The sequence below is a fragment of the Saccopteryx leptura genome, chromosome 5, assembly GCF_036850995.1.
Source record: "Saccopteryx leptura isolate mSacLep1 chromosome 5, mSacLep1_pri_phased_curated, whole genome shotgun sequence".
Classification (NCBI taxonomy): Eukaryota; Metazoa; Chordata; class Mammalia; order Chiroptera; family Emballonuridae; genus Saccopteryx; species Saccopteryx leptura.
In genome coordinates, this window is record NC_089507.1 from 37,924,893 (window position 1) to 37,996,981 (window position 72,089).

At 45.1% G+C, this 72,089-nt stretch overlaps 1 protein-coding gene across 1 annotated transcript; it reads left to right on the plus strand.

Moving 5' to 3' along the window:
* Positions 1–11,135: 11,135 nt before the first annotated feature.
* GSX2 (GS homeobox 2) lies at positions 11,136–13,354 on the plus strand. Its single transcript, XM_066385609.1, has 2 exons — positions 11,136–11,830; positions 12,526–13,354. Exons 1-2 carry the CDS (start codon positions 11,254–11,256, stop codon positions 12,864–12,866), a joined length of 918 nt encoding a protein of 305 aa, XP_066241706.1. The 5' UTR covers positions 11,136–11,253; the 3' UTR covers positions 12,867–13,354.
* The last annotated feature ends 58,735 nt before the right edge of the window (positions 13,355–72,089 follow it).

Sequence of the window (72,089 nt, forward strand, 5' to 3'; positions counted from 1 at the left end):
GCTAGAGGGCAGAAGCCAACATTTATGTTTGTATCACCAGCACTTTGCAAAGCAATTACACATGAACAGAAAAAAGCTCTGTGGAAGCTCCACAGTGAGAGAAACCTAAGCTATCTTGTTCTCCTGGTTTCTCCTGCTGTTAAAACAGAGCCTGGCAAACTGTAGGCCAGGGGTCCCCAAACTACGGCCCCCTAAGGCCGTTTATCTGGCCCCCACCGCACTTCCTGAAGGGGTACCTCTTTCATTGGTGGTCAGCGAGAGGAGCATAGTTCCCATTGAAATACTGGTCAGTTTGTTGATTTAAATTTACTTGTTCTTTATTTTAAATATTGTATTTGTTCCCGTTTTGTTTTTTTTACTTTAAAATAAGATATGTGCAGTGTGCATAGGGATTTGTTCAGGTTTTTTTTATAGTCCGGCCCTCCAACGGTCTGAGGGACAGTGAACTGGCCCCCTGTGTAAAAAGTTTGGGACCCCTGCTGTAGGCACTTCATAAATGCTCACTGATTAAGTGGATAAAAAGATGTTCCAGAGGGAGAGTCAAGAAAAGTGAGGGCAGGTTAAAAAAATGGGGGGAGGGGTGGTTAACCCCCAGCTCTGCTCCCAGAGCCCTTTCTGCTACTGCATCTGTTTCCAGATGAGGGCCCCCCATCCTTCTGCCCCAGCCCCCACGAGAGAGTCTCCAAGGCCCCAGGCTCCTTGAGGCGCCCCAGAGATGCACCCATCTCAGGCACACTCCCTCACATGCAAACTTTACACAGGCTCTCGCACATCCACACTCATACACGCTTACACTTCACTCATACTTCTCGCCTAGCCTGGGGCACACCCGTTTTTACATACACGCGCGCACCCTGGCAAGTACTCACAGGAGCGCATTCACACGCCCACTCGCACACCCTCCCCAGAACATACATCCTCACACAGTCCCTCTTATAGTCATATAGTCACATACGCCTCTACTCACACACATTTATGCTACAGCTCACCACTCAAACGCTCAAACACCTATACTCTTCATTTTTACACTTACACACACACACACACACACACCCGCTTCTACTCATATGCATGCTTCACTTCTTCACACACTTTCACCTCCCACATTCATGTACACACACCGTGTCACACTCATATATATATACTCATTTGCACGCTCACCCTGACACACCCTCTCCCGCTTCACGCGCACTTGCGCATACACAGACTCACGCTCCATTCTCCCACCTTGCAAACATGCTCGCGCATGCGCACCTGTTGTGGCTGGGACACAGTGCGGGGAGTGGATACAGGTGTGTTTTGAGTTTGGAGGCCGTTGCTGATGGAGGTGTTTCCAGGCTGTGGGTTCAATGCTATCGCTTAGAGTCGCTTCGTTTTCCTGTAAGAAATAAGTTATGCAGGAAGGGGGAAGCCCGGGACCCAGACACACACACACACACACACACACACACACACACACACACACACACACACACAGAAACGTGCACACCAAGAAGGCACGGTCTGCGGTTCTCACCCGGTGGGAACTACATCCCCAGAAGGAGCGGATGCGCGCCAGCAGCGCTTCCAAGTCTCAGAGCTTATTTACCCTCATCTAGCGTGCGGTCTCTAGGACCTCTGACAACTTGTACCTTCCTCTACTTCACCCAGACAGGGGCTAGGGGGCGGGGGGGGGGAGCAGGCGGGCGGAAGGGAGTGAGGTCGGACTTCGGAGTGACCCCGATCCTGCGCTAAGTCCCTGTGGCCCAGGGGCGGAGGCACAGGGAGCTGTGGGCTATGGTGGAAGGGGAGAATGATTCGAACAACAGTGTGATGGTTACCAGAGGGAAGGAAGATCTGGGAACAGTAAAGGTTAAAGGGGTCAAATATATGGTGACAGAAGAAGATCTGACTTTGGGTGGTAACCACCCCATGATGTATCTATCATAGAACTGTACTCTTGAAACCTATATAATCTTATTTACCAATGCCACCCTAATAAATGTTATAAAAAAACACTTGACTACTAGTAAAGGGGGGGGGGGCAGGATCTTAGCATTAGTCAGTCCTCAGTTTGAATCCTCCCTCTGCCATTTCCAAGCTTTGTGGTCTTGGATGAGTTGCATAGCCTCTCTGAGCCTGTTTTCCTATCTGTAAAATAAGGAATGAGACATTCAACAAATATTTACTTCACTCCCAATATATGCAAGCAGTAGGCTGGCTGTTTGATATACATTAGTGAATAAACGAAACAGACTCAGTCTCTGCTCAGGTGCAGCTTGCAGTCAACTGAGGGAGGTACCAGCCAGCTATGAAATAAACCAGCAGACATATGTATTGATTATGGTAAAGGCTTTTTGTAATAAAAGAAAAAGATGTTGCTTTCATCTGCTCCAAATGTCTTTCAGCACTTACTATGTTCTGAGCACAAGTGAATACAACTCCCATTCCCCATTCTCATCCCAATTTCAGTCTGTGCCCCTTCTGTCATAGGGGCACATCTGACTCTACTTTGTAATCTTTAATATGTAGGAAAACCACACTAACCAGGGAGCTGTGCAAACTAAACAAGTGAGAAATATAAAAGGACACAAAGGGAGTGTGCATTTTTCCTAATTCACAGGTGCAGAAACTGAGATTCTTCTACCAACCTCCATATTTCCTTTCAGTTCCTCATAGGGTCATTATAAGAAATAAATGATACATTAAAGGCTTAACACAGAGTTGGCACATAGTAAGTACACATTAAATGCTAGGTTTTATTATGAGATAGTATTGCCTAGTGCTTAAGATTCCAGACCCCCTAGCCTGGCCTGTGGTGGTGCAGTGGATAAGGCATCAACCTGGAATGCTGAGGTCGCCGGTTCGAAACCCTGAGCTTGCCTGGTCAAGGCACATATGAGAAGCAACTACTATGAGTTGATGCTTCCTGCTTCTCCTCTCTCTCCTTCTGTCTCTCCCTCTCTTTCCTCTCTCTAAAAATCAATAAAGTTAAAAAAAATAAAAAGACTCCAGACCCCTACATTCTGCAGACAGTCTGAATCCTGGCTTTGCCACCTCCAGCTGTGTGACCTTGGAAACAGCCGTAATAATTGTGCTATATCTGGCAGGGCAGTTGTGCAGATTAAATGAGGTCATGAAGGCAAGGCTACTGATTTAGGGCATATAGTGAGAGATCCACAAAAGGTGGTTTGGAAGGTTGTCATATGTTCAAAAGCTACCTGTTTCCTCCTCTCAAAGCAGGTTAGCAAAGCTGGAAAGTTTCTCTGTGCCAAAGGAATCTTGAAATTTAGGGTGCAGTCCCAGGTGGGGATTAACAAGAGGTGAAGCCTTTAAAGAGATAGAGAGTGGGAGGTGGGGAAGTTTGCTTGGCACACCCAGGTTGATGGGGCTGCTGAACAGAGACAGATACGCCCAGAAACCGACGGTTTGGGAAAAAAAAAAAAAAACAGTGATAGGTACCCTTAGGGTGCGGGAGCTGGGCTGTGGAGGAACCTTGGAGGGCGACTCCACCACATGCCCGGACAGAAAGATGATTGCGCAGGTGCTCCAGCTTCCTGGTTATTCTCTACGAAACCCAGGGCTCCGAAACCCAGGGCTCCGATACCGATACCTCCTTTCTAAGCCTCAGGGCCCGGGGAGCTGCCGATCCCTGATAATAAAAGCAAGAAGAGCCACCGGCTCTTACCAGGCACCAGGGACAGCAGGCCTTAATTCCACGTAAGGACTCAAAGATGGTGTGCATTTTTCCTATTTCGCAGATGCAGAAACTGAGATTCTTCTACCAACATCCCTGGCCCCCTTTAAGTTCTTGCAATTAGCCAAAAGAAATTCTTCCCGGCTTTCATGCTCACTTTTTGGTGACCCAGCATGTCTCAATCTCACTGTCCCAGGCCAAAACCCACTCATCCTAGCAGGTCACTTCAGGCTTTGGTTTTATTCATTCCCCTATCTAGCAAGTGGAGATAGATAGATGATAGATAGATGATAGATAGATAGAGCTATCTGTCTATATCTACATATTTACAAGACCTATTGCAATTCACCAGCTCTGGTTTGATTTGTTGATTTGTTTATCATTCGAGAAACCCACAGGGGATGGGACTTGGCAAGGAAATTTCCTGGCACAGAACCGTCATTTAGCAGGCACTTCTCATACACTTTTCAAATATCAACTGCTGAATGAGGTTAAGAGAAGTTATTCTTTTGAGGTTCCAGGATAAGTGGGGGTAGGATTTATTTGTTATTTCTCAACCCTCACTTGCATCAGAACCACCTGAAGAGTTTGTTATTGTTGGTTTAAAAAAACATTTTTAAGACTTTATTCATTTTATAGAGAAGAGAGAGAGAGATCAGGTGAGATGAGCAGAAAGCATCAACTCCTATATGTGCTTTGATCCGGAAAGCCCAGGGTTTCGAACCAGCAACCTCAGCATTCCAGGTCAACGCTTTATCCACTGAGCCACCACAGGCCAAGCCATTGTTTTTATTCCAATAATCTAGTCCCACACTATTAAATAAAAAAATCTCTAGGGCATCTGTACTTCTATACACTCTTCAGGAGACTTTTGTAGATGTCCAAGGTTAAGCACCAGAAAAATCAGATTCCTAAAAATTATAAAGCTTCATTCTCTTTTCGATAATACAAAAAAAAGAAAGAGAGAAAAGAAAGGAATAAAGGGAGGGAGGGAGAAAGAAGAAAAAAGAAAGAAAGAAAGAAAGAAAGATAGAAAGAAAGAAAGAAAGGGAGAGAGAGAGGGAGGGAGGGAGGGAGAGAAAGAAGGAAAGAAAGAAAGAAAGAAAGAAAGGGAGAGAGAGAGAGGGAGGGAGAGAGAGAGAGAGAGAAAGAAGGAAAGAAAGAAAGAAAGAAAGACAGGGAGAGAGAGAGAGGGAGGGAGAGAGAGAGAGAGAAAGAAGGAAAGAAAGAAAGAAAGAAAGAAAGAAAGAAAGAAAGAAAGAAAGAAAGAAAGAAAGAAAGAAAGGGAGAGAGGGGGGGAGGGAGGGAGGGAGAGAGAGAGAGAAAGAAGGAAAGAAAGAAAGAAAGAAAGAAAGAAAGAAAGAAAGAAAGAAAGAAAGAAAGAAAGAAAGAAAGGGAGAGAGGGGGAGGGAGGGAGGGAGAGAGAGAGAGAAAGAAGGAAAGAAGGAAAGAAAGAAAGAAAGAAAGAAAGAAAGAAAGAAAGAAAGAAAGGAAGGAAGAAAGGAAGGAAGGAAGAAAGAAAGAAGGAAAAGTCTTGATTCTCATTGCTAAGTAGCTATGTCGGCCCAGTGCTCTCAGCAAACATGCCAAAGGAAGAGGGAAATTGGTATTCGTCTGAGTACTAATCAGCCTTACCCCTCCACTCTCAGATTCCCTCCCTTCTTCCAACTAGACAAAACCTACCAACTCTGAAAAAGATAGTGTAAAAAAAAAGAAAAAGAAACGTGGCTAGTGCCGAAGGAACTGTTGAGGAAGGACGGGAGGTGGAGCATTTGCTTCAATTATCTGGATAATTGTTCCTCACCTCAGGCCATTGTTACTGAAATGAAACAATATTCCATTGGATACAGTCTGGGCCTTTTCAGGGGAGCCCCCCGCGGCGCTTAGCACACGCTGGGCACTGAGTAGGCGCTCAATAAATTTTATTTTGTTGACTGAGGAGAGCTTTAAGGGTGGGGGAGGGTTGCCTTGTTAGGCTTAAGGATTTGGTAGCACGAATATTAATTAAGGTTAAGTGGGGGGCAGGACGGTGCGGCGGGAATTCGGTGCCACCCAAACCTTGCTCGAGGCGCACCGAGACTGTTCTGAAATACTGAGCGAAACTCCTCACCCCTTTTCTAGAAGCCTCCCCCCATTCCCTTTTTCGAAAGCCGAATTGAACTCTTGCGCCCGTGCAGAGTCCAAAGGCGGGTTCAAGTTTCTCCAAGGCCCAGCGGCTCTGAATAAAAACTAGAGCGAAGCAAGATCATTTTGGGGTGATGGGTGAGCACAAGGCCCGCAGCCTGCCGTTGGCCCAGAACGGCCTCCCCGGGCTCTGCCTTAAAAGTAACAATATTCTCACTCAGCCAGCGGAGGAATGTGGGGACTAGCTTACAACTGCTCCTTTTCCATCCCTACTCAAGAAAGGCTGGCGTTCTCTCTGAGTGTGTGTTTTGCTAATTGCAGCCTCAGTTTTAATGAGATTCTTTAACTCCCCCAAGCCCGTTTGCAGGTGACACCCTTATCTGGGGACCCTCGTTTTCCACCCTGGCTACACACCCTGTGAACAATCGCCTCTCGGGCGCATAAAAGGAGAGCGAGCGCCCCATTTCTGCTGAATGCACGTCTCAGTTCATCCGAGGCTGGCGCGCTTTTGATGGCCACAATACAAGTTACGCCCCAAGAGTGTCTCTTTGGTCAGATCGACAACGCTTGGCTTCACGTTTGCAAGTTAAACCGGCAGAAACCCGGCCGAAACTCCCACGCCAGACGCCGGGGACACTTCCCTCCGCCCTGCTCGGAGCGGAACGGGGGAATGGGTCTGGGGAATGGGTCTGGGCGGTGGGAGAAGAGAAGGGAGGCGGAGTTAGGCGGGGGTGCTGGAAAAGCTCCCTGATCTCAGCCGCCCGCTAGAAGGGAGGGGGCACCGTTTTCTTTGGTATTTATTTCTCCCTCTTTCTCTCTCTTTTTTTCTTCCATTTTGCTTTGTTGGCAGCTTTACCAAGATTTAAAATAAAAATAAAAAAGAGTGTTTTCTCCTTCACCTAGGTAGCTGCTTCACCCAGCCCCTCCAAATGGGACTCCTTCATAAAATCAAAATTTATGATTATTCAAATGTTGGGGACTGTGAAAAGAGAGGAAGAAAGAGAGAAAATTAATATTGCAGCTGTTCTTCTGATTAATGAGAGATAATTGCTCATGAAAAGTCACCCCTGTGGCATTTTGTTGTCTCCTGGATCTTTGTTCTTTTCCACTATTATTGAGGACTTTCTTGAAGACTAAGCGGTTCTTTTCAATTTTGGGGTATTCAGAAAGGGTTGCCTGGTTACAGAGAATGGGGAAATCTCGGGCTATATCGGGTAAGATGTGCCACAGACAGCAATATCACAATGCCACTCGGAGAAAAGGATGGATACAAGTTAACGATGCGCTTTCAATAAAACATTCATAGACTTGTTCACGCTTTGATAATGACCTCATTAAAGGGAGCTGGGGGCAAGTAAGTCCTGTCTCCTGTTTGTGTTCCGCTAACAAAACCCAGCTTTGAGATCATTCATCGCTTTGGAAACTAATATGAAATCAATGTAAGAGGAGCAAATAAATCCGAGGCGGCCCCGTCAACTCCTGGCTGTCCCGCTCTGCTCGCGGCCTCGGTTTGGGGCAGGAGAACCTGTAGGCAAACGCTGAAACTGAGAAAGAGAGAGAGAGAGAGAGAGAGACTATGGAGGGGGCGCAACAGGAGGGGCAAAGTGGGAGTTAGAGCCGTAAAAACCTATGAGCTCAACTATGGGTCTAAACTCTTAAGCGCCTGTTGAATAAAACAACTGCTAAGTCCTCACCCTTTATTTTCTCTAACTTTGCCCAAGAAAGGAAGAAGGAAGAGAGAGAAGAAGAGAATGTGGGGTTCAAGTCAGGCGCGATCAGGGATTGGAGTAAAGTACTGGAAGACTTTTTGAAAGCTACAACCAAGAATTCAAATCTCAAATTTGAGCGGGGAGGAAACTGTTCATCTAGGCTCAAGTTGGAGAGTTTGGGGGCGGAAGCCAGTGCCTCTGAACTCTCTTTCTCTCTCTCTCTCTCTCTCTCTCTCTCTCTCTCTCGGTGGAGGGTAAGAGGGGGTGTCCAGACTGGGCACGCGGGGGGTGGGGGACCAATTTTGTTACTACCTTTGCATTTGTGACATTGTCTTGCACTCAAGGAAGACAAAGCCATTTTCTGCCATCCGGAGCAAGAGGAAATCAAAGGATTCCACACAACCTCCCTTAAAAGAACTAATTTTCTCCTTGAATTATGAAAGTAATGGCTTAGGTAACAGCCTGTACTCTGTACCCGACTGCTTAATACCGAATAAATCCTTCCACGTGGCTCCCCGAGTCGTGGCAATTAGAGCTCATTATAGGCTCATAAGGGCTCTCATTTCAGGGATTACTTAATGGACGATGAAATTTTATCGGACAGAATCACGGAGAAATAAAATTGTGCCGCAGTGGGGGCACAGCAACGTCTTCCCGGGATGCCCTTCTGCTCTGAGCTGACTCGAGGTGCTGCTATCCTGGGAAAGGTTCTAGCTGGACAGAGCTTGCTGCAAATCCGCCTGGGGGGCCACGGAGGGTGGGCTTCCTTGCGTGGATGGGGGGTGGTGAGGCACTGTGGGGCCTGCTTCTGAAGCTTGGGCTGGAGGAAAGGAAAAAAGAGAAAGTGACAGACGGGTGGAGAGACACTGAGAGATCTAAGGAGAACTAAAGAGAAGTCTAAGAAGAGAAAGGCTCTAATGAGGAACATGACCCCCGAATATTTGCTCTTATTGGGCTCAACAAGCAAATAACCAAGTACATAATAGGCAAGCCTCCCAGACATAGCCTGCTTCTGGCCTCAGTCTGGCCCCAAGCCCCTGCTCTTCTTGCAGCCTGAAGCAACCCCGTGAGCCTCTCACTTTTCTCAAAATTCCTTAGCACTCCAACCATGTGTTTCCGTAGCCAGGTATAATTTGAATTAGATGCTCAAGCTTCAAAATTAGGATTCTCCAAAATAAAATAGTCCTCACATAAGCACAACTTTCAGCTCATGAACATAGATAGGACTTCTTTTCAGCACACCCAAAACCATATATTGTGTCCCAAACCTTCAGCACCGAATAGATCTTGGATAACTTCTGCCTAGCCCAGAGGAGGAAAATGGAGAGGTAAACATGTATGCAAAGTGAACAAATTATATATATATATGAGAGAGAGAGAGAGAGAGAGAGAGAGAGAGAGAACTTGCAAAGTAAATGGACATATCATGCCATCTATTTGGACAATTTAGGCCTGTAAAAAACCACCCTGTCCTTAGCCTCTCTTGATGGTGGAGCTCCCAGTCTTCTTTTTAGGGCTGGAATGATCCCAGGAACTGCCTGGATCTCCGATTCCAGTAAGGTCAGGCTGGAGGGCTGGATCAGGCAGGTGGGGTTCAGGCTGAGTGCCGGCAATGGCTGCACCAGCAAACCTTGTGGTACAAAAGTAGTTACAGCTGAGCTGCCCTGAGTTAAGCCCTGAGACTCCTTAATTGTTGTCACAAGATGTTGGATTAGCACATTTCTGGAATAGCTGTCTGTTTACACTCTGGAGACCCACCGTCCACTAACCACTTTCTAATTGAATTCTAATCACATTCAAATAGCTCAATAACCAGCCTCAGCTGCAATTCATAAAACTTTAATTGCCATCCATAAATCCTGGGCTCCCCAGAGCGGGGGCGTCCCTACAACCCAATTACACTTCTCTAGCAGGCCAGAGAGCTGTCACAGAGATGGAAAGGAAAAAGGAGAGACAGAAAGAGGACAGAGAGACAGCCATGTCTCCAGCTGAGAAGGTGGTCCTCCCTTCCGATTTGGGCACTCCGTTCGTTCTCACAAGTGGTGGCAGTCCTGTCCCCAAGTTGGTTAGCACCAGTGTGAATTCAGGCCTGAAGTTAGCTGTTTTCAGGAAAGGATTGGATTTGTAGATGTTGCTCACCATCCCTACTCCAGATAGATTTTCTACAGGGGAAAAAAAGAAAAGCTGTCACCTTGCCTTCCCCAAAGATCAATAGCCCCTATCCCGGCAGCCACCTGCGGTGCGCGTCTTCCACTGGGCCCTGTGCCGCTAAGATTTCCTCTTCCAAACCACTTCGCCCATCTGAGGCAGGATTCCTTGAATGGTTCAATTCCCTTCTATATTTTTTGGGCTTTTATTTTAATTAATTTTTTTAAATTCATTGATTTGAGAGAGAGAGAGAGACAGAGAGAGACAGAGAGAGAGAGAGAGACATTGGCCTGTTCCTGTATGTGCCGCGACCCGGGATCCAACAGGCAACTTCTGCACTTTTGGAAGATGCTCTAATCTAACCAACCAAGCTATCCTGGCTAGGGCTGTTGGGCTTTTAAATTAGAGCAGAGTGGACAGTGCTTCCAGGTTAGACTGTCAGCTGCCTAAGATCTGTAAAATGCAAAGGGGCGGGACGTGGGGAAGAAGGGGCCCAGAGCAAGTACGTCCCCAACTGCTGCCCAGTCTCCATCGGGCTAGGGCTTGAGTCCTCTCTCCAAAGTCCTCGGATGGGGTTTCTAAGGTTGGCCTGGACATGTAGTGGGGAACCATCTGGAGAAAGAAAAGAGTGATTCTTCAACATCTCCTCCTGCCAAAGGGGGAGCTGCCCATTAGAAAGGGACCGAGAAAGGGTCATTGATCTGAGTAGCCCCAAGTGCAAAGGCATTTTACAGCTTCTCAAGAATCAGAATGAAAAGCTCATCTGCTTCTTAGCTGGGAGGCCTCATTGTTAATGCCCCAAGACCCCTCACGAACTAGCCACCTGAATGACCCTGGCCAAGTCCAAAAGCTGGGGGACTCTGAATATGTGTGTGTGTGTGTATGTGTGTGTGTGTGTGTGTGTGTCAGTGGCCTAAGACGAGCTCCAGGACTGCATTGTTGCCAGTCTGCTGCCCGCACTATCTCGCTCCAAACTGCAAGCCTCACACTTGACCGCTCCTTAGCCACCGCCGGCACAGTGGAGCAGGAGGGACTGGGCATCCCTATTAAAAACACCTCCAAGTCCCCACCTGGTGCGCTTTGCAGCCGTGCGGGGCAAGAGTTGGGCTGGGGCCCAGACTAGAGAAGGGATGGGATGGAGGATGCAGCTCTGATTTTTCGGGAAAGCGTGGAGAAAGAGGGGGAGAAGGCCGGCTTCCCCGCGAAATTAACAAAACCTACAGTTTGCAAAGTCTGTCCCATCCCCCTCCTCCGAGTTATTCCCTGCCGCGCGCCCGCCCCTCCTCGCGCTTCTGTTGTGACTCGGGCAGCCTATCCCGGGGGTGGGGAGCTGCCGAGGAGCCCGAGCGGAGCAGGACTCGGCAGCATCACGTGCCGGGGTGGGGGCTATAAAATCCCGGAGCCGGGGCTCCAGGCGGGGGACGTGAGGACCAGACCTCTCCAGGGACCCCTTTGTTCGCATCCCAGACGCAGACACCTCCACGTCCCCAGGGGCTTGACCGCCAGCACCGCGCCGCGCCCGGGGCAGAGACCTGAACGGCAGAGGGGAGGAGGCGCCGCAGCAGCCTAGCCCTCCAGCCGCCCACCCCTCCCGACATGTCGCGCTCCTTCTATGTCGACTCGCTCATCATCAAGGACTCCTCGCGGCCCGCTCCCTCGCTGCCTGAGCCGCACCCCGGGCCGGATTTCTTCATCCCGCTGGGCATGCCGTCCCCGTTGGTGATGTCCATGTCCGGGCCCAGCTGTCCGTCCCGCAAGAGCGGCGCGTTCTGCGTGTGCCCGCTCTGCGTCACTTCGCACCTGCACTCCTCCCGGGGGCCGGCGGGCTCCGGCGGCGGCGGGGGCGCAGGGACAGGGAGTCCAGGGGCCGGGGGTGGCGGGGCGGCCGGCGGGGCCGGGGCTTTGCCCCTGCTCAAGAGTCAATTTTCTTCGGGTCCCGGGGACTCGCAGTTTTGCTCGCGCGTGAGCCACGCGCACCATCACCACCACCCGCCGCAGCACCACCATCACCACCACCAGCCCCAACAACCTGGCTCGGCCGCGGCAGCAGCGGCCGCGGCAGCAGCGGCGGCGGCCGCGGCGGCCTTGGGGCACCCGCAGCACCACGCACCTGTCTGCGCCGCCACCACCTACAACGTGGCGGACCCGCGGAGATTCCACTGCCTCACTATGGGTAGGGCTGGGTCTTTGGGCACCTGCGCGCCGCGCCTTCTGGGCTCTCGGAAACAAACTTTTCGCCTACAGTGGAGGAAATGGGAGCCCGGGGGGGGGGGGCGCAGGGGGGGGAGGAAGGAGGGGCTTTTAGTGTAACTGTGAAGCGGTCCCAAGAAATTCCACAAAGGTGGAACTTAGTTTGCCCACCTCTACAAGGCCTGGTGCGCTTCATTGCTAGTACGTGGCGCCTAAGTGTTCCGTATTATGGTGGCCTTAGGAACCTCGAACTTGAGGGTTGAGAAGAGGGCTGTTAACTGCCTGAGGTCCGCCCTGGGTGTGTGTAAACTTCAGTGTGGAATTTGGCGTTGGGTCTAGCTACAGCGTCCGATGCTTTGGCTAAGTTTGACCGCCTCTCGGTTGTTGCCTCTGCCTCACTGCTAGGCCTGAAAGGAGCAGATCTGACTATGAAAGTCCCCAACCCCCTTTAATCTTCTGACTTTAAGTTGCAAGGTGTTTACTTGCTATGGGCGTCCGTGTCCTTCTCGGCTAAGGAACGACAAGCGGGGATATGGGGAACGGTGAGGGATGGGTATAGGTGTTTGGTTGCGCCCTCCAGGTGGGTCCTTGAGAGGCGCTCTTTCCAAGGGATGGCATCTAGGGCGAGAGCGCGTTTCTCGAGAATGACCTCTCTGACCTCTCTTGGCCCGCGTGCAGGGGCCTCGGACGCCAGCCAGGTACCCAATGGTAAAAGGATGAGGACGGCGTTCACCAGCACGCAGCTCCTGGAGCTGGAGCGGGAATTCTCTTCCAACATGTACCTGTCTCGGCTCCGAAGGATCGAGATCGCCACATACCTGAACCTGTCGGAGAAGCAGGTGAAAATCTGGTTTCAGAATCGCCGGGTGAAGCACAAGAAGGAAGGGAAGGGCACGCAGAGGAACAGTCACGCGGGCTGCAAGTGCGTCGGCAGCCAAGCGCACTACGCGCGCTCTGAGGATGAGGACTCCTTGTCGCCGGCCTCGGCCAACGAGGACAAGGAGATTTCCCCCTTATGAGGGAGGGTCGTCTCCGTCTCAGCACGTGCTCCCGGGAGCCCCGTGCAACGCCAGCGCGGCAGGCACCCAGGGGTCAAAAATCCTCTCCAATTCCAAGGTTCCATCTGGAGAACAGAGCGGAGCGTTCCCAGGGCCTGCCCCCAAGTTCCCTCCTTGACCTATTTGTTTAGAGCTACACTGTCAGTAATAGAGTTTTTAAAAATGTAAATAACCTAGATTCAACTTAGTCTTGTCATATAACAGAAAAAAAAACAACAGCATTGGTTTAAATTTAGCCCTACGTGGAGTTTTTTGAAAGCGCATGTCATTTCCTCTGCCCTGCTGCTTTTCAGAACCTGATAAGAACACCGGGTTTCTTGATTAGTTCCTATTGTTTTTAAAATAAAAATATAGATTTGCAAATAATTTAGAAAAGTAAATCCTGTAGTAAGTTCAAAAAGTAAATCTTGCTTTCTAAAAATTTGCCTGAGCAGAGTTTAAAATCCCAATGCTGGAAGTCCCTTCCTATGTGAATAATTTTATATAAAATTTATATTTATATTTATTTAAATAAATGTAACAAAACCAAGATTCTGAGTTCGCGGTGTTTGCTCTCACCATCTTCCTGTCCATCTCCCGCTCCCCCATGGACAGGAAAAAAAAAGTGTCTGTAAATTTAGACGGAAGTGTTGATTAAAACTTGGTAATATGAATCTCTTGGTTGAGGGAGTTTGGGACTCTATAGGTTTTCTGTGTCACAGAAACTTCTGCCAAGAAGATACCTACAGCCATGAGGCCACTTACCAAGTAGTAATTCTCCATCCTCAAAATAGCTCACTTCCTCACAGTTGGGAGGACAGATCACTCCAGTTAGAGTGATGCTGGCAATGAGAGGCAAACCTTTTATTTAGTTAGAAAAGGTGAAAGTCTCTAATATTTCTTTTCTGTGGTATCCCCCCCTTTTTTTTCTTCCTCCCCATCCTTCTTATTACTAAAAACTGAATTATGCAGAGGAATTTCAAAAGTTGGACTAGTTTTAGGAAGAGCAACAATCCGTCCATCAAAGCAGGTTGGAAGCAAACATGGAAACTTACAAACAATGCTGTAAGTGACTAGAAACATTACCATCTCTGGTTGTTCCTCTAGCTAAGAAATTAGCTGGTTTTCATCAAGGCTAAGAAAGCAAAATGTCAGGGACAGGGAATCTCTCTAATGATTTACAATCTCACTTTTCCGAAATAGCTGTTTCCTTTGGATTCTTGGGTTTTTCCTCCTGGTCTCCCTAACTTTGACCTGAATTCTCCCCCTATTAGCCCCTGTCTTCCCCTCACCTTGCAGAGGTCATTTCTGCGAGCCTGTCCGGGAGTTCGCTGAGGCTGCGCTCCCAGCAGGGCCACGGGCGCTGTCCTCTCCTCAGCGCGGCCAGACCCTGTCATCTAACAGCAAGGGGAAGCTGGAACAGGGGAGCTAGACGTCATTTTCTGAAAGCTCAATCTCACTAACACCCACTGGTGTGATTTCTGGATATTTTTTGTAACGGTGCAGCCCAAGAGGCCAAACCATAGAAACTTTTTACAACACACATGTGCAGACTTCCAGGTCTGACTTACTTCGGGCCTGTGATCACTGAAACTTCACCAGGTGGGCCTGGGGCTCTAAAACTGAAGCCAGGAAGCTAATTGGGAAGAAGGAGAAAGGAGGAAGGAAGGGACTGCGATTTTCTTTTCCCAGAGTCTCTCTTTCTCATTCCCTCTCTCTCTCCCCCTCTCCTCCTCTCCTTCTCCCCCTCTCCTTCTCTCCTCTCCTCCTCTCCCCCTGCCCCTCTCTTTCTCCCCCTCTCCTCCTCCTGCTCCTCACTCCCTCCCTTCTTCCCACCCCACTCGGGAGAAGGAAATCCCCCCTTCAGATACTCCAGGTTTGTCCTCAGTTTCAATTCAGACGCCGGCCGGGACAGGCAGTAGGATGAGAGCGCGCTGTGTGGAATTGAATACCGAGCGGGCGCCGCTTTGTGCGGCGACTTGGGCATGGTTCCGCACAGTGGCGCCTGGAATCCGGCTCGCTCCTCCTGGGTCCGGGAGGCCCAGCTTCTGGGTCTCTCTCGCAGGCAGAGCATCGCGCCCCTCGCCCTGCCCGACGCGAGGAGAGGAGCCGGCCCTGCCTTCTCTGAAGATCGCGTCTCCCTCCTTCCCAACCCACGGGCCTCTCCGGGCACAAGTGCGGGGGCACGAGGAAGTGAGAGCGGCAGGGCAAAGAACTCTCGTTTAAGAATTCCTTCTCAGGAAATAGCGAGATGGATAAAGAGCCTCTGCTGCCGCTTTCGCTTTCCCGGCCCAAACTAAGCCTCGACACCTTCCCCTCCCGTCCGCACTCGGCCAGCCCTCTGTCCCCGCGCGCGGGCCCGGCCCTCGCCAAGTCCCTGCCTGGCTGGGACCGACCTTCTGCGCCAGGAGCGCACGGGCACCCACTGGCTGCGCCCTGTGCTGCGCGGCGGGCCCCGCGCACTACCCGCCAGGGAGACGCGGCAGCGGCCCTCCTTGACTGGTTTCCGGCTGCTTGCATGGTCTACTCTAAGGCTTAGACTCTAAGCCCCTCTCTCCCCTGTCTTCGGGGAAATTACTCAGGAAAGAAAGAATAAACAATGGACTCCCCACCAGAAGCAAAAAAGATCCAGGCAAAGATACCTATCTAGACATTGGACATTCTCCAAAGAAAGGTTCTTCAGGTTTTGCCAGGGATGGGGAGGTGGGGGGTAGGAGGGGTGGAGGCAGAGGGTGGGGGGGTGGGGACAGGAAGGGTGTCCTCCTTGTTCTAGGATATTTGGTCCCCAGTGGACTGTCTTGTCACTTTCAGAGTGAATCATGAGGTCTCTTTATATACTAGAGTGAATTTTTCACCTGCCCCCACCAGCTGATGTTTTGATGTTTGAAAATCAGAATAAGGCTGTGGAAATCTGTCTGCTTTTAAAGGCCTACAGTTTCACCTTAGGTTAAGAACACCTATATCAGCACTCGGACATACAGACTCAGACACACAGATACTCTGCTAGCCAATCTTCTTAGTGGCTCCAGGTTTATTAAAGAGCAATGTGTAAGATGGATGGAGTCACCCTTGACAATTTTCACACCTGCAAAGCATCAGGTCTAGCTTTTCTTTCCTTTAAATGTTTATTTTATTGATTATAGTGAGAAAAAGGAGAGAGACAGAGAGAGGAACATCGATCTGTTCCTTATGTGTCCCGGCCAGGAATCAAACGGGCAACCTTTGCGCTTCCAGACCATGCTCTAACGAAGCTGTCTGGTCAGGGCCCAATGCTAGCTTTTCAATATGCCCCCTCTTGAAAAACAGAACACTCTTAGGGGCCTATAGACACATAATGAAAAGAGAGAAAGAGGATGAAAATGAGAATTAGAAATCAGGACCTTGTTCCACTAAAGCCAAAAGAAGTGAGCAGCAGGAGCCCCTGGTGTAGTTGAGTCCAGCTCTCTGAAAACAAGCTCTCTGGTAGCTTTAAACATGAGAAGAGTTGGGGGTGAAGGACAGAGAGCAGGAAGATTGACTTTCTGGCCCTGTATCCTGACCCCGGCTAGACATTTAGAGAAAGGAAGAGGAACAAGACCTTTCCCCTTTCCCCTCCCACTCAGTGACCAACGCATACCCAAGGCCAAAGATTCAGCATTGACAGTGGCACTCAGCAAGGCATCTTGGTTGCACTTCATGCCCAAGGCAGAAGTGACCCAGCAGCCCAACCCTAGGGTGTCCCTGGGCCCAGGTGATAGAGACACTGGCGATGCTAACCCCTCCCACTTATTCTGAAGTGAGCATCACAGCTTAGTTCCCACCCACTTCATCCCTCCAAGCACATCCAAGAACATTTTAGGAGAAAGAAAATTTGGGGATGTAAAGTCTTTGATTTCCTCCTCTCTTCCTTTACCCCACTCCCCACCAATTCTGCCTTTTTATATCTCATCAGGAATAGGAAACAGTTTGTTTGGCCTACCCAGACTGTGGTCATGGAATTACCAGAAAGGCGATTGCTCTAACTAAAAGAGGTCAAAGAGGGCAATATGGTCTGTTTGTGTATGTGTATGTACATGTGTGTGTGTGTGTGTGTGTGTGTGAGTGTGTGTGTGTGAGCGTATGGTGTGCAGGTGTATATATGTGTGTAATAGAGAACAATAACTCCATTGCTGGTGGTCATGTTGTGAAAAAAGTTCTTTTCACCAGATTCTTTTGTTTTTTGTTTTTCCTATTTCTACCTTTCCTGCAGGTTCCAGTCATTTTTCATGGTACTTCTTGGGAGATTTCCTTGTGGAAGGTGGAAAGGTATTCAGAGTTGGTTGGGGGACGGAGCTAAAAGCTGAACATTGAAAGGAGACTACAGAGAGCTTTGGGTTGGATCTCAGATCAAGTCTTAAGGATGTGAGAGGGGAGGAGAATGACACTTCCAATAGAAGTAATTTGTTAGAGGAAACTGGGTTTAAAGGAGCAATCGCTACTTTAAAGGGAGCTCCTCCTACCCTCTCCAAACACAGCCTACCACTCTCCCAGACATGAATGCAGCTCAGTGCATCAAAGTGATTGTTCCTTTTTTCATTATTCCAGGGAATCTTTGTATGTACCTGTTAAGGTGACAGATATCTTAAAAGGGAACATTCTTTTTCCATGCAATTAAATGGGGCATTTACTAGGTTTCTATTAACATAATTTAATATAAATCTATTTTATAAATCTTTAGGCTCACATTACTGAAAATTGAACCTCTCTGGGGTGGGGGGAGGAAGCCTACATCTCTTCCCCAAATTAGTTAGAATAGAATCCAAAAACTTGCTATTCTAAGTGAACTAGAAATATTAAAAGCAGACAAATCTTTTGTATTTTCTTTTGTTAATAGTGGAGGTATGAAGAAAAGAGGCAGCTTATCTCACAGAAGATGAGAAATTCCACAAGGATGCATACAGGGGCTCTACACCCAACGCCCTGGCACTTGGAGCGGGTAACACAGGCTGGAACTGGAGAGGGGCCAACAAGAACAGTAATTTAGAGACATCTCTTAGGAAGCAGAGCTCAGATAAAACAAACAAACAAACAAAAACTCCAAAACATTAAAGCCAACCTTGACTCATATTTGGAAGCAAGTTTCTTCGGTTTGGGGAAAGAAAATCTGAAGCATGAGAACTCCCAATCCGAAAGCTATTCCATGTGGATATCCCTGTATGTTCTCATAGTTGGACTCCTTGTTCTTAAGTGCACGCTCCAAAATTCTGGGCATCCCCTTGTCTCTGAATATAGTGGTTTGTGTGTTCTTCTCTTGATGTCAGTGCCTGTCTTTCTACCCTGGGCATTGCTTTTCTCCAGCCTGACCCTATGTTTTCCTGAACCTTTGTCATACCTTTGTTGAGTCTTTCAAGTCCCAAACCCAGGGAGGCCCCAGGGACTCCTCTGAGTGAATCCCGACAAATCGGAAGTGCGTACTGTGTGCTTAGGAAAGTAACTAGTTTCAGATTAATGAAGCAGTGACAATTTCAATCTGCTTAAAGGCGGAGGTTGGCACTGCCCAGGCATGAGTGTGGGGAGCTCGCCAGGCTGGGCTTTATATTGTCCGCTTTTCTGAAGAGCAGACAAAGATGGATAAGGAGACATTGAAAAGCAGGGGGCGTATTTCAAACCACCCTATAAAGAGGGCTGTCACTTGAAGACAAGAACCATAGTGCTTTGATGACTTTGTATTAGCTGCACCATTTAAAATAAGGAACTCAAGTCTCTAGCGAGAGGGAGGGAAAGGAGACAGAGAGAGGGAGAGGGAGAGAGAAGGAGGCAGAGAAAACAGAGAATGTAGCAATATTTAGCTGGTGTGGGCACTGCAGTGGGACTAATTCTTAGGCAACTGCTACTGGATGTCTAAAGTTCATGGCGAAACAACCGACAGCAGGTGCAGAGAAGAAAAGCAGGTGGGAGCCGCTCCTGATGGGAACAAGCTCCCTGCCCTTGGGCAGCAGCCGGCTCCCAGGAGCTGCAGCCAGCTCTGCCTCAGTTTGCTGGGAAGGACTGAAGCTGAACGCTCACTGCCGGCCCCAGACTGCTGAGGATTATAATGGAAATTTTTGAGAGCGTGAAAGAAAAAGAATAGGAAGGAGAGGGAGGGCAGGCTTTTGGAGGCCACCTTCACAAAGCCTAATTTAAATTGTTTGGGGTCAAGCAGCAGCAAGCCACCTCCCCCTTTCCTCTGTAATTAATTAATGACCACAATTAATTATTAGCGTCTTGCATCTCAAGACTTCAAAATGCCTTCAATGAAGGGTTGATGAGTTGCTTGAGCCAGACACGTGGTTTTTAACTTGGGAGAAGGGAGCTGAGAGCTGAAGGTGTCTTCTCTGTTCCTCTCTCCTTTCTATCTCTGTATTTGCTTCCCTCTAGTTCTCTCGCTGCCTGCTTTGCTCTGTTTTTTTAACTTTGTCATTTTCTGCCTTGGTTTCTCTCTCTCTCTCTCTCTCTCTCATTCTCTCTCCCTCCCATTCTTTCTCCCTCCCTCCCTCCCTCACTCCTTTGTTCTTTGGGACCAATTCCCCACCCTCCTCCAATCTCTTCTGGCCTTGGCTCAACCCTCCGAATTTCAGGACGCTGGCTGTCCGACCGGAGGGGACCACGTCCAAGCTTCCACCCCCATTCAGGGCACAGGGCACCCGCATCTTGGAATCCCACCGCGTGGTGGTGGCAGGAAGTAAGTGGGCAGCAGGGTAATTTCACCTGCTGCATAAAGAGTTAGTGACAGCTTTAGATTTTTTTTTTTTCCTGCCAAAGAAAGTTTTTTTTTAAGGGAAAGAGAACTGGGACTAGTATACTGATCGGCCGCCTTTGAAGGCAGACGAAAGGGCTCCCCCAACAGCGGCTCTGGAGGGAGAGGCGTTTAGTCACTGTTTCATTAGGCACTATTTGAACCTTGCAACATGTGGTAATTTCTGGGACAAGCTGAAAAGGGGGGATTATGTAGGAGGGACACAAGGAAATTAGCGAACGGTTAATTTAACTCGTTCTCTGCTAGACTTTTCGATACATTCCTAATTGACTGAGGGGCAGGTGAAGCTCCCGCCTGCGGGCTCATTCACGGTGGGAATAAACGGTCCTTTCTCAACTCACACTGTTCACAATATATCATCAGGGAAAAGACATGCAATGAATATATTGATTTTTATTATTATTATTAATGGAATTACACCCTGCCACGCAGGTGTGAGGGTAAAAACCTATACTGCAATGAAGTAAGATTAACAATGAAATTAGAATTTTATTAGCTTTATATGTCACATAGACCTGGATTTGAACTGTCAAAACAAGCAACAAGAAAAGATATTCTGAAGGCAGCCCTGCCAATCAACCAGGAGAAACGGAACAGCGTGGTATCCAAATCGTTGCAGCTTCCAGGTTCTTAGGCGCCTCACTTAGTCCTTACGCGGTAGGCAAGGGCGCGGGAGGCCCCGGGGGTCGCTGCCTGGTCTCCGCAGGTAGGAGCTGAAGACTTGGACTCGGGAGGCCTGGCCTAGCGCAGGCCCCGCCGAGGATCAGGATCGACGGGCCGGGATGGCCCGAGGCCGCCCAGAGGTCAGCCGGAGGGGCCGGGCCGCCGCCGCCTGTAGGCCCCGAGCTTCGCGTCTTCTAAATCAGCTGCCCGGAGGAATGAGAGGAAAGTCGGGGTCCGGGGCTGGAGGCGGGGTCGGCGCCCCTGGAAAAGCTCACTGAGTCTTGTTCCCGGGGGTCCCGGGAGCTCCGGCGCGGCTACCTGGGTCTGGCAGGCGCAGAGGTGCCCTATGCAAATGCTGCACTATTAGGCGAGAAAGAAATACTTCAAATGGGCCTTTGTAACCTTCTATAGAAAAGTGAGGTACTCTGCATGACAAAGCACAATTAAGCTTGCTATTGAGGAGTTCTGCAGCTGGTAGCCCATTGGGAAAGTGGGAGGAAACGCGAATATATTAGTAGTGTGGCGAAAGTTTTTTGTGTGCATGTCCTTTTCTGGGTCGGGGAGGGAGAGGGGCGCTGGGTGGACCCGGAGGGACAGAGGGCTCCGCCTTGGATCCTCGCCACCTGAACGACGTCGCCTGTGCCCACGTGGACACCCGCTCGCCTGGCAGCCAGGGCACCCTGAATGATCGCGGCGACCCCCGCGGGCGCCAGCGCCAGGGCGGGGCGGGACACGTGCCCCAGACTAGCCTCCTCATCCGGGGAGAGTTGGGCCGAGCCCGGCGCCCGGCTGTTCTCGGTCCCCCGCGCGGCAGGCAGGCAGGCTTCGCCCCCACGCCGCGGCAGGTAGTGCGCCCAGGAGCGCAGCAGGGGATGCGGCGATGGGAAAGACGTGGGAAGGACGGAGCCAGATTTTCAGTGCCACTCCAGTTTCCTCCATACTCCTCTCCCATAGTGGAGGCTCACCTCCTAATCATTCATTTTTACACTCCCCGGAATTTCCTTTCCTTCTTAGCCAACTGTGCTGACGATTCTCCATTTGCTCCTCTAGATCCCTGTCCACCCACCCCCCTCTATCCTGCTTGGTGCCTGCAGACGCTGACCTTTGAGGATCGCATTACTTCCTCTATGAGCTGCACCCCTTGCAGCTTTTTGCCTCCGGCTTCCCTTTGCGTTTGGTCAATGAGTGGTACTGCACACAACAGCGCCAGGGCGAGAGAAGCGGGGGGTATGTTACCTGTTTCTGGGGGTGTCCCCTAGAAATTCCCTTTCTCTCTGGAAGCCTCTTTTCCAGGGCTCGGGCTCTTAATCAGGCTCCCCTTGTGACTTCCTGGAAAAAGGAGGATACGCCTTCAAGTTCTAATAGTCCCTGAATGCATCAAAGTTCTTGTTAGTTTCCTCAGCCTTACACACTTCTCTGCAAAACAGTCACTTTGTTGGAAACTTTCTTCAAGAATTTCGGTCCAGAGTACTTGCCTGGTGGCTGACCAGCCATGTTATGCTTGAGTCAGTCCCTTCCATAACAGCAAATCAGTTGTCTTCACACTTTTTCTGGGACAACTCCTTTCAAAGGAACTTCACACTCTAGTCTGTTCCATTTCTGACAACTTTGGCCATTAGGAATACTTCCTTGTGTTGAATCAGAATCTTCCTTCCTGATTTCTGTCATGGGTGCTGCCTAGGTCTTTCCGCAGGGGGCATCTAGATGTTTGTTTTCTTCCCTATACCCAACTGAGGTTCCTGATGACAATAGCTGCACCTGTCATTTCTACATCCTCGGCACCTCTCGCAATGCCCAACACAAAGAGATGCTCAATGAGTGCTAGCTGAGTCAATGCATCATTGCGCTTCCAGGTCTCACCAGTTCCTGCAACCATGAAGGCTAGAAATAGCTACATTTCATCACTGTTGGGAAAATAAGTTGTAAAATTTGTGTTATTTGGTTTTGTTCATTTTGATTGTTAAAAATGGCGCTGTCCATGTGGGGCAGCTGATTACCTTCATGTTTGGGAAGGAGCTTGGTTACGCTAACGTGTGCTAGAGGGGGGGGTTGTCCCAGGGAAAAGTTTTAAAAGGAGCAGCTAGGAGGCCATTTTGGGAGAGGAGAGACCACGTTGTTGGAGGAGGGGAGAGACCACATGGTGGCAGAATAGACAGGCAGCCAAGATGGAGGCCTGCAGAGAGAAGGAGATGGGGAACAAAGGTGAATAAGGCTGGTGGGGCCTTTGACTCTAAGAAAAAAACAGAAAGAATGGGTTTCTGGTTGGCTGGCACAACTCTAGAATAAAGAAAAATGGCCCACCATTTCTTGGCTCCATTGATTTATTATAATCTGCCCAAATTAAATGGGAACCTGCATGGGCCAGGCAGCTGTGATGGTGGCCACAGCTACTGGCCTTACAATCATAGCTGGAGATACATATATGTGATATAGTCACACAAATATCTAGATGTAGGATAAATAAAGATAGGATATAGAGAAGGTTCTGGAATCAGTCCACATATCTACCATTTACTATCATTATGACCTTAGGCAATTCACTTCTCTTTCATTTTCCTCATTTGCAAAATGGGGATAATTGATAGTACCTTCCTTATATGAATGTTGAGGATTAAATAATGAACTATGTGTATAGATAGTTACATAAGTTAGAGAAGTTCTAACTGGAAAAGTAACTGTAAAGCCAGTAGCCACAGCCGCCTTGCCCATGCAGGTTCGCATTAGATTTGGATAGTTAGTAAAGAAACAACAGAGCCAAGAACTGGTGAGCCATTAGCTTTAATCCTAGCTTGCAACCGGTGGGCAAGAAATACACACATGCCTGACCTGTGGTGGCACAGTGGATAGGGCATCGACCTGGAAACACAGAGGTCGCTGGTTCGAATCCCTGGGCTTGGCCTGGTCAAGGCACATGTGGGAGTTGATGCTTCCTGCTCCTCCCCCCTCCTCCCTCCCTCTCTCTCTCTCTCTCTCTCTCTCTCTCTCCTCTCTAAAATGAATAAATAAAAAAAATATTAAAAAAAAGAAAGAAAAGAAATACACACAGCCTGACTGGGCGGTGGCGCAGTGGATAGAGTGTCGGACTGGGATGTGGAGGACCCAGGTTAGAGACCCCGAGTTTGCCAGCTTGAGTGCCGGCTCATCTGGCTTGAGCAAAAAGCTCACCAGCTTGGACCCAAGGTCGTTGGCTTGAGCAAGAGTTTACTTGGTCTGCTGAAGGCTCACTGTCAAGGCACATATGAGAAAGCTATCAATGAACAACTAAGGTTTCTCAATGGCAATGAAAAACTGATGATTGATGCTTCTCATCTCTCCGTTCCTGTCTATCCCTCTCTCTGACTCTCTCTCTGTTCCTGTAAAAAAACAAACAAACAAAAAAACACACAGTGGGAAAACACTTCCCTTTCCATTCAGGGCTCCCAAAGCCACTGACTTATCCGAGTTTCCTAGAATCAAAGGTTTCTACCTCACCAGCCTTATTCACCTCTGTTCCCCATCTCCTTCTCTCTGCACAAACTCTGCACTAACTGGCTTCTCCTTCAGCACTGCACCACTTTGACTGCCTCTCCTCTCCTCCACGTGTCCTTTATCTGCTCTCCTACAGCATGGGCTTCTCCTAGAATGTAATCACTCTTCCCCCGGAACAACGTTGTAAAGCCAGAAGCCAAGGCCAGGGCCACTATCACAGCAGCCTGGCCAGTGCAGGTTCGCATTGGATTCAGACAGTCAGTAAAGAAACAAAGGAGCCAAAAGCAGATGGGCTGTCATCTTTAATTCTAGCTTGCACCCGGCGGGCAAGTAAAAATACACACTGGGCTCCGAAACCCACTCACATTCAGTGCTCACAAAGCCACTGAATTATCCGAGTTTCCTAGAATCAAAGGTTTCTAGCTCACCAGCCTTATTCTCCTCAGTTCCCCATCTCCTTCCTTATCCCAGATACAAACTCTACACAAACTGGCATCTCACTCAGCACTCCGCCATCTTGGCTGCTTCTCCTCGCCTCCACGTGGCCTTTCCCTGCTCTCCTCTGCTCTCTCTTCTAATGATAATCTCAGGAACCAAGCGCCCAAACTCCCGTTTTGCCCCCACTTTATACTGTAGCTTCACAACCTCTAATCCAATATACAAAGTAGGGAAGTCTCTAATACAAAGTCACCTCTGAGGCATGATTGGATTGTACCACCCTACATCAAAAAGGGTAGGAAAGGCTTAATCCCAAAACCAATCCCCAGGCTACAAGGATTCTCAACACACATTAATATCACCTGGGCGACGGCATCTTTAACAAAGTGAGCATAATACATTTTATCTGCCCAAGAAACGTGATCTCTCTTCCTTTTTAAACCTTTTGGTGTGAAAGCCCTCCTCCAACACACATTAACATAATCACGCCCATCCCAAGCAAGAAGGGCAACTAATATAATCACCTGGGCGATGGGCTTCCACGTGGGCAGTGCCATCTTTAACAAAGTGAGCATACTATATTTTATCTGCCCAACAGTAACTTTTGGATAAAGACCTGAAGGGAGTGTGGAGAACTGACCATGTGGCTTGCTGAGGCAAGAGGATTCCAAATAGAGGTAGTAGCAAGTGCAAAGGCCTCGATGGGAACATGCCTGAAATAGTTGAGAAACAATAAAAGGGCAGAGTGACTAGAGTAGAGTGACTGTCTATGAATGGGGAAAGGGAAGGTCACAATGGTGATGGTGTGGGTCCTGTTCATAGTAAGAACTTAGGCTTTGATTCTGAGTTAACTGGAAAACCTTTGGAGACTTTTGAGCAGAGGAGTAATATGCTTTAACTTATGGCTAATCAGGATGAATTTGGCTGCTATGTTGAAAGAAACAGGGATATTAAGATGCTGTTAAATTAAGCAAGCTCAAGAGATCATGGTGGCTTGGACCAGGCAGGGGTGATGGCAGTGAGTTTTAGTATTTTACTTGGGAGAGTGGCCAGGATTTGCTGACAAACTGAATCTGAGTAGTAAGAGAAAGAAAAGAGTCAAGGATGATCCCAAAAACTTTACCCCAAGCATTTAGAAAAAGACAGGTTGCCTGACCATGCAGTGGCGCAGTGGATAGAGCGTTGGGCTGGAATGCGGAGGACCCAGGTTCGAGACCCCGAGGTCGCCAGCTTGAGCGCAGGCTCATCTGGTTTGAGCAAAAAGCTCACCAGCTTGGACCCAAGGTCGCTGGCTCCAGCAAGGGGTTACTTGGTCTGCTGAAGGCCCGCTGTCAAGGCACATATGAGAAAGCAATCAATGAACAACTAAGGTGTTGCACCGCGCAATGAAAAACTAATGATTGATACTTCTCATCTCTCTTCGTTTCTGTCTGTCTGTCCCTGTCTATCCCTCTCTCTGACTCACTCTCTGTCTCTGTAAAAAATAAATAAATAAATAAATAAAAAAGAAAAAGACAGGTTGCCAATATAGGAGAAGTAAATGTTAGACTCTTAAGTTTGAGATGACAATTAGACATCAAAGTGAGAACATCATGAAGGCAATTAGAAAAATAAGCCTGACGTTCTGAAGTGAGATCCAGACTGGAGAAGTGAATTAGGAGATAAGAACAGAACAATGGTCTTAAAGCCATGTGACAAGGTGAGTTCATAGGGGAGTGAGCATAGAGCAAAAAGAGAAGTCCAAGGACTAGCCCTGGAGAATTCTAAGATGTAAAAGCATGAAAACAAATAAACAAACAAAAAAAGGTCAAGAAGATAATAAAGAACTGGGGAAAAGGGAAACAATGAGATGAGTTATATAATTGGCTCAGCATACTGCCTAGAGGGAATTTCCAGGACACAGTGCAGGGAGGGAACCAAACTAAGGCCAGCAATCTCCCTGAGGTAAGGAGAAAAGATTCAGTAGAGGAGACCAAGGTAGCTAGAATTCATAGGACATAGCACTTATGCGGTAGCAAACTGCTCAGAATAAAAGCTCTAGAAATCTTCAGAAGTTTGTCTTCATTCCTTTAGCTGATTACTCATCAGTATATGAAGAACCTATCTGAGACCAAGGAATAACCACCACAAAGAAGCAGGCTGAACAATGGACTCTCACACACGCCTAGAAATAGTTTTGTTTCCTCTGGCCTAAATGAAAAGACCTCCTAACATACTTTTTATTCAAATAGATTTTCATTCAAATAGATTACTCAAAAATTCAAAAAGAAATATTCAGCCTGACCAGTTGGTGGCGCAGTTTGTAGAGCATCAGCCTGGGATGCTGAGAACCCAGGTTTGAAACCCGGAGGCCCCCGGTGTGAGCGTGGGCTCATAGGGCTCACCAGCTTGAGTGTGAGGTCACCAGCTTGAGTGTGGGGTCATAGACGTGACCCCATGGTCACTGGCTTGAGCCCAAGGCTGCTGGCTTGAGCAAGGGGTCACTGGCTTGGCTGGAGCCTACCAGTCAAGGCACATATGAGAAAGCAATCAATGAACAACTAAGGTGCCACAACTATGCATTGATGCTTCTCATCTCTCTCCCTTCCTATCTCTCTCTCTCTCTCTCTCTCTCTTTCTCTCTCAAAAAAAAAAAAAAAAGAAAGAAAGAAAGAAAGAAAAAGAAAAGAAATATTTAAATAGATTACTCACAAAGGTATTACCTCAGTAGTACACCTAGTTATCACCTCTCCTCAACTGTTTTTTTCTCATTATAGCATTCCCTTAATCTAAAAGCAAGAAAGGCTTATGTCTTTAGATAGGTACTTGGCTGACTTCTCTGTGCTTATAGAATCCTTTCAAAGACAGAAGAAGGGTAGGTGACATTTGGATGTAGTCTTAAAACAAAGGTCAATATGAGCCCTGGCCAATTAACTCAATTGATTAGAACACGGTTCTTTTTTTTTTAACAATTTTTTTATTTATTCATTTTAGAGATGAGAGGAAGAGAGAGAGAGAGAGAGAGAGAGAGAGAGAGGAGACAGAGAGAGAGAAGGGGGGGAGGAGCTGGAAGCATCAACTCCCATATGTGCCTTGACCAGGCAAGCCCAGGGTTTTGAACTGGCGACCTCAGCATTTCCAGGTTGACGTTTTATCCACTGTGCCACCACGGGTCAGGCTAGAACATGGTTCTGAAGCACAGAGGTTGGTCATGAAGCACAGAGGTTGCGGGTTCCATTCTGGTCAGGGCACATACAGGAACAGATTAATGTTCTTGTCTTTTCCTCTCTGTCCCTTCCTCTCTCTCTCTAAAGTCAATAAAATAAACATTTAAGAAAAGTCAACCACATATCTTTGGGGAAATCTAAAGAAAATAGAAATGGAACAGACAAAAGTTTAACCTTTGAACTTATGAGACAGAGTTCTCGGAAGAGGGTGGCTCATGACAAAAGGAGTGGGGAGCCAGTGCCTCCCAGAAAACTGCTCAGGAATGCACCAATTAAGGTTGGTGTTTGGAATTCTAATTTATATACTTTCTATTGTTTCTCTTTCCTCATAATATTGAGTCTATCTTTCCACCTCTTTTGATTTAATCAAGCAAGACATAATGAGTTTTGATTTCCCCAGTCAGGAAGACCTGTCAATATTTCACAGGCAAGCAGAAAGAGGCACTAAAAGAGCCCTATTAAAATATTTTAGTCACTTTTGAAAATCCAAAGACACGACAGGTTCTTTTCTGCAGTGCTTTATTCTCTTGTTATGAATTCCTCTTTGCTGAATTGTCTTTTGTGCTTACTCAAAGATCAAGCAGAATCATGCAATGTACACAAGTCAGTTGTATGGATCCAGCAGGGTAGCCTGTTGCCTTGCCTTTGTAGCTGCCAAGCTGCAATTAAGTTGTCAAAAATTTTCAGCTGGCTGCCTATTTTCAATCTAAACAATTTGTTGCTGCTATCAAACTTTTTTTTTAATTTTTTGTATTTTTCCAAAGGGACAAGCTGGGGAAGGCAGACAGACAGACTCCCGCATGCGCCCGACCAGAATCCATCTGGCATGACCAGCAGATGCTATGCCCATCTGGGGTGTCGCTCCACTGCAACCAGAGCCATTCTAGCACCTGAAGCAGAGGCCATGGAGCTGTCCTCAGTGACCGGGCCAACTTTGCTCCAATGGAGCCTTGACTGTGGGAGGGGAAGAGAGGGAGACAGAGAGGAAGGAGAGGGGGAGGGGTGGAGAAGCAGATGGGTGCTTCTCCTGTGTGCCCTGGCTATAAATCGAATCCAGGACATCCACACACCAGGCTGACACTCTACCAATGAGCCAACCAGCCAGGGCTTCAAACTATTTTTTTGAATAGAAGATTTCTGCACATTCCTTTGGCTAAAACAGCATCCTTAAAAAAGGATAAAAATAGTTGAGATTTTTATTAGAGACATGAAGATTTAATTTGAGTTGTGACTTTTGGCATAGTAAAGAGTAAAGCAAAGTTTTGGAGAGACCTAAGCTACTTCACTGTGTTAATCAATAGGTACATGCATGATTATAATAACATCACTATCTCCATGGATGTGGTTTAACAAGGGTAAAATAATACATTCACTTTGTATAAATAGAAGTTTGCTTTTCTGAGTTCTCTATTTAAAAAAAATTTTTTTTTCCAGCTTTATGGAAGAATAATTGACAAACAAAATTGTGTATATTTAAAGACCATAAGAGACATTAAATACATAAGCATGTTTCCTGACCAACTGACATAAACAAACAGAAAAATTGTCAACCAAACCATATTAGTGGCATCCTGTGGTTGCCTTCTCAACATCTATTGGGATTCCTCCCTCATCCTGATAGCAACTAGACTTTGGAGAACCCAGTCTTTCCTGTTGGAGTAGTCAGGTGCTTTCAGTAATGTGGACTCTCCTTCTATAATAGCTTTAAAAGTAGGCTTCAGTTGTATAAATCCATTCATGAATTGTTTTGAGACTTCAGAGAGATTCCCTAGTAAATGGTACCTCTTCCTCACTTGGGTTCTGAACAACTTGAAAGATAAAACAAAGAGTAAATATGAAGGTTCCAAATAGCACTTTTATTGCCACTGAAGCCAGGATAGGGATGTGGCTCAGTTATGTTAATCACTTACTAATACTCAACATCAAATTATGTATATTTAGGTACCCATCACAGGCCATGCAGAAAAGAGCTTCCAAAGGAAAGGGCAGAGCTGAACAGAGCATTCTGTTTATCTTCACAAAATTATATCAGACAAGAGGCTGGAGTTACATTAACAAACACATCAGGGGTGGGAAAGACGCAAATGTCATAACAAACATCATCTCACTCCTCTTGCCACAGTGATTGGTTCAGGGATGGCTAGTAACCCAGGCCAAGGCCAATCAGTCACTGGAAAATTTCCTAGCCTCAGAGACTGGTCAGGATGGCACCAATCTGAGTGAAGTGCAAGTGTGTGATACTGGGAACTGTTTGAGAGGAGACCTCTTGTAATAATCTCTTCGGTTCCATGAGGGAAATCAGCCTAAGAATGAAGCTAATGTGAAGAGACCAGACCTGTGAAAATCAGGAAAATACAGAGCTGGAGCCGGATCAAAATTAGCCTTAAATGCCTGACCAGCGATGACACAGTGGATAGAGCATTGACCTGGGATGCTGAAGACCAGCTTTGAAACCCCAAGGCCACCAGCTTGAGCACAGGCTCACCAGCTTGAATGAGGGATGTTGGCTTGAGTGTGGGATCATAGACATGGGTTTGAGCCCAAAGGTTGCTGGCTTGAGCCCCCCACTCACCTGTCAAGGCATGACTAAAAATGACACAACTATGAGTTGATGCATTTCTTTCCCTCTCTGTCTGCTGTTTCTCTCTCTTTCTCTCTTGCTTAAAAAAAAATTGTCTGAAATATTGCCCAGGCTTTTTCACTAAATGAGTCAATAAAGTCTCTTTATCTTTTAAGCCAGTTTGAATTCGACTTTCTGTTATTATTACCAGAATTATCCCAATCAATACATGTATATCTTATTTCTTTTCAAACTAAACACAAATCTCATTATCTCTAAGCTTTTTATAATTGACCCTCTGTATATTTATATTAGTTATCTGCTGACAGTTTTGCATATTGTAGACTCTAATTTTTATACTATATTTTATATAATTTTATCTAAACTATAATTTTGGCATTTAGTTATAACAGTATATAAAATAGTATATTTTTCATTCATTTTTCTTTCAATCCACTGTGCCTTTATCTTTACAATGTGTTTTTTATAAGCAGCATATAATTAAACCTTGTTTATCTTAAAATCTAGTGCAGCCTGGCCAGGCACTGGTGCAGTGAATAGAGTGCTGGACTGGGACACAGAGGACCCAGGTTCGAAACCCTGAGGTCGCTGGTTTGAGCACAGGCTCACCAGCTTGAGTGTGGGTTCACTGGCTTGAACATGGGATCAGAGTTTTGACCCCATGGTTGCTGGCTTGAGCCCAAAAGTCACTGGCTTGCAGCCCAAGGTCACTAGCTTGAGTCCAAAGTCATTGGATTGAGCAAGGGGTCATTCGCTCTGCTGTAGCCCCTCAATCAAGGCACAAATGAGAAAGCAATATGAACAACTAAGGAGCTGCTATGAAGAATTGATGCTTCTCATCTTTCTCCCTTCCTGTCTGTCTGTCCCTATCTTTCCCTCTTTCTGTCTCTCTCTGTGTGTCTATCACCAAAACAAAACAAAAATCTAGTGCAGGCCCTGGCCGGTTGGCTCAGCGGTAGAGCGTCGGCCTGGCATGCGGGGGACCCGGGTTCGATTCCCGGCCAGGGTACATAGGAGAAGCGCCCATTTGCTTTTCCGCCCCCCCTTCCTCTCTGTCTCTCTCTTCCCCTCCCGCAGCGAGGCTCCATTGGAGCAAGGATGACCCGGGCTCTGGGGATGGCTCCTTGGCCTCTGCCCCAGGCGCTAGAGTGGCTCTGGTCGCGGCAGAGCGACGCCCCGGAGGAGCAGAGCATCGCCCCCTGGTGGGCAGAGCGTCGCCCCTGGTGGGCGTGCTGGGTGGATCCCGGTCGGGCACATGCGGGAGTCTGTCTGACTATCTCTCCCCGTTTCCAGCTTCAGAAAAAAAAAAAAAAAAAATCAAAAAAACAAAACAAAAAATCTAGTGCAATAATTTCTATTGGAGTGTTTTGTCATTATATTACATTAGCTGCTGGTATGGTTGGTTCAATGGTTGCCATTTAAAAAATCTCATCTGTTCATTGTTTCTGTGTTCTTTTTTTTCTAAGTTTTTAATAAAATTATCCAAGAATTATTTAATATTCCATTTTATTTTTCCTATTGGCTTTCTAGTTATACCTTTCGGGATTCTTTTGAGTGGCTACTAGTCTAAAGGTTGCAATATGTGCTCTTAACTTATCCTTATTATACCATTTCATAAACAATGCAATAAACTTACTACAGTATAGTTCCATTTATTACCATTTTGCCATTGTGCTATTATTGTCATATATTTTTTTCTCATCTATTATAACACACTGCCATTGTATTTGTTAGTCAATAATCTTCTAAAGAAAGTGTTTAAAAGGAGTATTTTACATTTGTTCCCATCTCTGCCCTTTCAAGGATTCCTGCAGATCCAGGCTTCCATTTGGAGCCATTTCCCTTCAGCCTGAGTATCTTCCATTAGTGTTTCTCCAAATTACAGATCTTCAAGGCACATGTTCTGTTTCTATTTTTATTTTGCTTTTATTTTTTTAAAGGATATTTTCATAGGATATAGAACTCTAGCCTGACAGATTTTTTTTCCCCCAGATGTCATTCTATTGTTTTCTGGCTTCCTTTTTTTTTTTTTTTCTGATGAGAAATCAACCAACATTCTTATTTTTGTATTCCTAAATATAATGGTGACTTTCCCCCAATCTGATTACTTTTAAGATGTCTCTAAGTATAGTTTTTTATTTTATTTTATTTATTTATTTTTTACAGGGACAGAGAGAGAGTCAGAGAAAGGGATAGACAGGGACAGACAGACAGGAACAGAAAGATGAGAAGCATCAATAATCAGTTTTTCGTTGCGACACCTTAGTTGTTCATTGATTGCTTTCTCATATGTGTCTTGACTGTGGGCCTTCAGCAGACCGAGTAACCCCTTGCTCGAACCAGCGACCTTCTGTCCAAGCTGGTGAGCTTTTGCTCAAACCAGATGAGCCTGCGCTCAAGCTGGCGACCTCGGGGTCTCGAACCTGGGTTCTCTGCATCCCAGTCCAATGCTTTATCCACTGCGCCATCACCTGGTCAGGCCCTACTGGTACCATGTGAAGAGTTGAGTGCAGGTTGTTGGATCCTTGTTGGGTGGATAAAATGTATTATGCTCACTTTGTTAAAGATGCCGTCGCCCAGGTGATATTAATGTGTGTTGGGGGCAGGCAGGATCATTGTAGCCTGGGGCTTGGTTTTGGGATTAAGCCTTTCCCACCCTTTTTGCTGTGGGGTGGTACAATCCAATCATGCCTCAGAGAAGTGACTTTGTATTAGAGACTTCCCAATTTTGTATATTGGATTAGAGGTTGTGAAGCTACACTATAAAATAGGGGTAGAACAGGAACTTGCGCTCTTGGTTCCTGGGATGATTAGCATGAGAGAGTTGCAGTTTACCCTGGAAGCTGAATGTCTTCACCGGCAGTTGTTGGAGAAACAACTGCGGATTCAAGAGCTCGAGTCTCAGCTTCCGGCCAAAAGCCAGCAGCCACAGGAGCCTAAATGGTCACCAAAGGAGCAGCAGCATCCGTGCCGGTGGATTGGCTTTGAGTCAGCGGGAGCAGGCGCTTGCGACTCCTCTTCTGAGGATGAGAAGGCTCAGGCTGAAGCTGCCATATGCACACTGAGAGCCTGACCAGTTGTCACCAAGAAGGTAAAAACCCAGCAACAAAGAGTCCCTCAGGGGCAGCCACAGCCTCCTGCCCAGGTAATGGAACACTCTGTGGTCCGGCCCTATACCCAGGCAGAGCTGATGGAGTTGGGGGCACAATTTAGGCAGAAACCTACTGAATCCCTGGTAGCCTGGTTACTACGATTATGGAATATAGGGGTGGATGGCATCATGCTCTCCGGAACAGAGATGGAGAAATTGGCCGCCATTACCACACTCAGTTCCTGCTATCACAATTGCAGGGGCTCCCCTGATCCCTTGCCCTTCATGGGAAGAGCTGGTTTTCTGCTTTTCCCTTGTCTTCTTTTGTGGTTTGCCTGTCTTGGTGAGACACCAATAAATAGGATGGCCCCCCATCCTCTGACTCCGCCATTTCTTTATCGTCTGTCCGAATCCAATGCGAACCTGCACTGGCCAGGCGGTTGCTGTGATGGTGGCCCTGGCTGTGGCTTCTGGCTTTACATTTGGCGTAGTCTGTGGCAGGATTCGATACAGATCGGCAAGGAGCCTTTGAGTGGTGGAGTAGAGGACTGGCTAGTGTTAGGGTTCCCCATGGCTGTCCTTTTGGGGATCGTAGGCTGGCTGACTTTTACAGCCATGTGTGAGAAAACCGAGAGCTCTGTGGAAGACGCCACCTGGGACCTGCAAACCGAGCAGCGGAAGGAGATGGAGCAAACACAGGAGAAACAGATGCTGACCCTGGAGCTGGAGGAAATGCTGGAGGAGGAGGCCGATCAGGTGTTTGAGATTCGCCTGGAAATGGAGCAAACGCTGGAGGAGGATTCAGAGGTTCGTGAGTTGCAGCTTGCCCTGGATGTTGCGGAGAGCCAGCAGCGGCAGGAGGCCGGGGCTGAGGCTGAGGCTGAGGCTGAAGCTGCAAGGTCTGCGGAGCAGAAGGCGGCGGCAGCCCGGGGCTTGAGCCCAGCAGTGCGAGCTGGTGTTTTCAGTTCCTCTTTGGAGGATGAGGAGAATTGGGCTGGAGTTGTGATCTGCAGTCTCCAGAAGATGGAAGCTGTAAAGCCAGCAGGCAAGGCCAGGGCCACCATCACAGCCGCCCGGCCCATGCAGGTTCGCATAGGATTCGGACAGTCGGTAAAGAAACAGCGGAGCCAAAAGCTGATGGGCCATAGCCTTTAATCCTACCTTGCACCCGGCGGGCAAGTAAAAACACACACTGGGCTCCAAAACCCAGTCACACTCAGTGCTCACAAAGCCACTGACTTATCCGAGTTTCCTAGAATCAAAGGTTTCTAGCTCACCAACCTTATTCTCCTCAGTTCCCCATTTTCTTCCTTATCCCAGATACAAACTCTACACAGACTGGCATCTCACTCAGTACTCCGCCATCTTGGCTGCTTCTCCTGGCCTACTCCACGTGGCCTTTCTCTGCTCTCCTCTGCTCTCTCTTCTGATGATAATCTCAGGAACCAAGAGCCAAACTCCCGCTCCATTCCCATTTTATAGTATAGAAATCCAAACCCTTAATCCAATATACAAAATAGGGAAGTCTCTTAATACAAAGTCACTTCTCTGAGGCATGATAGGATTGTACCACCTTACACCAAAAAGGGTAGGAAAGGCTTAATCCCAAAACCAAGCCCCAGGCTACAAGGATTCTGCCTGCCTTTAGCCCACCCCAACACACATTAATATCACCTGGGCAACGGCCTCTTTAACAAAGTGAGCATAATACATTTTATCTGCCCAACAGAAGCCCAGCTGGAAGGAGCATCTACTGCGGCCCCAGTAGGTCTGCGATTTGGGGAAATAGGGCTGGACATGCTCGCTAGAGCCAAGATGGAAATGCTGACTGCCATTGCCACGTGCCCCTCTTTGGGACAGTGTAAGACCTGCCAGGATGGCAGGAATGAGGGGGGTGGCTGATGCCCCATGTGTGTGGACTGATTTCCTGGACTACGACGACCGGAGTGGGCACTGACTCCTTTGTTGGATGGATTTACGGATTACGGATTTTGGACAATGTGAAATATCCTGATGGGGGTGGGGGGCGGCTTTGTTGGAAGCACTCCCCTACCCCAGGAAGCTTTTCCCATGGCTAGGAAGAAGGCCGAGGACATTTTGCGCTTTGGGCAAAGTGCTCAGAGACTGGTGAAGTGTACCTTTGTAATTGTTGAAACTATTATTTTTGCTGTTGTAATTTGTGTAATGTTCTAATTTCCTTACACAGGGATGCCGGTGGTATAGATTGTGGGTAGTAAAGTGAGCATAGGGGTGGATTGTTGGGCGGATAAAATGTATTATGCTCACTTTGTTAAAGATGCCGTCGCCCAGGTGATATTAATGTGTGTTGGGGGCAGGCCAGGATCATTGTAGCCTGGGGCTTGGTTTTGGGATTAAGCCTTTCCCACCCTTTTTGCTGTGGGGTGGTACAATCCAATCATGCCTCAGAGAAGTGACTTTGTATTAGAGACTTCCCAATTTTGTATATTGGATTAGAGGTTGTGAAGCTACACTATAAAATAGGGGTAGAACAGGAACTTGCGCTCTTGGTTCCTGGGATGATTAGCATGAGAGAGTAGAGCCAGCAGCGGAAGGAGGCCACGTGGAGGAGGCCAGGAGAAGCAGCTAAAATGGCGGAGTGCTGAGTGAGATGCCAGTTTGTGTAGAGTTTGTATCTGGGATAAGGAAGGAGATGGGGAACAGAGGAGAATAAGTCTGGTGAGCTAGAAACCTTTGATTCTAGGAAACTCGGATAAGTCAGTAGCTTTGTGAGCACTGAATGTGACTGGGTTTTGGAGCCCAGTGTGTGTTTTTACTTGCCCGCCGGGTGCAAGCTAGAATTAAAGACTATGGCCCATCAGTTTGTGGCTCCGTTGTTTCTTTACCGACTGTCCGAATCCAATGCGAACCTGCACTGGCCAGGCGGTTGCTGTGATGGTGGCCCTGGCTGTGGCTTCTGGCTTTACAATCCTCTTCTTTTTTTTTTTTTTTTTCCTAAAAGGATCCTGAAATTCAGATCCTTCTATAAAATTTCCCAATAGTTCATGTTGGCAAACAATTCAAAAATTTTTCAAAGAATAGTAAAGCCCTAATAAAATGTGTCTGTTAGTTTACTTCAGTCCGTGGACCACCAGTTCTTAGTCCAACTTCCTCATATTAGGTAAGAAAGCTAACGTTCCAAAGTACTTAATCTTGCTTCAGCAAAGAGGACTTTCTGAAGTTAAAAAATAAGTTGTATTAGTTTTTAGAAATTAAAAAAGTTTGTAATTTGCTTGCCAGTTTATTATAAGGCCTTTGCATCAGAGATTTTGCAAAGTGAGAAAATATAGAAACTGCTCATCCAACCGCACGTGACACAATCAACTTGAAGGGTAGTTATGTTTAAATATAGATTTTCCCACTATAAAGACAAGTATATTAGTGGTAGTTTTAGATAATTAAGAAAATAAACAAATTTTAAAAATAACTCTCCATCATACCAGTTTTTATTCTATAGCTGTATACCAATTTTGTCATGTATTTCCTGAGAGACATGGGATCTACCAGATAATAAAACAATGGGTATGTATTTCTGGCAAGTTTTGCTGTATTTCAAATTGACTTTTGTTTTTTCATCTCTTCATACCAAAACCGTAGTTGCTATTTCTAGACCTATTTGTTTTAGCTGAATTCTTATTTGGAATGACAAAGAAAGGACCATCAGTATTTCTCCTGGCAAACTCTCTTTAATATTTCTATTTCTCTAGATGAACTTGTGCTAAATAAACATGATTATAGGTGCTGGGCTCCTACATTTTATCATTAAAGCCTAAAAATCATTTCTCATCTTGTATCCCTCTTCACATTCACACATATATTCATCCTTCCCACCTCCCACATGCACAGAACCACAATTCTGTAACCGACTGAAATGAATATATTTTATCATGTATTTATTTTTCTTTCCAGGCTCTGAGAGGAAAACTGGCTAGAAGCCAATGGCCATTAAGAACTCATTCCTTGCCAAGCAGCTACTGTTATTTGTTCAAAACATATTCATAGACTTGCCTCTGCAACAACTTGGAAAGTAATTTAAAACCCTTACCATCCTTTTCCATCCCCCAGCAACTTTACATTTCAATGCCTTGCTGAACATTCCAGGAATAATCAACAGGACTCAGATTTTTCTCTTTGAACGTGCAGACTAGAAGTTTGAATGGTGGAGCTATAATGTCTTGGGAGGTTTGACTGAACTCCTTCTCCTCCTGTGCCGAGTTGTAGGCATTTTCTAACATTCCCTTCTTTTCTTGTTTTTTACTCTCCTCAGAGCTCTCACTTCTCCATCGGATCAATGATCCTTTTTATATGGACAATTTGTACATCTACCATCTTTTTCTGTGTGTGGTAAAATACACACAACATCAAATTTACCTTGTTAATCATTTTGAAGTCTGTAGTTCAGTGGCATTAAGTACATTCACATTGTTGTGCAACCATCACCACCATTCATCTCCACAATTTTTCTACCTTTCCCATCTGAAAATTTTACCCATTGAACAATTTCTGCATTCCTCCTTTCAGACAGCCCTTTTAACCACCGTTCTACACTCTTGTCTCTTACAAATTTGATTCCTTTAGGGATCTTATGTAGTATTTGTCTTTTTGTGACTGACTTATTTAACTTAGCATAATGTCATCAGGGTTAATCCATGTAGAATATGTCAGCATTCCATTCCTTTTAATGGCTAAATAATATTCCATTGTGTGTATATACTACTGTTTGTTTATCTGTTCATTGTTGATGGACATTTGGGTTGTTTCTACCTTTTGGCTATTGTGAATAATAATGCTGCTATGAACGTGGGTATAAACGATCTATTCAGATGTCTCTTGTAGCAACCTGTGTCCTCAGCACAGTCTCCACATCTCCAACAGTTGATGGAACCTTTCACTTAGCTGTGCTATGGCTGACCACTCCTTCGGAAGAAAACTCCATGCCCCCAGCAACTCAGGCTTAAGATAGATATCGTTTTTTTCATTCATTTTTAGCATCACTACCTAAACTTAAGCCCTTAATATATATATATTTTTTTCTGTATTTTTCTGAAGCTGGAAACGGGGAGAGACAGTCAGACAGACTCCCGCATGCGCCCGACTGGGATCCACCCGGCACGCCCACCAGGGGGCGATGCTCTGCCCCTCCAGGGCATCGCTCTGTTGCGACCAGAGCCACTCTAGCGCCTGGGGCAGAGGCCGAGGAGCCATCCCCAGCGCCCGGGCCATCTTTGCTCCAGTGGAGCCTCGGCTGCGGGAGGGGAAGAGAGAGACAGAGAGGAAGGAGAGGGGGAGGGGTGGAGAAGCAGATGGGTGCTTCTCCTGTGTGCCCTGGCCGGGAATCGAACCCGGGTCCCCTGCACGCCAGGCCGACGCTCTACCACTGAGCCAACCGCCCAGGGCCAAGCCCTTAATATTTTTATCTCTTAATATCCTTAGTTAATTAGTTAATTAATGAACTCCATTGAACAGTCTGTGTGTTTTTCTGGCCCACCATCTCAGTTTGCTGTTGCTATATGTGGAGAGCTCCTCACCTCTGCCCCTTGCCCCAATGCCCCAGATGCCTTCTTGCGCACTCCAGCACACACTAACTTCTCCCTTTCCTGGATCTCTTTAGCACAATCTCTCTGTTAGTCCTAAGCAAATAATTGTCTTGGAATTATATGTCTACTTTCCTATGTCTTAGTTCCATCATTAGATTGTACACCTCGAAGGGGAAGGACTGTGTTATTTACAGACCCTTTCTACTATGTTAGTCAATACATAGTATTTACTATTTTTGGCCTTAAGCTAGAGCTACAAACTGGCTTGAGGCATGCTTCCTGCTTTTTTTTTTTTTTTTTTTTACTTTTATTAATTTTTTTTAGAGAGGAGAGAGAGAGTGAGAGAGAGAGAGAGAGAGAGAGAGAGAGAGAAGGGGGAGGGAGGAGCAGGAAGCATCAACTCCCATATGTGCCTTGACCAGGCAAGCCCAGGGTTTTGAACCGGCAACCTCAGCATTCGAGGTCAACGCTTTATCCACTGTACCACCACAGGTCAGGCCTGCTTCCTGCTTTTAAAATACTACCATTTTAGCCTGACCTCTGGTGGCACAGTGGATAATGCGTCAACCTGGGAACACTGAGGTCGCCAGTTCAAAACCCTGCACTTGTCTGGTCAAGGCATATATGGGAGTTGATGCTTCCTGCTCCTCCCCCCTTTCTCTCTCCCTCTCTCCCTCCCTCCCTCTCTCTCTCTCTCTCTCTCTCCCTCCCTCCTCTCTAAAAATGAATAAATAAAAATTTAAAAATAAAATAAAATACTACCATTTTAGCCTGACCAGGCAGTGGCGCAGTGAATGGAGCGTTGGACTGGGATGCGGAGGACCCAGGTTCGAGACCCCAAGGTCGCCAGCTTGAGCGCGGTCTCATCTGGTTTGAGCAAAGCTCACCAGCTTGGACCCAAGGTCACTGGCTCGAGCAAGCGGTTACTCAGACTGCTGAAGGCCCGTAGTCAAGGCACATATGAGAAAGCAATCAATGAACAACTAAAGTGTCACAATGAAAAACTGATGATTGATGCTTCTCATCTCTCTTCGTTTCTGTCTGTCTGTCTCTATCTATTCCTCTCTCTGACTCTCTCTCTGTCTCTGTAAAAAAACAAACAAATAACAACAACAAAAAAACCCCAAAATACTACCATTTTAATGGAGAAGTAGCACAAGAGCAAATTATTATAATTCAGCATGAAAATGACTTTAGAAGAGCCATGAAGAAGGATAACTTTATCCAGGGAACTGAAGAGGGCTTATGTATATTTCTTTTTTTTTTTTTAATTTATTCATTTTAGAAAGGAGAGAGAGAGAGAGAGAGAGGAGAGAGAGACAGAGAGAGAGAAGGGGGAGGAGCAGGAAGCATCAACTCCCATATATGCCTTGACCAGGCAAGCCCAGGGTTTTGAACCTGCGACCTCAGCATTTTCAGGTCGACGCTTTATCCACTGCGCCACCACAGGTCAGGCCTTATGTATATTTCTTGACCTTCCTTCCTTCCTTCCTTCCTTCCTTCCTTCCTTCCTTCCTTCCTTCCTTTCTTTCTTTCTTTCTTTCTTTCTTTCTTTCTTTCTTTCTTTCTTTCTTTCTTTCTTTCTTTCTTTCTTCTTTTTTAGAGGAGACCTCAGCATTTTAGGTCGACGCTTTATCCACTGCACCACCACAGGTCAAGCCTCTTGACATTTCCACAATGACAAATGGCCCACTGAAAATCACATAAGTTCATTGTAAGGTGATAATTTGTATTTCTACAATTGACTTTTCTGTGTCTGTGAGAAACTATTAGCCTTTTTATACATTCGTCTGCAGGATCTACATGTATGTTTTAAATTACTAACTATTGGGAAAAACAGTGTGAGCCCAAGGAATTGGAATGATAATCGTCACTCACAATTCCACTTTAGGATGGATTCCTATAGCTGTTCCTCCCTCAGAGACAGTGCCCCAGGGGTAGGAAAGTGTCAGGAGACATGGTTACACCCCAGAAGCCTGGATGATTGATTTGGAGAGTAGGGGTGGCAGCATTGAGGTGGCATTTGTTCTCAAGAGAAAGCATGGTGAAAATTTGAGAGATATCATTTTTGATGGGGAGGTGAAAATGATAAAGATATCTTTACTCCTCTTGTTATGAGGCCCCTACTCAAAAGCCTCATAATAAGTCTGTATGTGTTCAATACAGCTGATTTCATGGGGTCAAGAACAAAATCATATTCTCTCTGAGGAATAATCTGCCCCTGCTGGGAAGCCATCCTAGCTCATTAAAGCTGGCCTACGGATGTTCCTCACCTGTAAATTCAATAAAATGTGAAGATGCTCATTTCTTCATTTATCTATCCACTCAATAATTTATTCATTTAATAATCAGTATGTGAGGGGGTGAGGACAAATCACACAATGGTGTTTTCTTTAATGAAGCTGATAATCTTGTGGAGGACACTGACAAAATAAAGTGATAAACAGGAGTGAATTAGAAACTGCGATAAATCCTATGAAGGAAGCACAGATCCCAGTGACAGAGAAAGATGGAAAAGGACCTTCTGAGTTGGAGGAGGAGTCAGGCAACCTTAGAGTAGAGGGAACCTTGTCCAGGGAAGACAGGATCCTGGGGTGGAGGGGCAGGTAGAGAGGGGAGCAAGAGAGCGCACACCTCATCTAAAGGGGACCAATGTGACGTGATAGATAGAGGACAGACAAGGCTACCAGATTGCCTGGTTCAAGTCCCAATTCTGCCTCTCACTATGCAGCACATGTTCATATGTGACTTGTAAGTTCCATGACTCAGTTTCCTTATCTATAAAGTGGGGATTAAAAATAATAATACCGGAGATGACGTCAGAGTAATGGCGGGGTAGGAAGCGATACCGATAAATCTCCCCCAAAACTCAACAAGATCTTCAACCAGAAACAGAAAAACCTATCCTTGGAGCCTCCAGATGTTTCGCAATACACCCGAAGGCAAGAGAAGTGAAGGCAAAAATTAATGAATGGGACTACATCAGACTAAGAAGTTTTTGCTCAGCAAGAGAAATTGATAACAAAATAAACAGAAAGCCAATTAAATGGGAAATGATATTTTCAAACAACAGCTCAGATAAGGGCCTAATATCCAAAATATACAAAGAACTCATAAAACTCAACAACAAACAAACAAACAATCCAATAAAAAAATGGGAAGAGGATATGAACAGACACTTCTCCCAGGAAGAAATACAAATGGCCAACAGATATATGAAAAGATGCTCATCTTCTTTAGCTATTAGAGAAATGCAAATCAAAACTGCAATGAGATACCACCTCACACCTGTTCGATTAGCTATTATTAGCAAGACAGGTAATAGCAAATGTTGGAGAGGCTGTGGAGAAAAAGGATCCCTCATCCACTGTTGGTGGGAATAAAGTATACTACTTTATACTATAAAGTAGTATAACCATTATGGAAGAAAGTATGGTGGTTCCTCAAAAAACTGAAAATAGAACTACCTTATGACCCAGCAATCCCTCTACTGGGTATATACCCCAAAAACTCAGAATCATTGATACGTAAAGACACATGCAGCCCCATGTTTATTGCAGCATTGTTCACAGTGGCCAGGACATGGAAACAACCAAAAAGCCCGTCAATAGATGACTGGATAAAGAAGATGTGGCACATATACACTATGGAATACTACTCAGCCATAAGAAATGATGACATCGGATCATTTACAGCAAAATGGCGGGATCTTGATAACATGATATGAAGTGAAATAAGTAAATCAGAAAAAACCAGGAACTGCATTATTCCATACGTAGGTGGGACATAAAAGTGAAACTAAGAGACATTGATAAGAGTGTGGTGGTTATGGGGGGGGGGGAGAGGGAAAGGGGGAGGGGGAGGGGCACAAAGAAAACTAGATAGAAGGTGACAGAGGACAATCTGACTTTGGGTGATGGGTATGCAACATAATTGAACGACAAGATAACCTGGACTTGTTATCTTTGAATATATGTATACTGATTTATTGATGTCGCCCCATTAAAAAAATAAAATTATAAAAACAAACAAACAAAAAAAACTATATGCACAGAATGCTCCCAAACTAGTTAATATACTATATATATGCTTAGAAGAAAAAAAAAACACTGAAAAAAAGATACAAAACTGTCAAGGTTATTTCTGGGTTTGGGGATTATGGGTGATTTGTGTGTTTTTTAAAACTCTTTTCTGATTTAAGAAAATTTAAATAATGGTCATATATGTCTTTCATCATTACAAAAAAATTGACAGTTCTTAAAGTAATTAAAAAAAAAATAATAATACCTATCTTGCTGAGTTCCAAAAGACACCATAAACCTAAATTTTTATATAAAATTTTCCAATTTTTAAAATTTGACCACCAATTTAAGGATTTTCACCCATGTACTGAGCAAGGTAAGCCCATCTGTAGGCTTGAGGGGCACCAGTGTGCATCCTTCCGTTCGGGAACTCATGTGCCGTGCGACAGTTAAGGTTTTTCTCTAAGTGTTGTGGGAGTTTATTAGGGTGACATGATCTGATCTATGTTTTAAAGATGATGTGACTGCCTACTAGAAAATGGATTAGAGAAGGCAACAGTCAAGCCGTAAGTCTTAGTAGGACTTCAGTGCAGTTTCTCAATGGACCCCAGAACACTTTAATGGCCCAGGTCACCTGATCAGTTACTTCCTTTTCATCCCACCCAACCAAAGTCCCATCAGTCCAGAGTCATTTTGGATTGTCCTAGGTCTTCATTCATTTACTTAAAAACACACACACAAACAAAAACATAACTTTATTTAGTTTTTAAAAGATTTTTATTTATTTATTTTAGAGAGAGAAAAGAGAGAGAGAGAGAGGTAGGGGGAGAGAGGGAAACATCAACTCATAGTAGTTGTTTCTCTTATGGGCCTTGACCAAGCAAGCCTGGGGTTTCAAACTGGTGAACTCAGCATTCCAGGTCGATGCTTTTTACCCAGGGCCAACACAGGTCAGGCGACTTTATTTTTTAAAGCGGTTTTAGGTGTACAATACAACTGAGCAGCAGGTACAGAGATTTCTGCAATACTCCCTGCCCCCACATGTGCACAGCCTCCCCTATTATCAGTACCGCCACTAGAGTGATGCATTTTTTACAATTGATGAATGTACTTTTTTTTTTAATTTTTTTTATTTTTATTTATTTATTCATTTTAGAGGAGAGAGAGAGAGAGAGAGAAGGGGGGAGGAGCAGGAAGCTTCAACTCCCATATGTGCCTTGACCAGGCAAGCCCAGGGTTTTGAACCAACAACCTCAGCATTCCAGGTCAACGCTTTATCCACTGCGCCACCACAGGTCAGGCGATGAATGTACTTTGACACATTATTATCATCCAAAATCCCTAGTTTACATTAGGGCTCACTCTTGGTGCTTTCCATTCTGTGGGTTTGGAAAAATGTATAATGATGTATATCCACCACTGTTATTGTACAGAATAGTTTTGCTCCTCTGAAAACCCTGTGCTCCACCTTTCATCCCTCCCTCTCCCTTAGTCCCAGCAACCACTGATCTTTTTACTGTCTCCTTAGTTTGCTTTTTCCACAATATGACATTGTTGGAATCATACAGTATGCAGCCTTTTCATACTGGCTTCGTTCAGTTAATTTTATATGTATTTACTTCTATGTTTTTTTTAATTTTCTCTCTTTTTTTTTAGATTTTATCTATTCATTTTTATAGAGAGGAGAGAGAAAGAAAGAGAGAAAGTGGAGGGGTAGGAGCAGGAAGCATCAACTCACATATGTGCCTTGACCAGGCAAGCCAAGTGTTTTGAACTGGTGACCTCAGCGTTCCAGGTCAACGCTTTAAGAGCTCTTAGTATATTTTGGATCCATTTACTTTCGGAAGTTTCTTCCCACATTATCTATTCATTCATTATCTATTTATTTGTTAAACATTCATTAATTTCAAAGACACTTATTTGGTATGTTTGTCTATGCTAGACACTGTTATAAGCATGTTACATTTATTATTTATTTATTTATTTATTTTTTACAGAGACAGAGAGAGTCAGAGAGAGGGACAGATAGGGACAGACAGGAACAGAGAGAGATGAGAAGCATCAATCATCAATTTTTTGTTGCAACACCTTAGTTGTTCATTGATTGCTTTCTCATATGTGCCTTGACCGTGGGCCTTCAGCAGACTGATAAACCCCTTGCTCGAGCCAGTGATCTTGGGTCCAAGTTGGTGAGCTTTGCTCAAACCAGATGAGCCTGCGCTCAAGCTGGCGACCTCGGGGTCTCCTCTGCATCCCAGTCTGACGCTCTATTCACTGTGCCACCGCCTGGTCAGGTGCACGTTACATTTAGTTCTCACAGCTTTCTAGAGGTAGGTACTATTATTGTCTTGTTCTACAGATATGTTATCCAAGGTCACAGTCTAGGAGCAGTGAAGAGTTTTTATCTGGCAGATTCACTCCAGAAGGTGCTCAGTATATATTTATTAGATAAACAAATGATACTGAGATGCTTTTTCTATTTATCCTTTCTGCCTTGTTCTCTTTGTCTCTTCCCTTTTCTATTATATCCTGGTTCCTCTTCTTTCTTATCTTCCTCAACTTTGTAACCTTTTTATTTGATGAGAGATATTTTCCTTTCCTTGTTAATGAGTTTTGAAGCAAAGGGTTGCTATTTTTCCCCTCCAAATTTTCATCTTTATTTTCAAATGTGTGGTCATATAATACTGTTCCCCCCAAATATATGGCAGCTTCAACAAATGAAATCATGAGTTAGATGTATAATACTGTCAAACGCAATAGCATTGACATGAAGTAGAGGAGAAAGAGAAGAACTACACTTTGTACTGGAAAACAGACAGTAGGTTCATTTTTTCAAATATCTTAACATGCTAAGTCTCTCAGTAACAGATAAATAGGCTTTCCTTTGGAAACTGCTTTCCTGTGAAATATTTTCACACTTAAATTCGTTTTGGTTATTAAACTTATGTAACTTACTGAAGCAGAATTTAAGTTAGAAATTTTTCTTAGGGTTGAAAGTGGCAATACTCACTAATCTAGACCTCTTTGAAATGAGACTGCTGATTGCAATACATGTTTTTAATTCCTAAAATGCTTATCATCTAGACCCTCCAATTACCAGCAAATGCAAATGCTCTTACTTTCTTGTGGACAAATGCATTTGGTAATATTTTGTGTTGTAGGTGGTGTTTCTTTTGGGAACTCTAGCCAAGCTCACTGTTATCCCTGTGAGGCAGGGAGGGAAGAATGCACTTGGACCAAGAGACTTCCTATTCTGCAAGGGAAGAAATGGACACTGAGAGCTCAAATGACCCAACAACATTTCCTAGAGGAACAAAGCTATGGAGAATTCTTAGGAAAGCCCAGATTTCCCTTCTGGGGATTGTCAGTCCTGAGGAATTAAAGGAAAGGTGAAAGCTTGGTTTGTCCTATGCTGACAAGTTTTTTAATCTTTTGATATACATAGAATACTGACATATTCCCAATTAAAAAAATTTTTGTTTAGTTTATTGATTTCAGAGAGAGAGAGGAGGGAAGAGAGAGAGAGAGAGGAGAGAGAGAGGAGAGAAATATTGATTTGTTGCTTCACCTTCTGTTGGTCAAATAAGTTTTTAAATATGATGTTTATGTTTGCTTGCTTATAAGTTTGTATTGGATGTGGGGGACAGGCTGTAAGCAGGCGAATTCTTATAGCCTAAGGCTTAGTTTTAAATCTAAGCCTTTCCCACCCTTTTTGATGTAGGGCGGTGCACTTTCATGAGGAATCCCATTATGCCTCAGATAAGTGACTCTGTATCAGAGACTTCCTTGTTTGTATATTGGATTAAAGGTTTTGATTTCTACACTATGAAGTGGGGCAGACCAGAAGCTTGCTCTCTCTAGGTTCCTGAGATTAGCATTAGAGAGGAGAGCAGAGAAAGCCACGTGGAGGAGGCCAGGAGAAGCAGCCAAGATGGCAGAATGCTAAAGGAGAAGCCAGTTTGTGCAGAGAAAAGGAGATAGGGAACAGAGGTGAATAAGGCTGGTGAGGTAGAAACCTTTGATTCCAGGAAACTCGGATAAGTCAGTAGTTTTGTGAGCACTGAATGTGAGTGGGTTTTGGAGCCCAGTGTGTGTTTTTATTTGCCTGCTGGGTGCAAGCTAGGATTAAAGGTAATGGCCCACCAGTTCTTGGCTCCGATGTTTCATTACCATCTGTCCGAATCTAATGCAAATGTACACGGGCTAGGCGGCTGTGATGGTGGCCATGGATACTGGCTTTACAACCTATATATGCATTGATTGGTTGATTCTTGTATGTACCCTGATTGGGGATGAACCCACAACCTCTGTGTATCAGAATGATGCTGTAAAGCCAGTAGTCATGGTCACCATCACAGCTGCCTGGCCTATGCAGGTTTGCACTTTTTTTTTTTTTTTTTTTTTTTTTCCTGAAGCTGGAAACGGGGAGAGACAGTCAGACAGACTCCCGCATGCGCCTGACGGGGATCCACCCGGCACGCCCACCAGGGGCGACACTCTGCCCACCAGGGGTCGTCGAGGGGGGGGGGGGTGGAGAAGCAAATGGGCGCTTCTTCTATGTGCCCTGGCCGGGAATCGAACCCGGGTCCCCCGCACGCCAGGCTGACGCTCTACCGCTGAGCCAACCGGCCAGGGCCTAGGTTTGCATTTGATTTGGATAGTCGGTAATGAAACAATGGAGCCAATAACCAGTGGGCCATTAGCTTTAATCCTAGCTTGCACCCGGCGGGCAAGCAATACACACAGTGGGAAACACATCCCTTTCTTTCTTTCTTTCTTTCTTTCTTTCTTTCTTTCTTTCTTTCTTTCTTTCTTTCTTTCTTTCTTTCTTTCTTCCTTCTTTCTTTCTTTCTTTAAATTATTATTATAGAGTCAGAGAGAGAGTCAGAGAGAGGGATAGACAGACAGGAACGGAGAGAGATGAGAAGCATCAATCATCAGTTTTTCATTGTGACACCTTAGTTGTTCATTGATTGCTTTCTCATATGTGCCTTGACTGTGGGCCTTCAGCAGATCAAGTAACCCCTTGTTTGAGCCAGCGACCTTCTGTCCAAGCTGGTGAGCTTTTGCTCAAACCAGATGAGCCCGTGCTCAAGCTGGCGACCTTGGGGTCTCGAACCTGGGTCCTCTGCATCCCAGTCCAACGCTCTATATCCACTGTGCCACTGCCTGGTCAGGCGGCACTTCCCTTTCCATTCAGGGCTCCCAAAGCCACTGACTTATCTGAGTTCCCTAGAATCAAAGGTTTCTAGCTCACCAGCCTTATTCACCTCTGTTCCCCATCTCCTTCTCTCTATACAAATTCTGCACAAACTGGCTTCTCCCTCAGCACTTCACCATCTTGGCTGCTTCTCCTGGTCTCCTCCAGCGTGGGCTCCTCCTAGAAGTAATCACTCTTCTCCTGGAACAACATGATCTCTCTTCCTTTTAAAACTTTTTGGCGCCTGACCGGACGGTGGCGCAGTGGATAGAGTGTTGGACTACGATTCCAAGGACCCAGGTTCGAGACATCAAGGTCGCCGGCTTGAGCGCAGGCTCATCTAGTTTGAGTAAAAAGCTCACCAGCTTGGACCCAAGGTCCCTTGCTTGAGCAAGGGGTTACTCGGTCTGCTGAAGGCCCGCGGTCAAGGCACATATGAGAAAGCAATCAATGAACAACTAAAGTGTCGCAATGTGCATCGAAAAACTAATGATTGATGCTTCTTATCTCTCCATTCCTGTCTGTCTATCCCTCTCTCTGTCTCTGTAATAAAAAATAAATAAATTAAAAAAAATAAAAATTAAATAAAATCTTTTGGCGTGAAAGCCCTCCCCCAACACACATTAATACAATCACACCCATCCCAAGCAGGAAGGGCAACTAATATCATCACCTGGGAGCCGGGCTTCCATGTGGGCAGCGCCATCTTTAACTAAGTGAGCATAATATATTTTATCTGCCCAACAGATGCTCTAACCCCCTGAGCAACCCAGCCAGTGTAATTCCCCATTCTTTTATACTATTAGGGCATACATTTAGGATGGCTTTTTGGGGGGTATTTTTGTACCTGTCAAAACATGGAGAAAGCTGAATGTAGCAGGAACAATAGACAGCTGAGTCCCCTGGAGGTCCTGGCCCTACCAACTATACCCATTCACTGCTCCAGCTTCTGTTCCTCAGCCAGTGAGAAGAGAGGACGAAATGACCAAGAAGCTTTCTTTCAACTGTAATAGGCACCAGCATGATTCTTCTTCTTTGTTTTCCTTTTAATTTTGTTCTTTAAAATAAGTTCACCAGAGACATCTTGCACAAGAAAGTGTGAAATCACAATTGATGTACGTGACTTACTCTCTTCTGGTTTTGGTTGGGCATCTAATGATTCCTTGGTTTTAAAAAATTCTTTGCCTTGTGTTTCCTCACACTAAAATTGCCGATAACCAGCCTGGGTCATAAGAGAGCGCCGATCCTGCTCAGTGGAGGAACCCTTCTGTGTAGTAGGGGCACAATTGCTGGCTGACAGGTCAAGATGTTGTAGGGAGTGCCTGGGCATAGCTTTGCCTGATTTTTTTCTTGCACCTTGTCCTTATTAATCAACTACCTAGACCTTTACTGCATATCACATGGACAGCGAATGGTTGTCTTTCATTCTGCTTTGCTGTTAACTCATATCACTGTATGTGTACCAAATTTTTAGAAGATAATGAGTTAAGTATGGGAGCTATACTGATGTCAAAGGCACTCTATTGGGTGTCCCTACCTTAGAGAGATTTGAGTTGGCAAGGAGAAAGGTGCTCTTGCCCTCCTCTTTCTTTCCCTTTGTTTGGATCCTTACAATTGCAAAGATCAGAAAACTCTAAAATTGCCTTTAGCAAAATGGGGAACTCCTTTGGCTTTTTTTTTTTTTTTTGTATTTTTCCGAAGCTGGAAACAGGGAGAGGCAGTCAGACAGACTCCCGCATGCACCCGACCAGGATCCACCCGGCACGCCCACCAGGGGGCGATGCTCTGTCCCTCCGGGGCGTCGCTCTGTTGCGACCAGAGCCACTCTAGCGCCTGGGGCAGAGGCCAAGGAGCCATCCCCAGCGCCCAGGCCATCTTTTGCTCCAATGGAGCCTTGGCTGCGGGAGGGGAAGAGAGAGACAGAGAGGAAGGAGGGGGGGTGGAGAAGCAGATGGGCGCTTCTCCTGTGTGCCCTGGCTGGGAATCGAACCCGGGACCCCTTGCACGCCAGGCCGACGCTCTACCACTGAGCCAACCGGCCAGGGCCGCTTTTTTTTTTTTTTTAAAGATTTTATTTATTCAATTTTCAGAGAGGAGAGAGAGAGAGAGAAAGGGGAGGAGCAGGAAGCATCAACTCCCATATGTGCCTTGACCAGGCAAGCCCAGGGTTTCGAACCGGCAACCTCAGCATTCCAGGTCGACGCTCTATCCACTGCGCCACCACAGGTCAGGCTCCATTGGCTTTTAACACCGAACAGTTCAGACATAGTTCGATTTCTGTCTCAAATGATTTAACCAGAGTCAGGTCCATCTCTTGGCTAGACTTTCCTTCATGTTGGCCTTGCATCAGACAAGCTCTTGTTGGAATGGTGAAATCCAGCAGAAGAGTCAACCTAATCTTCACAGTTTGCCTTCAGCAACACAGGGAGTACCCATTGCCTGGTTCTTTTAGCAAAAGGTGTGGGACTGGCTCAGAGTCTGATTCGGCGGAATGCCATCTCCACACTAGTCACAGTGGCTGTTAAGGGGAGATGGAATAGAAGAATGAAGAACCCTCCAACAGGCCAGCCTTGGTTAAAGGTCAACATAAGGAGCTGAGAATATAGTCTTCACTACAATCTCAGCTGCAAGGACTGAGGACAATGGGAGAGGGGGTAATACTTCCAAAGATAAAGGAGGGACACCATCCCTCCACAAAGGGTGAATAAATGCTGGGCAGGCTTAAAGAACCAACATTTGCTTGACCAGGCGGTGGAGCAGTGGATGGAGCATCGAACTGGGATGCGGAGGACCCAGATTCGAGACCCTGAGGTCACTAGCTTGAGCGCGGGCTCATCTGCTTTGAGCAAAAGCTCACCAGCTTGGACCCAAGGTCACTGACTCGAGCAAGGGGTTACTCAGTCTGCTGCAGCCCTACAGTCAAGGCACATATGAGAAAGCAATCAGTGAACAACTAAGGTGTCGCAACGAGAAACTGATGATTGATGCTTCTCATCTCTCTCTGTTCCTGTCTGTTTGTCCCTATCTATCCCTCTCTCTGTTCCTGTAAAAAAAAAAAAAAAAAAAAAAAAAGAACCAACATTTGCATTATCTCACGACTTAACACCTTTCATTCAGAATAATAAGTGAAGGGGGACTGGGTAGGTAGACAAGACCAGGTACAGGCTGTACACTTGACCAACCTAGCATTGTCTGAAGGATTGATTGGACCTGGTACTAAATTTACTTACTGCCCACTTCTCTGGTTATCTTCATCATATCACAAGTTAGGATTCTTACAGATCCTTAGCAAAGCTGCTCCTTAAAATGAGTACACAGAGTTTTAGTACACTATTGTTTAAATGTTGAAAAGGGTTTCTTTTATTTTCTCTCATTGCATGTTGGCTTTTCATAGTGTGCAATTTTGTTGCATTTATAATCATTACGTATTTTGTTTTGGGAGAATGCATTTTGTCATAAAAGCCTTTCCCACAATTAGGGGAATGATCAGCTTCGCTGTCCATATCCCAGTACAACCTGCTTCCCCGCCCCCCCCCCCCTCCGGTTGAGAATCTTTTAAATAGGTTACAAAACTCAGACGTATAGCAATTGAAAGAGAAAACTAAAACCAATTTGATTGACTTAATCGAGAAAGAATTAATTTGTACATGACAGTATTGAAGCACTATTAAAAAGACCCCATGTATTCCTTTCACTCTCCCTCTCACAAAGTTACCATTTAAAATCTAGCTTTGTTTGTGGCATAATAATGTGGAGCTTGTGCACAAAGTGAGAGTAAACTGATGCAAAGACTTCCTGATGAAAAGGAAAAATGAATGTTGTGTTGTTTTTTTTTTACTTCCAAGGAAACTGTATTTAAAATGCAATTTTTGGAAAATATAATAAAGTCAAGTATAAATATTGTGAACAGATGTTCCTAAGAAGTTTCTGAATTGAATAGTCACCATCTGGAACCATTTACAATGAGAAGAAGGTAAGCATGCAACACCTGTTTCTTTCTTTAAAAAGATTTAATTTCTGTATCAAATTATAAACAAGTATGGCAGTTTCCATAAAAATGCAATTTTATGTTTGCCAAATTGTTTAGAAAAATATTGATAAGAATGTAGGTGGTTTAGAAAATTGTGCTTCTAAAAGGCTTAGTCTGTTTTCAGCATTCTTTGCTTACTCATAATGTCTTAAAGATTAAACTCCTCAAAGTGGGTGCATGTTCTACATTTTTACAGACATGCACAAAATCTGAAGGGACACTAGCACTGTCACTGCCCCACCATCATCCAAGGTGTCTATTTGCTCATTACCACATTTTAGGAGCTCCACAATGTGAGTTGAACCTATAAAGCCTGGCGGCTTTGATAAATTGATTGCATTAGTGGCCCCAGTGAATGGTCTTCTATATCCACACCCTTTGAAATATGCTATTACAGCAACTTGAATCAAAAGGTGGAATCTTGCCTGACCAGGTGGTGGCGCAGTGGACAGAGCGTCGGAATGGGATGCAAAGGACCCAGGTTCGAGACCCCGAGGTTGCCAACTTGAGTGCGGGCTCATCTGGCTTGAGCAAAAAGCCCACCAGCTTGAACCCAAGGTCGCTAGCTCCAGCAAGGGGTTACTCGGTCTGCTGAAGGCCCGCAGTCAAGGCACATATGAGAAAGTAATCAATGAACAACTAAGGTGTTGCAAGGTGCAATGAAAAACTGATGATTGATGCTTCTCATCTCTCTCCGTTCCTGTCTGTCTGTCCCTGTCTATCCCTCTCTCTGACTCACTCTCTGTCTCTGTAAAAAAAAGAAAAAAAAAAAAAAAAAAAAAGGTGGAGTCTTGCCCTGGCCTGATGGCTCAGTTGGTTAGAGCATTGTCTGGAAGCACAAAGGTTGCCAGTTTGATTCCCGGTCAGGAAACATACAGAAACAGATCTATATTTCTGTCTTTCTCTCTCTCTCCTTCCGCTCTCACTGAAATCAGTTAAGAAGAAAAGGTGGAGTCTTTTACTTCATCCTCTGAATCAGGGCTGAACTAGTGACTTGATTTGGCCAACAGAATGCAGAATAAAGAAGGGGTAGCATACCAGTTCCAAGCTGGACCTCCTGAGGTTTTGCATATATTTTTTTTAATTTTTTTATTCATTTTAGAGAGGAGAGGGAGAGAGAGAGAGAGGAGAGACAGAGAGAGAGAAGGGAGGAGGAGCTGGAAGCAGCAACTCCCATATGTGCCTTGACCAGGCAAGCCCAGGGTTTTGAACCGGCGACCTCAGCATTTGCAGGTCGACGCTTTATCCACTGTGCCACCACAGGTCAGGCGAGGTTTTGCATATTTCATTCTCTCTCCTGGAATCCTGCCACAGTCTTGTAAATAAGTGTATGAGTGCTGGAGGATGAGAGACCCCCTGAAGGAAAGCCCAGTTATGCTTGGGAAGGCCTCCTAGAGCAGCTTGCAGCCAATCAACTCCCCACCACATAAGAGACCCAGCCAAGATCAGGTTCTCAGTCTTTTGCCTGTAGCAGGAGAATTTTGATTTCTCAATGACTCATGGTTGACATTGGGTAGTGCAAGTTGTTAAGATCTGGCTGCTTTTAATTTTTTAAATTATTTTTTTAAATTTATTTATTTCTTTATTCAGTTTAGAGAAGAGAGACAGAGAGAAGAGGGGCAAGAAGCAGGAAGCATCAACTCCCACACATGCTTTGACCAGGCAAGCCCAGGGTTTTGAACCAGTGACTGCAGCATTCCAGGTTGACACTTGATCCACTGCGCCACCACAGGCCAGGCTAAATTATTTTTAAAATTATTTTTAAATTTAATTTTGAGAGAGAGAGAGAGAGAGAGAAACATTGATTTGTTTTTCCACCTATTTATGCATTCATTGATTGATTTTGTATGTGCCCTGCTGGCTGCTATCTTTTTATCTCCTTGGACTATAGGGATTAGATATAGTTGCAGGGATATAGTTCAAAAGAGAAGGTTCTGAGACTTATAGGCAGGTCTCTACATGCAGGTTGAAGGCTCTAAATCAGGGGTAGTCAACCTTTTTATACCTACCGCCCACTTTTGTATCTGTTAGTAGTAAAATTTTCTAACCACCCATTGGTTCCACAGTAATGGTGATTTTTTCTTTCTTTTTTTTTTTTTTTTAGTAATGGTGATTTATAAAGTAGGGAAGTAACTTTACTTTATAAAATTTATAAAGCAGAGTTACAGCAAGTTAAAGCATATAAATAATAATTACTTACCAAGTACTTTATGTTGGATTTTCACCAAGTTTGCCAGAATAAATCTTTATAAAACAACTTACTATAGTTAAATCTATCTTTTTATTTATACTTTGGTTGCTCTGCTACTGCCCACCATGAAAGCTGGAATGCCCACTAGTGGGTGGTAGGGACCAGGTTGACTACCACTGCTCTAAATAAATGAAACAGGAACAATATATTGAGTGAGTATATGTAAAGCCAGTAGCCAGGGCAACCATCACAGCAGCCGCCTGGCCCATGCAGGTTCGCATTGGATTCAGACAGTCGGTAAAAAAACAATGGAGCCAAAAACTGGTGGGTCATTATCTTTAATCCTAGCTTGCACCCGGCAGGCAAGTAAAAACACACACTGGGCTCCAAAACTCACTCACATTCAGTGCTCACAAAGCTACCGACTTATGCGAGTTTCCTAGAATCAAAGGTTTCTAGCTCACCAGACTTATTCACCTCTGTTCCCCATCTCCTTCCTTCTCCCTGCACAAACTCTGCACAAACTGGCTTCTCACTCAGCATTCCACCATCTTGGCTGCTTCTCCTGGCCTCCTCCACATGGCCTTTCTCTGCTCTCTCCTCTCTACTCTCCTCTCTAATGCTAATCTCAGGAACTAAGAGAGCAAGCTCCCATTCTGCCCCATTTTATAGTGTAGAAATCAAAACTTTTAATCCAATATACAAAATTGGGAAGTCTCTAATACAAAGTCACTTATCTGAGGCATGATGGGATTGTACCACCCCACATCAAAAAGGATGGGAAAGGCTTAGTCCAGGGGTCCCCAAACTTTTCACACAGGGGGCCAGTTCACTGTCCCTCAGACCATTGGAGGGCCAGACTATAAAAAAAACTATGAACAAATCCCTATGCACACTCCACATATCTTATTTTAAAGTAAAAAAACAAAACAGGAACAAATACAATATTTAAAGTAAAGAACAATTTAAATCAATAAACTGACCAGTATTTCAATGGGAACTACGGGCCTGCTTTTGGCTAATGAGATGGTCAATGTCCGGTTCCATATTTGTCACTGCTAGATGTAACAAGTGATGTGACGTGCTTCCCGAGCCGTGAGGCGTGCATCCCACGTCACTGGAAGTAGTACTGTATGTGAGTGATACCATACTTTGCGTCTCTCACTGACCACCAATGAAAGTGGTACCCCTTCCGGACGTGCGGAGGGGACTGGATAAATGGCCTCAGGGGGCCGCATGTGGCCCACGGGCCATAGTTTGGGGACCCCTGGCTTAGTCCTAAAACCAAGCCCCAGGCTACAAGGATCCTGCCTGCCCAGAGCCCCCCCCAACACACATTAATATCACCTGGGCAATGAGCTTCTACATGGGCAGCGCCATCTTTAACAAAGTGAGCATAATATAAGATATACCGAAAAGTTCTGTCTGTTTTTGGAATAAAACAAAATACAAATTTTTCTTACCATCAATAAACTTTATTAAATAATATAATTGCCATTATTATTAATGATTTCTTGCAAGCGTGAGGGCAATTTGTATATCCCATTTTTGAAAAATGTTTTATCTTTTAATGCGAAAAATTGAACCCGTACTTGTTTGATATCATTTTTGAATTTTTTGCCCTTCAAAAAATTTTGTAAGGACAAAAACAAGTGATAGTCAGAGGGTGCTAAGTCCGGGGAATATGGTGGATGCGACAGACATGCTTCTGTAGCATTTCTTCCTTGTTGAAATTTGTAAAAATTACAGTGGCGTAAATGAACTTTATCAGTAGCCATGGGTACACTATCGCTTCACACATAAGACTAACATGAATCAACTTTGTTTTAGTTAATTTGCTACGTCAGTATGTATACATTAAGTGATAAAAATAGAGAGGCACATATACACCAAATAAACATGTGCTTACGTGTCAAAACTTGTGATAGAAACGGACAGAACTTTCCGGTAGACTGTCAAGCCAGGAGCCAAGGCCACCATCACAGCAGCCTGGCCCATGCAGGTTCGCATTGGATTCGGACAGTCGGTAAAGAAACAACGGAGCCAAGAACTGGTGGGCCATTAGCTTTAATTCTAGCTTGCACCCGGTGGGCAAGCAAAAAACACACACTGGGCTCCAAAACCCACTCACATTCAGTGCTCACAAAGCTACTGACTTATCCGAGTTTCCTAGAATCAAAGGTTTCTAGCTCACCAGACTTATTCACCTCTGTTCCCCATCTCCTTCCTTCTCCCTGCATAAACTCTGCACTGACTGGCCCCTCACTCAACACTCCGCCATCTTGGCTAATTCTCCTGGCCTCCTCCACGTGGCCTCTCTCTGCTCTGCTCTCTCCTCTAATGATAATCTCAGGAACCAAGAGAGCAAGCTCCTGTACTGCCCTCATTTTATAGTGTAGAAATCCAAACCTTTAATCCAATATACAAAACAGGGAAGTCTCTAATACAAAGTCACTTATCTGGGGCATGATGGGATTGTATCACCCTACATCAAAAAGGGTAGGAAAGGCTTAATCCCAAAACCAAGCCCCAGGTTACAAGGATTCTGCCTGCACACAGAGACACACATTAATATCACCTGGGCGACGGCCTCACATGGGCAGCGCCATCTTTAACAAAGTGAGCATAATATATTTTATCTGCCCAACATAGACCTTATATACTTTATCTGCCCAACAGTATAGGACTATAGTTATCTTCCTGAAGTACATAATGGGGCCCTGGCCGGTTGGCTCAGTGATAGAGCATCGGCCTGGCGTGCAGAGGTCCCGGGTTCGATTCCCGGCCAGGGCACACAGGAGAAGCGCCCATCTGCTTCTCCACCCCTTCCCCTCTCCTTCCTCTCTGTCTCTCTCTTCCCCTCCCTCAGCCGAGGCTCCATTGGAGCAAAGATGGCCCGGGTGCTGGGGATGGCTCCTTGGCCTCTGCCCCAGGCGCTGGAGTGGCTCTGGTCGCAACAGAGCGACGCCCTGGAGGGGCAGAGCATCACCCCCTGGTGGGCGTGCCAGGTGGATTCCGGTCGGGCGCATGCGGGAGTCTGTCTGACTGTCTCTCCCCGTTTCCAGCTTCAGAAAAATACAAAAAACAAACAAACAAAAAAACAACATAATGGGTTTTTAAAATAAATAATTTCAGCACTTTTAAAGTATAATTACAAATTAGGCTAATCTCTTTGTTGAAACCTATTCTTATAAGTGAATTCTTATTACAACAGTTGGTTCCACATACTATATATTCCTTTAAAATATTCAATTAATTCATTTATAAATTAATTCTACTTGTTTCTTGGCTAATTAGTCTTAATTAGAGTAGTTTTACTATAACCGAATTAATTGGACTATAGTAACTTCAGTAGCAGATTGACCCAATAACTTATGACACTGGATTTCAAAAGGACAAAATGACCATTTTTTGGTAACCTCCCTGGCATCTCTCTTCTACTTTTCTCTTTATGCATACTCCAAGATTTCTTCCCTTTAATCATGTGATTTGGGTGGGAATAGCCATACTCCAAATTCTAGTGATGGGCCCTGATTGACTTATGTCCCATGGCCACTTGTATTAGATCTGGAGTGAAGCACACACAAAGCCAAAAAGATGCAAGGAGTTGTTTGCTGGACTTCTGATGGGGAGAAGGTTGACTGTTTCCCTGAATGATGTGAGTTACGGAATTATGGCAGCCATTTTCTGTAAGGAGAGGAGAGTCTAGACCGGTGTTTCCCAACGTGGGGTCCACGCCCCACAGGGGGGCAATTCGATAGTTAAGGGGGGCAATTTGAAAATGGACTCGACACGACTTGAACTCTTTCGCCCCGGGCCATTTAAATGCAGTGCTAGATATCGGTGCCAAATTTAACAAAAAATGCAATTCTTAAATAATTGCGGTAAATAATTATTAAGTATAACTTCGTTTGACGAGACCAAAATATCAACTGGGTGATTGGCGTCGTCAAGTAAACTTCGTCCTGGGTTCACCGCGGAGCGTGCAGTCTGCCGCGGGGAACCCCGGACGTTTTAAAAACTCGCTAAACAACGCAGTTATTCTCACCTAATTGGCCCATCGCAACTTCTGTAGTGTTTCACATCATTCAGTTGGTGTTAATTTGAAATAAGTGTCAGTCAAAACTGTTGTAAAAGCTCGTTGATTTAATAAATATACATATATATATTGTATAGATATAATTGGTAAGTATTTGATTTTATTTTTATCAATATTAAACTCTTTATTAAGTACTTCTTGCATCAGGGCTAGAAAGCACTAATATTTTATAAATATTATTGGGGCTATAATAGTGCATGCACGACAATTTTAATTTTAGAAGCATAACTTTCCAGAAAATTTTGTCAAGTGGAAAAAATATAGATACCTTTTGATTTGCAGTGGTAGTGTAGTAAATGTGTTATATACATTTAAATAAATATGAATTTTTAGTATACGTTTACTCTATGTCACATTGAATATATTTTAACACATATTTTAATATTAGTTTTTAATTGATCTTATTTTTATTATAGCCCATAGTAAAATGAGTGGTGCAAGCAAGAAAAAAACTCATCAATATTCGGAGGAATATTTAAAATTTGGGTTCATACCCACTGTTCACGATGAGCGGATTCCTTTTTGTCTTTTATGCCTGCAATGCTTGACCAACGAATCAATGAAACGAGGTCGTCTTGAGGTGCATTTGAAGGCGAAACATAGTGCTCATATTAATTCAGATTTGAGTTACTTTAAAACTTTAAAGAAAAATTTTGAAAAAAGAACAACATTAAAGTCTCTATTTACTGCTCGTACTTCAACTAATAATCGTGTTCTTGAGGCTAGTTATCAAATTTCTTTATTCATCACTAAAACTGGAGAAAATCACACTATAGGAGAGAATTTAATAAAGCCATCACTATCAGCATTTCTTAAAATGGTTCTTTTTTTTTTTTAATGAAACTGTAACATGTTTCTTTCTTTTTTTTTTTTTATTCATTTTTTAGAGAGGAGAGGGAGAGACAGAGAGAGAGAGAGAGAGGAGAGACAGAGAGAGAGAGAAGGGAGGGAGGAGCTGGAAGCATCAACTCCCATATGTGCCCTGACCAGGCAAGCCCAAGGTTTCAAACTGGTGACCTCAGCATTTCCAGGTCGATGCTTTATCCACTGCACCACCACAGGTCAGGCTTAAAACGGTTCTTGAAAAAGATGACAAAAATGTAAAAGCTATGCCACTCAGTGACAACACTGTTAGCAGAAGAATAGACGAAATGAGTGAGGATATTGAAAAACAACTTATTGAAAAGCTGAAAACAAGAAAATTCTCCTTGCAAATGGATGAATCAACTTTGAGAGACAGTGAGGCAGTATTGATAACTTACGTAAGATATATTGATAAAGGACATTTTGCTGAAGAAATGTTGTTCTGTAAAAGATTAGAAAGCACCACTACCTCCAAAGATATATATATAATAAGCTAAAAAACTACTTAGATGTCAATGATATACCAATGAAAAATATAACATCTTGTGCTGCAGATGGTGCTCCCAATATGATGGGAAAGAAAAATGGCTGCTTAAAATTGATGAAAGATGCAAATCCAGAAATGATTCTTGTGCATTGTGTTATTCATAGGGAAAACTTGGTAGCTAAAAACATCTCGCCTGTTCTGAATGAAGTATTACATACAGTAATAAAGTGTGTTAATGCTATTAAAGCTAGTGCCAAATGTGAGCGTCTTTTCAAGCTATTTTGTGAAGAACAAAATGAAGACCATGTGAGACTTTTACTTCATACTGAAGTAAGATGGCTATCTAAAGGAAACTGTTTGAAAAGATTTATGGAACTGTTTGGTACTCTTAGTGATTTTTTAAGCGACAAACCTGAAATGAAGTATCTGTTAACAATAGATGGTAAAGCATTTGTGAGTTATTTAGCCGATATCTTTGAAAAACTAAATATATTAAATAAGCAACTTCAAGGAACAAATAAAACTCTTGTCAAAGCAAAAGCAAAGATATTTGGTTTCATTACCAATATTGAGTTATGTCAGAAACATATTAACAACAAAAACTTTAAACAGTTTCATTGGCTCCAAAAATGTGAAGTAACTGATACCACTTTACTTGTTATTGTCAATCATTTGAATATTCTATCGGCTGATTTAAAAGAAAGATTTTCTGATTTAAAACAAATTGATTTCCCAACATGGATGATGCAGCCAATGTTAGTGGATTTGTCTGATATATCAAATATGCAGTATCAAGAAGAACTCACAGAATTGCAAAATGATGAGTCAGTTAAAGCTTTATTTAATATCAAAGGAGCGATGGCATGGCTTTGTGAGGAAACAGAAATCAAATACCCAAATTCAACCAAATGTGCAAGAAAACTATTGCTACGGTTTCCATCTTCATTTTTAGCTGAATGTGGATTTAGTACTGTAAATGATTTACTGGTAAAAAAAATAAATCGGCTTGGATATAACACAACGTGGAGACTTGAGACTAAAGCTAACCAAATTGGAACCTAATATAAAATCTCTGTGCAGCAAGCATCAAGCGCAAGGATCACACTAAATTAAAATAATAAATTAATATAGAAAAATCTGTATTAAAATTATTTGGAATTTAAATTTCTGTTTTTCATTATATGTTTTGAAATTTTACTTACTGTGTTTTGTTAACAATTTCATAGTGATTTCTTCCTAGAACCTATCATTTATGTTTATTAAGTGAACAAATCAATTTTTTAATGTTAAAAATTATGTATGTTACATAGGGGGGGACATAAAACTTTTAGAAAGGTTAAGGTGGGGCATGGCACAAAAAAGGTTGGGAAACACTGGTAGACTTACCAGAAGTCCACAAAACAGAGCTTAAGGGGAAGTCAAGCCATAGGAAGCAGATAAGAGAGATACAGAGAAAATAAAAGGGTCTTGGAAACATTGTTTCACCTGCTGGAAATAACCTTATCTGAAGTTGACTTTGCCTGGGGAGTTTTCACTGATGTGACTAATCATTCTATTATTATTTAAGCCAATTCAGTTGTCTTCTTCATTTGCAACTGAAAGACACTGACTAATATAACCTCTGTCATTTCAGAGCTTTGCTTCAAGCACCCTAGTTCAGGCCCTCCTTCCTCTTGTCTGGATGACTGCAGTAGCCTCTTAACCACCTTCTTTTCTGCCAGTCCATGCTACTCTGATCTAGACTTTGTTATGGGGTTGATATCTCTTAGTTATAGCTATGATCATAGCCCCTGGCTCAAAAAACCTTCAGTGGTTTCAAAACTACTGCATTATAAACAAATGTCTCCTTTTGACATGCCAGGCTCACCTAAGAGTGCCCTGATTGTTCTCCTTAAAGCTTCCTGTAACCTCCATTCCATGTTGGGAGGTACAGAAGATCCTTTATAATCTTTTTCTTATTTGACAGCTACAGGGGAAAGCAGCTGTGCTAGGCTTGCTCGCAGGCTTACCGGCTGCAAGCTCTTTGTGCAATTGGTGTGTGAGCTCGTGCAGCGCTATTGTAAGGATGTGAGTGCTTCCCCTCTCTTCCTCAGCACTGCCTATGGAGGTGGCAGCCACCTTCTCCTCGGCACCACCATGGCTGCCCTCAGACTCCTCTTGAAACCCAAGATTTTCAAAAAGAGGACCAAGAAGTTCATCCGGCACCAACCAAATTTGTCAAAATTAATCGAAACGGGCAGAAACCCAGAGGTATTGACAGCAGGATGAGCAGGAGATTCAAGGGACAGATCTTGATGCCCAACATTTGTTATGGGAGCAACAAGTAAACAAAGCACATGCTGCCCAGTGGCTTTTGGAAGTTCCTGGTCCACAACGTCAAGGAGCTTGAAGTGCTGCTAATGTACAATGGGTGTTGGCCTTGGTGGATACCGGGACAGAACGTCCCCTCCTCTAGGGAAACCCAGAGCGGTTTGCTGGGACCCCAGTGGCCACTGATGGTATGGGGGCAAACTATTCAAGCGAAGCCAATAACTATTCCATTGGGGATAGAAGACTGCCTCCTAAGCCACGTAAGATGAATGTATCTCTTATTCCTGAATATATTCTGGGGGTAGATGTCTTACCAGGACTGTGGTTGGAAACCACAGCGGGGAATCCCGGCTGCGGACCCAGGTCACGAAGGCAGTGTGGCGGGGACACCCAGCACACCCCCCCCCCCCCCCTTGCCCTCCACTGCGAAAAGCAGGTTTTCCTTTCCCTTCGCTTTTTCTTTTCTTTTTTCTTTTCTTTCTTCTTTCGGCTTGCATGTCTTTGGGAGCCTCCAAAAAATTGGTATGGCTCACTATTTTCCAGCTCTACAGTTATTTTACTGTCTGCTCAAATTCAATGCGAATCTGCACGGCACGGCCACTGGCCTTACAACAGGTCAACAGTGTTCAATATTACTGATTGCTCTCTTGAGACATTCTCTTTCCTGGTTTGTGTGATACACAGTCTCCCTTTTAGGGCAGATCCTTCTTTACCCAGTCATCAAACATTGCAGTTTTACCAGGTTCTATTCTGGGGTTGTTGCTATTTTCAGTTTATACACATGTGCTGGACTTAAAGCTCCTTTTAAATGCCAGCACATTCAAAACCTAAGCCGCCACCTAAGATTGCTCCTCTAAGATTCAAACCCCAATATCCACTTGCCCATTGGGCATCATCACCTCAGATTTGTCATTTTATGCTCAAACCCTTTCCTCCAGAGCTCCCACCACCATGAATAGTTAGCACCACCTCTCTAGGTGCTCAAACCAGAAATTTGTAAGTTATATTAGGCTCTTCCATCTCCCTAATCCTTCAAATCTAATCAAACACCAAGTCCTGTTCATTTTACCTGGTACACGTCTCTTGACGTTGTGACTTCTCTTCATTCCCTCCTGTCATCCTCTAGTATCAGCCTGTCCCCAATCCAGGACGACAGTCTCTTAATTGGTTTCCCTGCTTCCACTTTGATTCTTTCTTTTCTCTCTCCATCTGAATGTTATCTTTTTAAAATACAAAATGTGATCACTCTTTTGCATACAACCTCTCTCATTGACTTCCCAATGTCCTGAGAATAAAGTCCAAATTCTTTTTTTTCCCAGCGACAGAGAGAGAGAGAGACACACACACACATACACACACAGATAGGGACAGGAAGGGAGAGAGATGAGAAGCATCAACTTGAAGTTGTGGCATTTTAGTTCTTCCTTGATTGCTTTCTCATATGTGCCTTAACTGGGGGGCTCCAGCTGAGCCAGGGTCCCCTTGCTCAAGCCAGTGACCTTGGGCTCAAGCCAGTGACCCTGTGCTCAAACTGGTGAGCCCACACTCAAGCCAGATGAGTCCAAGCTCAATTTGGTGACCTTGGGTTTCAAACTTGGGTCCTCAGCGTCCCAGGTTGATGCTCTCTCCACTGCACCCCCACCTGGTCAGGCAAGTCCAAATTCTTATAATGGCCTCTGATCAGCCAGTCTCCCGCTTACCTAGCCAGCCTCATCTCGGGGCCACTCTCCCCTTTGCTGCTCACCATGCTCTCCTGTGTCCCTCGGCTGCACCTAGACTGTTTTCTGTACCAGCAATATTCTCATTCTCCTTTCTGCTGCCCAAACCCAAGGACCCTAGTTCACATACCCTTCCCCATTGTTTCCAGAATGTCAGCAAACCTCTCCCACCCTGTGCCCCTCCCTTTTTCTAATGCTCATCACAATTGTGAGACCCATTCAATGTTTGTTTGCTTGTCTGGATCTTAAGCTGCTTGAGGGTGGGGACTGTGTCTGCTTTGTAACTTTTGATACTAAATGTTATTATTTTCCCTTGGAAAAAAATACTTTGGAGAAAGAGAATGAAATCCAAAAAGCACCTTTTTGGGTGCTTCCTTAAAAATAAATATAAATTATTCCTTTTTAATATTTATGTTTGCATAATATCAAGAATTAGAAATAAATATAAAAGGAAGGTAAATGTTTTGCATAAAATAATGATCTTAAAATATATTTTTAGCTTATAAAATAAGTGTATACAGATGTCTTTTTAAAAGAATATTTAGCCCTGGCTGGATAGCTTGATTGGCTACAGCTTTCATCCCAAAATGCAGAGGTTGCAGATTTGATCAGTCAGGGCACATACAGAAATATGTAGATCAATGTTTCTCTCTCTCTCCCTCCATTCTTCTTCCTGAAGTCAATAAATAAAATTTTAAAAAAGAATATTTAAAACCCATTATTTAAATAAGTCTCTTATCAGGCAATAAATGTAGAAAAGCAAAGAAGTAAAAATTCTTAAACCTCTCAAACATATTCCTATATTTGTACCTATTTATTACAATGGAGGCAATTGCTGGTAAAAAAACCCCACAAAAAACAACTTCGGTAGGTGAAGCACATAGAGAGGTAATTACCAACTACAATGTTGCAGGTTAAAAATTTGAATTATAAACGTTGATTAATTGTCATTACAGGGTGTTTCTTTTGATATGATCCTTTTAAACGTAGTCTAAATTTTAGTTTAATGCACTTAAAAATAAAATTTATGCCACTTATCAAAAGAAAATGTGGGCTGATTGTTAGTTCAGCCTTTGTATTTGAGTAAATGAGTCAGAACCTTCTTGTACCTAAACTTTTCTTAGGTGGTAGACTAAGATTCTTTTTTTTTTTTTTTTTGACAGAGACAGAGAGAGGGGCAGATAGAGACAGACAGACAGAAAGGGAGAGAGATGAGAAACATCAATTTTTTTTTCATTGTGGCACTTTAGTTGTTCATTGATTGCTTTCTCATATGTGCCTTGACCACGGGCCTTCAGCAGACCGAGTAACTCCTTGCTCAAGCCAGCGACCTTGGGTCCAAGCTGGTGAGCTTTGCTCAAACCAGATGAGCCCGTGCTCAAGCTGGCTACCTTGGGGTCTCAAACCTGGGTCCTCCGCATCCCAGTCGGACGCTCTATCCACTACACCACCGCCTGGTCAGGCAGACTAAGATTCTTAAAAATATATATATTTTTGGTACTTTTCTGAAGCAAGAAACCAGGAAGCAGAGAGACAGACTCCCGCATGCACCCCACCGGGATCCACCTGGCATGCCCAGTAGGGGGCGATGCTGTGCCCATATAGTGCATTGTTCCTTTGCATCCGGAGCCATTCTAGCATGTGAGGTGGAGGCCATGGAGCCATCCTCAGCGCCAGGGTCAAGTTTGCTCCAATGGAGCCTTGGCTGTGGAAGGGAAAAAAAGAGATAGAGAGAAAAGAGAGGGGGAAGGGTGGAAAAGCAGATGAGCGCTTCTTCTATGTGCCCTAGCTGGGAATAAAACCCTGAATTGAACCTGGGACTTCCACACGCCAGGCCGATGGTCTACCACTGAGCCAACTGCCCAGGGCCTTAGAATTTTTTTTTTTTTTTTTTTTTTTACGGAGACAGAGAGAGAGTCAGAGTGAGAGATAGACAGGGACAGACAGACAGGAATGGAGAGATAAGAAGCATCAATCATTAGTTTTTCGTTGCACATTGTGACACCTTAGTTGTTCATTGATTGCTTTCTCATATGTGCCTTGACCATGGGCCTTCAGCAGACCGAGTAACCCCTTACTTGAGCCAGCGAGCTTGGGTCCAAGCTGGTGAATTTTTGCTCAAACCAGATGAGCTCACGCTCAAGCTGGCGACCTCCGAGTCTCGAACCTGGGTCCTCTGCATCCCAGTCCGACGTTCTATCCACTGCGCCACCACCTGCCTGGTCAGGCTTTTTTTTGGGGGGGGGGCAGAAACAGAGAGAGAGAGAGAGAGGAGAGAGAGAGAGAGGGACAGATAGGGACAGACAGGAAGGGAGAGAGATGAGAAACATTAATTCTTCCTTGTGGTTCCTTAGTTGTTCTGTTCATTGATTGATTTCTCATATGTGCCTTGACCATCGGACTACAGCAGACCGAGTAACCCCTTGCTTTGGCCAGCAACCTTGGGCTCAAGCTCGTGAGCCTTGCTCAAACCATATGAGCCCATGCTCAAGCTGGAGACCTCGGGGTCTCGAATCTGGGTCCTCCACATCCCAGTCCGACGCTCTATCCACTGCACCACCACCTGGTCAGGTTGGCCTTAGAAATCTTTACTAACTCTTTTTTTTTTTTAATTCATTTTTTTAGAGTACTAACTCTTTCTAACCACATGAGCACTCTACAAAAAGCTTTCATTTGAAAGTTGTAGAGAAAGTGAGAGAGGGCAGAATACAAACTGGTTTTATTCTCTTCATTCACCCAGCAAACAGTTCCCCATGCCCATCAGTTATCAGGGTTTTAGGATCCTATGTGATAGGTACCTTGGTACCGTTTATACAGTGGAGGCAAATGAGGCTCAGAGAAGTTAAGTAACTCACCCACAGTCACACAGCTAGGGGGAGCTAGAACTACACAACATGTTTGCTGACTCCAAAGCCAGCAGATTTAGCCACAGTGGTGTGTTACCAGTCATCAGACTATGAATTTGAATGTCACTGTTCTGGTAAGGCAGGTGGCAATGATAATACCAATTTCTGAACTATGCAACAATGAGAAGTTTAATTTGATACCATATTTAATTTTTCTAATTTCCCACAGGAAATATTTTTTTCTTGCAGAGTTCTAGCAATCAAAAACCTTTCTTTCTTCTAGGAAATGAAGGGACTTCTCTTATCTCAGGATAATTTATGGCTTATCAGCATTGGTTTGATTTCCAAACGCTTCTATTTTAAAATAATTTAAAATTCTATTTATGTAGGCAAGCCCTGCCTATCTCCCTATCAGCCCAGAGGTAGGATATCCTGGAAGTCGGAGATCAGTGTGCTGGGAAGAGCTGCCCAGAGCCCAGCATGAGGGTGAGGAAGGGGAACTAGGCACTCACTTTAAATATGGGGAAGTTTTCCACAAATTAAATGTAGCTTAAGCACAGATTTGGAAAGGCTCAAGTCCAACTCACTGAAACAAATACGCGCCAGGAGCCGTGCTCCCTACTCTCATCTGGTCTTCCATCTTCTCGTGCCCCCCACCCCCACCCCTACCCCGAGCCTGAGCTGGTTGCAGTCCACAGTTCTACGGAAACATACGGGAATCTTATGTTCTCCCTGCCTAGACCCAAAGATGCTCCCTTCGGCTCCTCCTGGCAGTGGAGGCGGAAGCGGAAGCGGACAGACCAGGCCCTGTCTGCAGCAGGACTGTCAAATGGGTATACGTCTCCCCAGGCCACCCTATGCCTGGTCCCTGGCCTGTTATCACCAGGATTATGCTTCAGGGCAGAAGGAGTTGGGGTGAGTGAGGGAAGAAGCCCAGCAAGAAATTCCTAAACAGCAGATAGGAGAAACAATAAAAGCAGTGTGCCTGGAATTTATGAACTGCCAGTATCCCACCTGGCAGTTCACCGCCTTTATGACTACCCACCCAAGCTGACAATATTGCATTTCGCAGACAAAGAAACTGAAACTGAGAGAGGTGATGATGTCCATGATCATAAAGGTAGTGCAGACTGGGCATTTAAAGCCTAGAATGGCACATATGGCAAGCAACCCATGAATGCACAACTAAGTGGAACAGCAAATGAATGCTTCTCTCACTCTCACCGTCGCTCACTCTCTAAAAATCAAACAATAAAAACAACTGTCATCTAAACTGTTTTTAAGTGTACAGTTCAGTGGAATAACACTCATAATGTGCTACCATCACCACCCTTCATCTCTCTAACCCTTTCTTCCTGTAAAAACGGACACTCCCATTCAATAGCTCCCGCACTCCTCCCTCCCTGCTGTGTGCTAGCAGCTGAGCAGCAAAGAACAGAAAGATAAGGTGAGTGCTTGAAGGTGTAGCAAGGTCAAGGAAAGGTCTTTGATTTTTTTTTCTCAAGATAAAATAAATTTAAACCTGTTAAGCCAGGAGAAGAGATTGAAAAAAGGAACCAAGAGCAGGGATAATTGCTGGACTCCAGCCCCAGAGGAAGTGAGACTATATTCTCCGGAAAGGCAGAGGGCCACGTCCCATTCTTGTCACGTGCTGGCTTGGAGCTGACTAATCCTGGGCTCCAGCAGGCAGTGAGCTTCTGGGTTCCAGTCTTCACACATACCTTCATAGTCCGGGCATTATTATTTTTTTCAAAAGGACCTAAGCCACGGCACCATCATAGCCCCCTGGCCCATGCAGGTTCACATTTGATTTGGACAGACGGTATTAAAACAATGGAGCCAAGAATGGGTGGGCCATTAGCTTTAATCCTAGATCGTACCCGGGAGGCAAGAAATACACACAAGCCTGACCAGACGGTGGCGCAGTGGATAGAGCATCAGACTGGGATGTGGAAAACCCAGGTTCGAGACCCCTAGGTCACCAGCTTGAGTGTGGACTCATCTGGTTTGAGCAAAAGCCCACCAGCTTGAACCCAAGGTTGTTGGCTCCAGCAAGGGGTTACTCGGTCTGCTGAAGGCCCACGGTCAAGGCACATATGAGAAAGCAATCAATGAACAACTAAGGTGTCTGTAGAGCCAGAAACCAGAGCCAGGGCTACTATTACAGCCGCCTCCTGGCCCATGCAGGTCCGCATTGGATTCGGACAGTTGGTAAAGAAACAACGGAGCCACAATCTGGTGGGTCATAGTTTTTAATTCTAGCTTGCACCCGGCGGGCAAGTAAAAACATACACACTGGGCTCCAAAACCCACTCACATTCAGTGTTCACAAAGCTACTGACTTATCCGAGTTTCCTAGAATCAAAGGTTTCTAGCTCACCAGCCTTATTCTCCTCAGTTCCCCATCTCCTTCCTTATCCCAGATACAAACTCTGCACAGACTGGCATCTCACTCAGCACTCCGCCATCTTGGCTGCTGGGATGATTAGCATGAGAGAGCAGAGGGAGCAGAGCAGAGAGCAGAAAGAGGCCATGTGGCCAGGAGAAGCAGCCAAGATGGCGGAGTGTTGAGTGAGAGGCCAGTTTGTGCAGTTTGCAAGGGAGAAGGAAGGAGATGGGGAACAGAGGTGAATAAAGTCTGGTGAGCTAGAAACCTTTGTTTCTAGGAAACTCGGATAAGTCAATAGCTTTGTGAACACTGAATGTGAGTGGGTTTTGGAGCCCAGTGTGTGTTTTACTTGCCCGCCGGGTGCAAGCTAGGATTAAAGATGACAGCCCATCAGTTTGTGGCTCCGTTGTTTCTTTACCGACCGTCCGAATCCAATGCAAACCTGCATGGCCAGGAGGCTGCTGTGATAGTGGCCGTGGCTTCTGGCTTTACACTTCTCTCCTCCACATGGATTTTCTCTGCTTTCCTCCAGCATGGGCTCCTCTGTCCCATTTTATAGTGTAGAAATCAAAATCTTTAATCCAATATACAAACAAGGAAGTCTCTGCTTATCTGAGGCATAATGGGATTCTTCATGAGAGAGCACCACCCCACATCATGCAACAGTCAAGGGTATGGGAAAAAGCTTAGTCTTAAAACTAAGCTTTAGGCTATAACGGCCCTGCCTGCTTACAGCCTGTCCCCTACACCCAATGCAAACTATAAGCGAGCAAACATATATATAATATTTACAAATTTATTTGACCAACAACCTGGTTCTTTTTGTTTACTTTATAGAGAGAAAGGAAGAGAGAGAGACATTGATTCGTTGCTCCACTCATTTATGCATTCATTGGTTGATTCGTGTATGTGACCTGGTGTTGGGCAGATAAAATATATTATGCTCACTTTGTTAAAGATGATGCTGCCCACATGGAAGCCCATCGTTGAGGTGATTGGGATGAGCGTGATTGTATTAATGTGTGTTGGGGGCAGGCAGTGGGCAGGCAGGATCCTTGTAGCCTAGGGCTAGGTTTTAGAAGTAGGCCTTTCCCACCCTTTTTTTTTTTTTTTTTTTTTGTATTTTTCTGAAGTTGAAAACGGGGAGAGACAGACAGACTCCCACATGCGCCCGACCGGGATCCACCCGGCACGCCCACCGGGGGCGAGGCTCTGCCCACCAGGGGGCGACGCTCTGCCCCTCCGGGGCGTCGCTCTGCCGCGACCAGAGCCACTCTATCGCCTGGGGCAGAGGCCAAGGAGCCATCCCCCAGCGCCCGGGCCATTTCTGCTCCAATGGAGCCTTGGCTGCGGGAGGGGAAGAGAGAGACAGAGAAGAACGAGGGGGGGGGGGGGTGGAGAAGCAAATGGGCGCTTCTCCTATGTGCCCTGGCCGGGAATCGAACCCGGGTCCCCCCGCACGCCAGGCCGACGCTCTACCGCTGAGCCAACCGGCCAGGGCCCCCACCCTTTTTGCTGTAGGGTGGTGCACTCTCATGAGCAATCCCATTATGCCTCAGATAAGTGACTTTGTATCAGAGACTTCCTTGTTTGTATATTGAATTAAAGGTTTTGAATCTACTCTATAAAGTGGGGCTGACTGGGAGCTTGCTCTCTCGGTTCCTGAGATTAGCATTAGAGGAAAGACAGAGAGGACAGCAGAGAGAGGCCATGTGGAGGAGGCCAGGAGAAGCAGCCAAGATGGAGGAGTGTTGAAGGAGAAGCCAGTTTGTGCAGAGAGAAGATGAGGAACAGAGGTGAATGAGATTCTAGGAAACTCGGATAAGTCAATAGCTTTGTGAGCACTGAATGAATGGGTTTTGGGGCCCAGTGTGTGTTTTTACTTGCCCGCTAGGTGCAAGCTAGGATTAAAGGTAATGGCCCACCAGTTCTTGGCTCTGTTGTTTCATTACCGTCTGTCCAAATCAAATGCGAACCTGCATGGGCCAGGCGGCTGTGATGGTGGCCCTGGCTACTGGCTTTACACCTGGCAAGGGATCAAACCTGCAACTTTGGTGTATCAGGACAACACTAACAACTAAACTACCTGGCCAAGGCTTTTTATCCCCTGAGCATGAAAAGTTATTTAATCTCCCTGAATCTGTAATATAGAGTTAATGATACCTATGTACAGTGTACCATGAGGATTGGGAAAGGAATATTGAGAATGTTGAAGGTGGTTCTTTGCAGAAAGTAAGTCCTCAGTAAAAGGAAGTTATTGTTATCACTTCACGGTCCTTTAGAGCTCCCACTTTCATTTCTATGCAGCCTCAAGTGTTGGGCAGATAAAATATATTATGCTCACTTTGTTAAAGATGGCGCTGCCCACTAGGAGGCGGTTGCCCAGGTGATATTAATGTGTGTTGGGGGTGGGATAAAGGCAGGCAGAATCCTTGTAGCCTGGGGCTTGGTTTTGGGATTAAGCTTTTCCCACCCTTTTTGATGTGGGGTGGTACAATCCCATCATGCCCCAGATAAGTGACTTTGTATTAGAGACTTCTCTATTTTGTATATTGGATTAAAGGTTTGGATTTCTACACTATAAAATAGGGGCAGAATGGGAGCTTGCTCTCTTGGTTCCTGAGATTAGTATTAGAGAGCAGAGAGCAGAGAAAGGCCAGGTGTGGAAGAGGCCAGGAGAGGCAGCCAAGATGGCAGAGTGTTGAGTGAGAAGCCAGTTTGTGCAGAGTTTGTGCAGGGAGAAGGAAGGAGATGGGAAACAGAGGTGAATAAGTCTGGTGAGCTAGAAACCTTTGATTCTAGGAAACTTGGATAAGTCAGTAGCTTTGTGAGCACTGAATGTGAGTGGGTTTTGGAGCCCAGTGTGTGTTTTTATTTGCCCGCTGGGTGCAAGCTAGGATTAAAGAAGATGGCTCATCAGTTTTTGGCTCTGTTGTTTCTTTACCGACTGTCCGACTCCAATGCGAACCTGCATGTGAATGGCCATGATGGCGGCTCCTGGCTTTACACTCAAGTTCCCTTTCTAGGTCTGTGACCATTTTCCAAATGCTACCTATAACAGACTGTCTTCCAGGTCTATCTATTCAAAATATTTAAGACAAAAGCCATCATCTTCCCCTCAAACCAGCTCTCAGTGTCTCTTCCTGTTTCTAGAATTCCCATGCATCTGGGTTCAAACACTCCAGGCCAGCTTTGACTACTCTTCTTTCTCCTCACCCACATCTAGTCAGCTACAAGCCTGCCAGATTCTATCTGAGGCATATGCCTCGAGTCTCCCTCCTCTCCTTTTAATC

Coding starts and splice junctions, on each gene's coding strand:
- GSX2 (XM_066385609.1), top strand. CDS start 11,254: ATGTCGCGCTCCTTCTATGTCGACTCGCTCATCATCAAGGACTCCTCG. Junction 11,831..12,525: donor ATTCCACTGCCTCACTATGG/GTAGGGCTGGGT, acceptor GCCCGCGTGCAG/GGGCCTCGGACGCCAGCCAG.